This window comes from Schistocerca serialis, chromosome 6 (assembly GCF_023864345.2).
Source record: "Schistocerca serialis cubense isolate TAMUIC-IGC-003099 chromosome 6, iqSchSeri2.2, whole genome shotgun sequence".
Lineage (NCBI taxonomy): Eukaryota > Metazoa > Arthropoda > Insecta > Orthoptera > Acrididae > Schistocerca > Schistocerca serialis.
In genome coordinates this window covers 150,637,772-150,709,860 of record NC_064643.1, presented here as the reverse complement: position 1 = coordinate 150,709,860, position 72,089 = coordinate 150,637,772, and the positions used below count along the sequence as shown (strand labels likewise).

Genomic DNA, 72,089 nt, shown 5'->3' with positions numbered 1-72,089 from the left:
ATCAGTCTAATCCAAAAGCCATAAATTCAACTAAATGCCTAGGTATTACAATTAGGAATAATTTAAATTGGAAGGAACACATAGAAAAATGTTGTGGGGAAGGCTAACCAAAGACTGTGTTTTATTGGCAGGACACTTAGAAAATGAACAGCCTATACTACGCTTGTCCGTCCTCTTTTAGTACTGCTGTGTGGTGTGGGATCCTTACCAGATAGGACTGACAGAGTACATTGAAAAAGTTCAAAGAAAGGCAGCATGCTTTGTATTAACGCGAAATATGGGAGAGAGTGTCAAAAAAACGATATAGGATTTTGGCTGGAAATCATTAAAAGGAAGGCATTTTTTGTTACGACGGAATCTTCTCACGAAATTCCAATCACCTCTGAACGCACAAATATTTTGTTGACACCATCCTACATGGGGAGGAACAATTACCACATACGGAAAGATATAGGTGTTCATTCTTTCTGTGCACTATACGAATTGTGAAGGTGGTTTGATGAACCCTCTGCCAGGCACTTGAATGTGATTTGCAGAGTATCCATGTAGATGTTGATGTAGATTTCACAAATCATGGAATGATAGACCAGAGTAGCAGACTTCAAAAAGCTTTATCACTCCGAGATATATTGGTAGACAATTATGAAAAAGTCTTTTTACCAGGCGAAGATATTGTGCTCAACGAGGTAATGTTTCCTTGGAGGGGAATGACTTAGGTTCAGATAGTACATAATAATGAAACTGCGTAAGTATGGTATAAAACTTTTCAAACTATGCTCCACCGAAGGGTATACATGGTCTGAGAAAGTGTATTCTGGATGCAATATCAGCAGAAGAAAGCAAGTTGGCATAGCCAATAATGCTTGCACTGAACTTTTAGCTAAACTGCTAAATGAAGGGTGAACTTTTTTTTCCAACAACATTACATGAGTTATGAATTATCAGTCAGATGTCTAAAATTCAAATTTCATGTTGTTGGAGTTGTACAGTACAACAAAAAATGTATGCCATGTTTTGTAATGTTGTACCCATTGAATAGAAGTGAAATTATAGCACATGAAGATAACGGCATTGTGGTGCTAAAATAGAGAGATCTTCACGATGCTAGGATGTTAACAAAACATGCACCTATTATGACATCAAGCTTGGATTCCACACATTACAGTCATCCTCCAAAACAGAAGCCACAATACAGAAGGGTATCAAGCGGTATTGGAAATTAGCACTACATTTGCTTTTAGGGGCAAGTATATATGATGTATGGACACCTGGACTTGTACTGGCCACAGAAATGTATCCGCATATCAGCCCAACCGAACTAACAGTTGTATTGAATGGGTCAATAGTTAACGTCATCCCTTCCAGAAAATTCTTCTCTATATTTTGTTGGTGCTTATTTTCAAAAAGGATGAACAAGCTCCAATATCTTTTACTCTCATAAAGATTCATGATGTAAACATCAATTTCAAGCTACTTTTTGAATTCAGATATATTGACGTTAGTTTCTGTTGCCAAGACAACCAGAGTTGCTCAGGTGTATTACAAATCAGTCAAGCATGCAATAGTGTTCAGAATATCTCTGATTTGCATAATGTAACTGTCAAAATATTTCACTTTTAACTATTAACTTTCAATAAACTTTCAAAACTGTCAAGAATTTCAGATTAACTTTAACTATTCACAGTGTTTTCACAAAAAAGACCTCATTATCCATTATGAGGAGAAATTATTCACACCTTAAAGCAAGAAAAGTGCAATATTCATTCAAGAATACCAGCGCATGTAGATACTGACATCGTGTAACAGAGAATGCCATGAATACAAAAATAGAGATCAGAAAATTTTGGGAACATCTCATTACCAAATGGTAGTCCACTGGAAATTCTGTGCTTGACAGTAACAAAAACAAAAAAATAAAAACTAGGAATGTGTCCCACCATTTAGAGAGTCATAAGAATCAGCAGGGCCAGCTGATACACAGGAAGGAGGGAAAAAAATTATGAACTATTGTTATCATTGTTCAAAATCATCTCAAATGAGTTTTGTGTGTTATAGTAAACACCATGTGACATAGTACAATGTAATGGGTAATCCTAAAAATAAATGAGTGAAATGTATAGTATTGTCTGTATATTGTTTGTAGCCTACAGTTGTATTTCAGTGCTTATTCCATTAAATTCCTTTGAAAATTTCAACTGCAAGTCCTATTGACTTTAAACAAAAAGAGCATCATCCATACTTCAGTGATAGGCACCCCATAGAAGCCTACCCGTTGCTTAGTTATGAGTGACACAGCGATGAATGTGTTAACCTGCAGTGTGTGGAGGTGTAGTTCAGCGCTGAATTGATTTGTAATGGTTTCTGGGTGTTCCTTGAACCGTGACTTGGGCCCATTCATACAGGTTGCACTGAATGTAAACCAAGATATTGTTTTCAGCATTCCTGGTGACAGTGTTGCCCTTCCCCTGTAGACATTCTGATCTTACAAGACATCAACATAAATGTTCATAGGGGTGCAAGCATACAAAACGTTCTTGACAAAACTGTAGGCACCCTACTTCACTTCTGCTAGCCTGCTAAATAAACCAATTTTAATCTTGTAGGAAAGGTGTGGGACAATTTGAAGAATATGCTCATCGAAACTGCTGCATTTTAGTTGATCTGTGGGTGTAATCAGCAATGACAATTTATGCACACAGAAATAAATACATATTGTGAACAAAGACATTGTGTAAGTGCTTCAATTTTTGTTTTTATAGAGACAGAAATACGCCTTCACTTGTAGGAGCTAAAAAGTTTGGGGGGGGGGGGGGGGGGGAGATTATGACATTAAGAAATTATTATTTATACCATTTACAGATACTGTTCTACAGGTATCATTTCTTTTATATGTCTGTATCAAAAAGATATAATTGGAAATTTTGGTCGGTTCTGGTAGGTCATTCTGTGTCAAATCAACACACTGAAGAAGTTTGACATTCTCAAATTTTGATGAAAATAGGTGTACCTAGTGTCCTTACATAATTATGAATGAACAAAATAAAAAAAATGTTTTTCTGACTTAAAAAAATTATTAAGCCTTGAATTTTCCAATTTTCATTAGAAAACTGCTACCCCCTGCAGTAGTAAATTGCCATTTTCCCTGGAACCAGATGAGATACAGACCTGAAGAAAGTATCACTTTAGAGCTCTTTAGATGGGCTTTCATTTGGTATGTTGCAAAGTTTTCAAGATCAGTGTGCTGTGTGAAAAATGACTTTCATAGAGGTTCTACATTAAAGAATCACCATATGAATTTAGAAAGTTACTACATGACATTTATGAATAGCTGTATCTATCACAACTTCTTACAGATAAAAATTAACTGTAAGGACTCTTTTGGTTTTGACGATGTCATTTTCAGGCAAGGTGTATATTGGCCTGTGGGAGATACTAGGTTCGCTTTACATAGAACATCCCCCACATGAATCCACATAACATCTGTCTTCTTTGGGCATGTAGAAGGAGAGGATAGCCAACATGCATGAAAAAAAGTCACCTTTAGTTCATCTGCTTCTTCATCTTTCCCCAAAATGTATGCAAGCTACCACTAGTTGTTGTACACTGTAGTTATACCTGTCATTGACAGCATTTCTTGGTGTTTGGTGGTCACCTGTTGTAATGAACTATCTTGACAAAGATTTTTACCATATCTGAAACTACAGAAACGAATGCATAAAATGTTTGAATCCATAGAATTGTTAATGCTTTGCTGAAGCAACTGTTTAGAAACATGGTTGTCTCTATGTATTCGTCCTGAGTTACAAATTTCAAATGTACACCAGAGATGTTTCCCACCGTCCAGTTGAAAAGCTACTGAACTGTAAGACTTTGTTTGTCATATGGATGTTCCCAAACTTTCTCATGCTTCCAACCTCTTTACTGTGCCACTAATTCCATAGCAAGACCCTTTTTTGTGAGCCGTTGCTGAGAAATGCCATTCATCCTCTGCCAAAATCAGCTGTATGAAAATATAGATCTAAAAAGTTAGTCTTGTTTTTTTACTGACAAGTGAGCAGCAGCACCATCTGAAAAGTAGCCATTGTTTTATGTTCAAAGTGCTTTCTCAAGAATCCAATGAGCTCTTTCTGGACAGCTGTAGACAGCCACAGTGATATGTTCAAGACAGTCTGAAGTAATATTATAACTGAGATGCTCTGTCTCTGTTTCTCCTTGGTAGTACACAACAAATGGGTGAACAGTGGCTTGCTGACTTGTCCAGTGATAGCTCTGGATCTCATCCTGCATCAGAAATGATCAATTCTTTGAAAAATCACAGTGCCCAGTCAACTGTGAATCTTACAGACTTTCTCTAATGTGTTTCACAAATTAACTTTGTTGTTTTGCAATAAAGTCGTGATGGACCAACATAGACTGCTACTTGCAAAATAAATAAATGAACTCTGTACTTGATGTTTGTAATGTTTCCGATTCACACTCGTCCACAGAAATCCACTGTTTGAATGTGACATTGTCTGTCAGGTTTTCTTTGAATGCCTTCTGATGTATGGTCTCGATTTCCTTATTCCCAGGGTATGAATTGCAGTCTCCCAACTGACACTCTGTTGAGGGTGCATTGCACAGAAACTTCACAAGACAATTTTTGTATGTCTGTATTTCTCCACTTGTTATTGAGTTCAACCTTGCGTTTTCAATCATCAGTTTCAAGTTTTGGTGAATGGCTCATACACACTGTAGAGTCTTGTACCATAAGGAAGCAAGGGGGAGGATATTTTCAGGGGTGGACAGTATTTGATTTCTGTAATAAAAATGCACGCATGGTTTAATATGGCCCTTTATTTACATGAACATTTATTTAACTGGAGTAGAGCCTGTGTTCTATGGCACAAGCTCATTAATGCAAAATAATGGTCAAAACGTCTTAATTTAAGTCTGACAACATCCGTATGATAGGAGTTTCAATGAACAGCCAGGCCTCATCCCCTTTGATCCATCTGCGACCAAGACAGTAACGTTGGCTGCTATCACAGCCTTAATGATGCATCACACCTGACATGAGTCACACCAAACATCAACAAAATGGCGTGGCCTCCTGTATGCTCCTAGATGTTTGCAATTAGAGTTCCTCCTCCAGACCGACACTCTCTCGCAAACATGGCAAGCAGCCGGCCGCAGCAACGCCACAGTGCCCTCTGGCTAGGGTAAGGAAACAACAGAGCATGAAACGGAAATTTAAAAAAGGAACGCACTACAGACAAGGGGAAATGCAGAGATCCAACTGTGACATTTGGTCACAGTTCAACCTCTCCCACCAAAACCACACAACAGGCAGTAACAAGAGATTACCCAACTTAAGGCTTATCCTGATTTAGATGAACCTTAAGCACTTTATCAGTATGAGAGTCTTTAAGCAAGATGTTGACAGGACTTAAAATATTCTGTATACAATACAGACTGGTGAAGGGTGATGCAAACTTCTCACCAGCCTGGGCCTGGAAGCACTTTCCAAGATAAAAATTCTTAACAAAAACTGTATTCCCAACCTTTCTCTGAAAGGAGTGTCGACCACAATTGTAACAGAGTGAATCCCAACAATGAGCGTGATGAATATTGGCTTTAGCACTCTTCCAATTGTTATTGATTGAGTGGGAGCCTATGACTTCAGACGAGATCGTTGATATGCCATAAGTTGGTGAGTGGACAATTCAAAGGACAGGTTAACATCAATGAGGCAGGAGTAGCCCTAGAAGACTCATGGCAGACAGAATTAAAGGCAAAGTTTAACCATGGCAAAGACTAATCCCACTTAGATGGAGAATGGGAGTGATAAGTAACAAGAGCCACCCTCAAATTACAGGTAACCCATTCCGCAAAAAATGGCCGCAGGTAATAATTTTTAGTGGTGAAATGACGAACCCCATTACTAAAACAAAATCATTTAAAATGGCGGGATGTAAAGGCTGGGGCATTATCACTGACTAATGCTTTAGGTGGCCCAAAGATCCCAAAAACTCTGGTGAGATGCTGGACAGTAAGGTTAGTTGTAACCCCCCGACTGGGGAGAAGCCAAAGAAAACGACTAAAAGCATCGACAACCACAAATATATACTTATTCCCACGGCGTGTTCAGGGAAGGGGACCCACCTAATCAACAAACAATTTGTCCATGGGATCTTCTTCCCTTTCAGACTGGAAAATCCCTGCCCCATAACCTATTATTAGGTTTATTAATTTCGCAGCATTGGCAGCTATTTACCAACTTCCTAATATCCCGACTGATAGAGCGTCAAGTTAGCTGTTGACTAACCTTGGCAATGGTTTTAGCAACCCCCAAGTGACCTCCCACAAGCGAATCATGGAAATAAGCAAAAACCGGACGTACCAACTGTTGAGGGAGACAGATCTTAAACTGACTAATCTTCCCAATTCACTTACACAAGATGCCTCTATTTATAACGTACCCAGGCATCTCCTTTCCGGAAAGAATAGCTTCCCTAACGGCGCTCCATCTGGGATCCTCTTCCTGCTTCTCCTTGATGTCGTTAAATAATTCCAGGAGCTCTGAGAGGACATTGGCCACAATAACTTCATCAGAACGGAGGGGTTCCTGTTTCTCCTCAGAAAACATCTGACTGAGGGCATCAGCGACCTGATTGTCAACGCCAGGTATATGGCGAACTTTGAAATGAAAGGCCGATATATGGACTGCCCAGCGAGCCACTCTACCATTTTTCCTGGGTTTGGCCAAAACCCAACTCAACGCCTGATAATCAGTCTCCAGTAAGATTTCCCGATGTTATAGATAAAATTGGAACTTTTAAAGGGCAAATAAAACAGCTAAGGATTCACATTCATAAACTGAATACCTTACTACCACCTTCTGACTGCCTTATCCAAAATTCTTGAAAAAGTAATGTATTGTAGAGTAGCTTCACACCTTTGTAAAAATAAAGTTTTAACAAAATGTCAGTTTGGTTTCCAGAAGGGTTTTTCAACGGAAAATGCTATATATATACTTTCACTAACGAAATATTAAATGCTACGAGTAACTGGAAGTCACCCATTGGGATTTTTTGTGATCTATCAAAGGCTTTTGATTGTGTAAAGCATGGAATACTTCCAGATAAGCTCAAGTACTGTGGTATGAATGGGACAGTGCTCAAATGGTTTAAATCATACCTAACTGGAAGAGTGAAGAAAGTTGAAGTAAACAGTTCACATAATATACAAAAAACTGGTGATTTCTCAAACTGAGGAACAATCAAGAATGGGGTGCCGCAGGGTTCGGTCTTGGATCCTCTGCTGTTCTTAATATATATTAATGACTTGCCATTCTATATTCACGAAGATGCAAAGCTGGTACTTTTTGCCGATGATACAAGTATAACTATCACACCCTACAGACAAGAATTGACTGGTGAAATTGTAAACGATGTTTTTCAGAAAATCATTAAGTGGTTCTCTGCAAATGAGCTCTCATTAAACTCTGACAAAACACAGTATATACAGTTCCACACAGTAAATGGAATGACACCATTAATAAATATAGACTTCAATCAGAAATCGGAAGCTAAGGTAGAATATTCAAAATTTCTAGGTGTATGCATTGATGAGGGGTTGAACTGGAAAAAAACATACTGAGGATCTGCTGAAACGTTTGAGTTCAGCTACTTATGCTATTAGGGTCATTGCAAATTTTGGCGATATACATCTGAGTAAATTAGCTTACCACACCTATTTTCATTCTCTGCTTTCGTATGGCATCATATTCTGGGGTAACTTATCATTGAGTAAAAGAGTGTTCATTGCACAAAAGCGTGTAATCAGAATAATTGCTGGAGCTCATCCAAGATCATCCAGCAGACACTTATTTAAAGAGCTAGAAATCTTCGTTGTAGCCTCACAATATATATATTCACTTATGAAATCTGTTATTAACAACATGGCTACAACACTAGGAGAAAGGATAATCTTCACTACTCAAGGTTAAATCTAACTTTAGCTCAGAAGGGGGTAAATTATGCTGCCACAAAAGTCTTTGGTCACTTACCTAATAGCATCAAAAGTCTGACAGATAGCCATATAGCATTTAAACGGAAATTAAAAGAATTTCTTAATGGCAACTCCTTCTACTCATTAGATGAATTTTTGGATATAGCATGTGGGTAATTTCCCATCCCCCACAAAAAAAAAAAAAAAAAAAAAAAAATATTGAGTGTCATGTAATATTTTGTGTAATGTAATATCTTGTATAGACACCTTTTATTAACCTGACACGTTCCACATCATTACGAAGTGTCGTATTCATGATATATGGAACAAGTACTAATCTAATCTAAAAACCTTGAGGCATAGGCTACCGGCCACCTATCACCACTGAACTTCTGCATAAGAACGGCGGCAATCCCACCTCTGGATGCATCAGTTTGGACATTAAACTTTGACTAAAGTCAGGAACAACAGGAACTGGAGGATTGGTAAGAGCAGTTTTAATTGCTTCGAAAGCTGCCTGCTGAATTTCGCCCCATTGAAACACTTGGTTCTTGCCACACAGACAGTTAAGGTGAGCGGCTAATTGAGGAAAATTAGGTACAAATTTACAAAAATAATTGGCCATTCCAACAAATATAGCACTCTCTTTCTTATTACGTGGCGGGTGAAAACGTGTTAAGCTGACAGTACACTCCTGATAGATCCTAATGCCATCAGCCGAGACCTAGTGCCCAAGGAAGAAAATCTCTCCACGACATAATTTAATTTTATCGGATTTGACAGTCAATCCCTCCTCACTCAAGCGATCTAAAACCAACGCCAGATGTTGTAAGTGTTGATCAAAGCTACGACTGCAGACTACAATGTCGTCTAAATAATTATAAACACAGTTAAAATTTAGATCACCCAACACATTATCCAAAAGACGGAAGAGCACTGCTGTCGCAGTAACAAGTTCAAAGGGAATGCGATTGAACTCAAAGAGATTCCAATCTGTTGCAAATGCGGTAACAGGCTTAGAATCCTCAGTAAGTGGTGTATGGTAATAGGCCTGATTTAAATCCAAAACGGAAAAATATAATGCTTCAGTGAACCAAGTGAAACAATTGTGAAGATCGGGCATTGGTACCGACTCCAATATGACCTGGTTAAGGCGGCGGTAATCGACGACAGGTCGATAGTCTTTACCACGCTCCTTAGAGACTAAAAATATAGACGAAGCATATGGGGAAGTAGACGGTCTGATAAACCCATTATTCAACCTCTCATCGATTTTATGACGTAATATCCGCATCTTGGGAGATGACAGGCAGTAAGGGGCCCGCCGGACCAGAACATCATCCACCAAACGATTTTTGCAACAAATACCACCCGTAGCCCTCAATCGAGTAGTCAAGACCTGAGGATGACTTGTAATAATTGGAGCAACCGGGATGCCTGCACAACAGACAGAGGAAAGCCCTTAGGTGGCCCATCCTTGCTACCGTTGCCCCTTCTCTTGTGACCTTATTTACTAGAACGAGCTGCTCGCTGATGTGGACAGTTACGAACCAAATGACCGGTAACCCCACACCTAAAACATCGACGCTGGGCAGGAAAAGGAACAACAACTCGCTTAGACTGCATTACTACAGATGTTGACCTTTCATCTGATGAGCTTGCTTGCACAGCGGTGTTCATCGTCAAAACTAAGCGCCTCAATAGAACTAACAAGTTAACTCAACTCAGTGTATGAGATCAGCTCACGAACAAACTGAGTCCGTGATCGATCCTTGGGTCTCATCCCTTGGACTATGACTAGGATGGAGTCACGTTCAGTAACCTCCATATCAAGAACCCTTACCGCCATTTGAACCCATTCTACAGGGTGGTCCATTGATAGTGACTGGGCCAAATATCTCACGAAATAAGCATCAAACGAAAAACCTACAAAGAACGAAACTCGTCTAGCTTGAAGGGGGAGACCAGATGGCGCTATGGTTGGCCCGCTAGATGGCGCTGCCATAGATCAAATGGATATCAACTGCGTTTTTTTAAATAGGAACCCAACAGTATTGGCTCTCTAAATGCTGCCGAACCCTTGCTGAAAGTTTTGACCTAGTGATCGAGTCTCTTCATTCACCTAAGGTAGCCCGTCGGTGCAAGACCTTACGTTCTTCTATCAGATTTACTACACTCGTTACACATGTGCTGTCTTTTGCCCATACCAGTGCTCCTCGTACACAGACTCCAGGTCTTAACTTCTTGCTCATGAGTGACCGACACATTCATTATGTCTACGTGCATTCTGAAAATTCGTTCTTCTCTGGGACCCATAGTCAATCTTTGTTTTTATCTCTTCTCTCATGGGTTTCCTACTACACTGTCATTTTCTTCCTCCATGGCTCCAACCATAACCAAATTATCACTGTGCCATCGAACTAGCACCGACTACTGAATGTTCGACACAACTCTTCTCATATACTTTATATGGATATGTCCGAAAGAACAGACACCATTACGACCTGCAGCTGTCCAGAACTAAATTAGAATTATATTAATACCTTCAGCTGCTAACGAGCGGTGAAAATGTGTGCCCCGACCGGGACTCCTCGAACCCGGGATCTTTTGCTTACATGGCAGATGCTCTATCCATCTGAGCCACCGAGAACATAGAGGATAGGGCGACTGCAGGGACTATCTCACTCACGCCTCCCGCGAGACCTACATTTTCACCTTGTATGTCCACACACTACATTCGTAGTGTCCCATCCCAACACACTCATTACTCTTGGAAGACATTCTTACCAAGTACCGGAAGAGTTAGGGGAATATGTGTGCATCCGCACAGAAGAAGGACGTCATGGCCAGTATTGCCAGAACTATATACTTTATATGTATATTATGTCCATATCCCTATAAAGTGTAGTTCTGTCCTCCTGACCTCTGCTCCTCCCAGAACCCTCTCTACAGCCAGTCACATAATCTCCTGCTTCCCAGCGTCCTTTTGGACGTTAGGTTACCCTTCTACATCCACAGACTGCGCGTTTTATAACTCTATTCACTCTTGATATCTCATGCAACTCGTTCATGACATATTTGCTCCAAACCGGAACTTTATCAGAACTCGCTGACACGAGATAACGTCAGTTAAATATGATGTACAAAGTCTACTCGTGTGTCAAGTACTAAGAAACGGCTCATATGCTTTCGTTAAGATAAACAGACTGGTAAGTTTATAATCAACCTATTATTAATTATTCTGATCTACCTACTTATTTCTAACCCCCAAAAAGGATTCAGCGTGCTTCTCACGATGAGAAAGCTATATTATGTCGAACAAGGGAAGATCTGGTCCAATGGCTGCAGAAGCCACAAAGAAGCAAGATGTTAATGTTAAAGGCACAGAAGGCGTAAGGAAACCATGATTGTTCAGGTTTGATTCGAGCTGTGGAACTGAGAAGAGTTAAAATAAATTAGAATTATATTAATGCCTTCAGCTGGGAGGTGCAAACTGAGTCTACCACAGACACTGGACCTGCTGTACTCCGCCCCCAGAACGGGACATCTTTCGTGGCACTTAGCTGCAGGACGTACAAGAAGGATTGCACAACATAGGCAGGGTGTTCGTGCTTCATAAGATTCGGGAGCAGTTTTCTATTTTCATTTATCAGAGTTTCTCAAACTTTTACCACCCAGTTTCCTTATCTGCAAATATTTCACCTTACACTCTCAGGCACCAGGACTACGAGTTGGCCGAGCCACTTCAGAACTGGAAATAGCATCAGCTCCCACCTTCATCCACTCACTGGACGCTACATACGCGAAATATTTTGACTAAAAAGAGGCACCTCCGTTCCATGGAGTTGGCATGAATCAGGCGTCTCTATAGTCAGCTGTTGGCTTTCAGGAAACCACGGCCTTCCTGTGTATCTACATATCATTGGGACTGGTCAGGCTATGGATAGGAGAAATAGGTATAGGGGCTTGTTAATCTTGTTAATTTTTCGTGGTACTCGGCTCTTTGACAACAAACGACTAATGGCTTTGACAGCTAAGACTGGGATGAGGTGTGGCTGGCATCTTAACCTGAAGGAAGAAGGAAGAAGAGGATCTACTATGGCGCTGGTTGGACTGTGTGAGAAGCAGGTCGACAACGAGGGGTTACAACACGCCAATCCATAGAGAGAAGCACCGTGAGAAATTCTGATGGGCTAGAAAGGTCCAACACAGTGTGGATTTGACTTCACAGGAGGTGCGTTGGCACACCATTCTGGAGGGAGCCGGCGACATCAGTGAACAGACTGTCCAGAGTTCTTCGCCAGCTGTGAGGAAGCAGATAATGTAACAGGAAGTGTGCGCCTAATGGGCTGCATGGCTGAGAGGCGATGCTGGGTTGAAGTGACGGCATCGAAGGCAGCGCAGACAGCCGACACACCTACTTAAGATTAGCGAACTTGTTGGTACAGCGTGCTGCAAAAGGAGCACGAGGAAGCAGCTGACGGCAATGTTGTCCAATCGCCACTTCTGGAAGTGCATTACTTTATATGATGTATTACAGTTACTGACATGACCTCTTCGTGGCAACAAAGCGTAGTTAAACGAGTTTTTCGATAGGGAATTGGAGCTAGTGGCCCAAATCAGCGTGATGTCTTTATGCTTAAGTTTGTCAAGTCTTTTTTTATTATGGATTTAGGACGCAAAACTGCTACGATCAAAAGCATCAATTCTGTGGCTTATCGGGGGGTAAAAACTGAAATTTAAATCAGCAGCAATGGGAGCGAAACTCAAGAAGGAGGGAAACTAAAAACGCAAGGAAATCTTAGAAAACTGCTATTGAAGGGAATTGTTTTCCGCGGAAAGAGCTTCAATGATCGATGTCATCTCACTGACACCGATAAACTCAAGGACGCAATCGGCTAAGCGCGTGTCATCTGCTAAAAGGGACGATATGTCAGGCGACAGCTGTAAACTGGCACGTAACGGATTAAAATGGGGGCACTGAAGTAAAGGTGTCTCACCGTCCACAGTTGAGAGCAATGGGGATAAAGTGGGAGAGGATCGCCACTTAAAATATGTCAATGGCTAAAAAGACAGTGGCCAATCTGGAGTCTAGTTAAAATTACCTCCTGCCAACGACGAGGTTTGGGAGGAAGAGGTCCAAGCAGAGGGAAGAGTTTTTATGTCCCGTAACTTTATCGGGAAGTGCAGACCAATGTGGGTGCCATAAAAGAGCAAGACAACATAAAACGCTCTGTAGGCCGGCAAAGGGAACCATAAGAACAGCGGGCCTAGGAAGAGAGACTGCAGCCTTTGCCGCTATATTGGCTGCCTCGTGTCCGTAGATACCAACATGCCCTGGGATCCAGAGGAATACCACAGACACGACCTCCCAAATGGAGCACGTGGAGGCAGTTCTGAATCTGGTGTACTGGAGAGTGGGCGGGATAAAGAACTTGGAGAGCTGAGCGAATCCGAGCTTATAATATACTGTACCCACTAATGGCGACGGATGGATTGAACAGCCTCGAGTATGTAAGAACAGAACACTGGTCGGGAAGCCGAAATATAATAGGGGTGTCGCTAACAATATAGGCACTCCCAACACCAAAGGCGGTCTTTGAGCTGTCAGTGTAACTAAATGTGGCATCCTCCATTTGTGCACACAGAGCAGCAAATGTCCGACGGTAAACTATATGGGGAACACTATCCTTGGGAAGCTGGCGAGGGTCACGGAGAAGGCAGGTCCAGGGGCGAAGCCAAGGTGGCGCTGTACCCCCATTTGTCAAGAAAGTTGTAGGAAATTGGAAGGAAAGGGAATGTAGGAGTTGACGGAAGTGGACTCCCGGTGGTAGTAGAGAGGAACGGCGACCTGCATACCCTAATTCCAAGGAGGCGTTGAAATAAAGGGCATGGGTCGGATGAGCAGACATGAAGACAGATGACTAGAATAACGACTCAGGACAGCTCACCGATTGGACAGCGGGGGTTCTGCAGTCTCAGAGTAAAGGCTCTCCATGCAGCTGGTGTAAAAACGCTGCATGCAATCCACGGTGGCGGACAGAGGCTAGACGCCGAAGAATAGATGGCGGTGCAGAGGAGTAAACTATGCTTCCAGAGTCCAGTTTCCAGCGCACTAAGGGGTGATACAGGCAGAGGAGGACTACTCAGTCCGCTCCCCAGGAGGAACTTCTTAGAACTTGGAGGGTGTTGAGGGATCGTAGACAGCCAGCCGAAAGATATGAAATGTGGGAAGACTAGCACAGTTTGCTGTGAAACATAAGTCCCAAGAATTTGGAGACGTCCACGAACGGAAGGTCGACAGGGCCTAGATGTAGGGATGGCGGATCAAACTCCGTAAGACGCAAAAAATTTACACAGATGGTGTTACAGGCAGAAAATCGGAATGCTTCATGAGGGGAGTCGATCTAGACATCCTTGAAGAAGTCTTTCAAGGAGGCCCGTCCGTTGAGAGCTGTAGTAGATTGCAAATTGTCACAAAGAGGGAGCCCGAGACACTGGGAAGGAGACAAAATGGCTCTGAGCACTATGGGACTTAAGTGCTGAGGTCATCAGTCCCCTAGACTTAGAACTACTTAAACCTAACTAAACTAAGGACATCACACATCCATGCCCGATGCAGGATTCGAACCTGCGACCATAGCAATCGCGCGGTTCCGGACTGAAGCGCCTAGAACCGCTCGGCCACAGCGGCCGGCGGGAAGGAGACAATCCATAATAGGATTCATAGCGATAGCAAACAGTACAACACTTAGCACGAAGCCCTGGGGCACCCCATTTTCTTGGGAGAAAGTAAGCGATAGAGTAGTGTTCACCCGCACCTTCAATGTGCGCTCTGTCATAAATTCAAGGATGAAAAGTAGTAGCCGACATAGAAAGCCCCAAGAGAACAGTGTGCGGTGGATGTCTGTGCTCCAGCAGATATCGTATGCTCTCTCTAGATCAAAAAGTACAGTTACCATTTGGCATTTACTGAAAAATTTGCTCTTGGAGAGAGCAACAAGACCATCAGCTGCCGAACGGTGCTTTTGGAAACCGCATTGGGTAGGTGTTAAAAGGTTTCGGGACTCCAGCCACCAGCCTAAACGGCAACTTACCATACGCTCCAAAACCTTACATATACTACTCGTGAGAGAGATGGGGCGATAGATAGAGGGGAGATCTTTGTCCTTTCCAGGTTTCGTAACAAGAATGACGACAGCTACCCGCCATCTTCTGGGAAAGGTACTGTCAGTCCAAATTTGATTTTAAAGCCGAAGGAGGTAACGCAGACTACGGTATGATAAATGCAGCAACATTTGGACATGAATGCCATCTGGTCCTGGGGCGGAAGAGCAAGAGGAAGAGAGTGCGTGTTGGAGTTCCCGCATAGAAAAAACGGTATTATAGCTTCCATGATTTTGAGAGGAGAAAGCAAGAGGTCGCACTTCCGCTGCTAGTTTCTTCGGGAAAAAGTTGGCGGTTAATTTGAGGAGCTCGAAATCTCAACAAGTGTTGACCCAATGGGTTATAAATTGCGACTGGGTGCACTAAGGTATCTTGCGCAACGGTTAGCCGAAAGAGAGGGGAGAAACTAGACGTGCCGGATAACTGTCCAAACTACAGATGAGGGAGTAAAGTGTTACAGAAGCTGGTGAACAAGTCCCAGCTTGCTTCTTGCTAGCGCGGATGATGCGACGGCATCGCACACGTACAGAGGATACAGTTGGCCAACGCAGGATGATGGCGGAAAACACAAAGAGCACGTCTCCGCTCACGTATTGCGTCACGGCTCGCTTCGTTCCACCAAGGAACTGGAGGGCGCCGGGGCAAAGGGGAGGTACGAGGTATTGAACATTCTGCAGCTGTAAGAATAACTTCCGTACTGTGAGTGATCTGATCGTGGATGCAAGGAAATTGACGGTCATTAAATGTTGCTAGAGAGGAGTAAAGTATCCAGTCGGCTTGGGAAAATAGCCAGCGTCTTGGGCACGTATATGGCAATTGTGGCTGTAATCGAAGGACTCGTGGGAAATGGTCACTTGAGTGTATATCAGCAAGAGCAAACCATTCAAAGCGCCGAACTAGCTGAACAGTACCGACCGAAAGGTCCAAATGAGAGTAGGTTGATGTGGAGGCAGACAAAATAATAGGTTCCGCAATGCTGAGGCAAACAATATCCGCTCGGTGGAAGGGGTCAATCAATAGGGAGCCTCTCAGACAAGGACGCGGAGATCCCCAAAGCACTTGGTGGGTGTTGGAGTCCCCAACAGGCAAATAGGGGGGTGGGAGCTGACTAAGGAGATGAACGAGATCGGCTCTTGCGATTGGTGTGGACGATGTAATGTATATGGTACAGAGAGAGAAGCTGTATCCACAAAGGGAAAGACGAACAGCAACAGCTTGGAAGGAACTGTGTAAGGGGATTGGGTGATAATGGATAGTATCATGGTGAAGGATCAGAAGTCCCTCATGTGCTGGAGCGAATTCAACAGAGGGGTGGTCAAACTGGACTGCTTGGAAATGAAGGAAGACAAAGCGATCATGGGGATGTAGCTTTGCTTCCTGATGACATAAGATGACTGGGGAGTACAATCGTAAGAGGATCGACAGTTCATCCCGATTGGAGCGAATTCCGCAGGTATTCCAATGGATAATTGACTTAGGGCGGATAGAAAAGAAAAACGTCACCACGGTTGCCGTCATCTCAACGACAGCTGAGAGCCGACAGCAGACGGCGCGGAACGGCATTCAGCCAAACGCAGAATCCTCATCCGTAGGTTGTTCAGGGGCAGCTCCTGCCGTCAGTGATCGGCTGGTTGATTGGTCGCCAGCCGGTGCGTCTCGGCGACACGCAAGAGGCCCAACGGCGGCTACCGCTGGGTGGCGCTGTAGAAGGGACACGCCGTGGCGAGGGAGAGGAACTTTGTGTCTTGTGAGCCTTCTTGCAAGAAGGACGTTGAGATGAGGGAGGAGTCAATGGTTGTGACGTCTGGGTATGTAAAAAATCTTCACTAGGCTCTTTTGTACAGCCTGTGATTTAGCAGGAGCTGATGAAGATTTAGCCTTAGAATGAGCAGTTGATAGTGGGGAGGTTGAAGGGGCGATCTTTGGGCTGGCCGATCTGACGACCTTGGCGCTAAAGGTGAGATCGCAAGTCTGTTGGCTGCCTCCTTAGTAGGTCGAGGAGAGGCGAGGACAGTGCTATATTTACCCGCTGAGAGCACAGTGGGCTTTCTACTGGCGAATAACTTACGAGCAGCAAAGGTAGACACCTTTTCCTTCACTCAGATTTCCTGAATTATTCGTTAATCTTTAAAAATAGGGCAGGAGAAGTAGCATGCTCGCCCATACAGTTGATGCAACGAGGGGATGGAGGTGGAGAATCACACTCATGGGCATCCCTGCCACAGGTAACGCATTTGGTCGTATTGGAACACGACTGGCTAGTATGATTAAACCTCTGACACCGATAGCAACGCTTAGTGTTGGGGATGTAAGGGTGAACTGAATTATCTCATATTCCGCTTTAATGTTCGATGGAAGTTTAACTCTGTCAAACGCAAAGAAGAGAGTGTGGGTTGGTACCAATTCCTTTTCAACCCTTTTCAGGACTCAATGTACAGCTTTTACGCCCTGATCAGACAGGTAATTTTGAATGTTCTCATTGGATAATCCGTCAAGTGATCTTGTACAAATCACCCCGCGTGATGAATTTAAGCTGTGGTGTGCTGCCACCCAGACAGGGAATGTGTGTAGCAGTGTAATTCGAAGCAATTTATGTGCCTGGAGGGCACTGTCTGTTTCTAACAACAAGGTGCCATTTCGTAACCGGGAACAAGACTTTACAGGATCTGCAGTTCCGTCGACACCTTTGTGAACAATGAAAGGGTTGACTGTGGAGAAGTCTTGACCTTCGTCCGACCGAGAAACAACTGTGGCAGTGACAGAAGAATTGTCTGTGGCTGAGACTCATCTAGTTTTCTCTTCTGGGCAGAAGTTGTAGAAGTAGAAGAAACCATTGCGAAAGTATCCACCATGATTACCGGCGTCTCCAATGGTGCACTCCTTCCTAGTGACGGCCCTCTCTGAGGGCAATCCCGCCTTAGGTGATTGTCCACACCTCAGGTCACACATCCAGAGAAACGGAAAGAGGGACCAATCGGCACGTTCGAGAGGTACCAGCTCAGGTAATCACCTCTCCCTTTTCCTGGCCTTTGCCAGGGGGTACATACACGTCCTACCTGTCTACCCAGGGCGGGGAGTTACGCGTTACCCCGTCATTGGCTACGCGTGGGTCGGCCTTCAGACACGCACAGAGAGGAAAGAAAGAGAAAGGGAGAAACAAAGGAAAAGAAAGAAGTGAAGAATTCTCAAACGACGCAGTGGTGAAGAAGGTTCAAAATGGCTCTGAGCACTATGGGACTTAACTGCTGTGGTCATCAGTCCCCTAGAACTTAGAACGACTTTAACCTGACTAACCTAAGGACATCACACACATCCATGCCTGAGGCAGGATTCGAACCTGCGATCGTAGCGGTCGCGCGGTTCCAGACTGTAGCGCCTAGAACCGCTTGGCCACACCGGTCGGCTGAAGAAGAAGGTAAAGAAAAGATTGGATTTGGATTCCGTAGAGGTAGAAGGCAGGGATCTGGCTTGGGTTGGGTTGATTTTGGGGAAGAGACCACGCAGCAAGGTCATCAGTCTCATCGAATTAGGGAAGGATGTACTGTTGTATCGGTAGAAGGAATAACTGCCGGATTAACTTTTTTGTATTCTTTACTTTAAAAATAAATCCATTTTATTCCACAAATGTCCGTTGGACTGCTGGCTTCATTTTAGCATGTCTACCAGCTGCTGTTTGTCCTGCTCCCTGGCGAGGTCCAGCGGTGTGTTCCCCAGGTTGCTTCTGACCCCCTTGTCGGCCCCAGCCTCGAGCAGCGCGGCTGCCGTCTCAGCGAGGCCACTATATGCCGCTAAGTGGAGCGGCGTCCACCCGTCGTGATCCGTGGCGCTGTGGTTGGCGGAAAACGCCAGCAGCAGCCGCACCACGGCTGTGTGTCCCTGCTCTGCCGCGGAGTGGAGTGGTGTCCTCCCATACAGAGTCCTGGCGTTGGGGTCGGCAGAAGAAGCCAGTAGCAGTCGCACCACAGCCGTGCGCCCTCTCTCTGCGGCCAGCTGCAGAGGCGTGCTCTGCCCGTCGCTTCTGGCGTCAACCTCTGCGCCGGCCTCCAGCAGACACTTCGCCGAGTCTGTGTGTCCCCATTGTGCTGCCCAGTGTAGGGCGGTCTCCCCGATCTCGTCCCTCGCCCCTACGTTTGCTCCAGCCTCGAGCAGCGCTTGCAGATCCTCCACCGCCCCCTCCTCAGCCGCATAGATCAGTCTCGTGCCCTTCTCTTCTGTAGAAAGGTTCCTGGACAAAACACAGAAATATTCGTACTTGACTGCAAATGCACACACGCCTGATAAATGGAACTAACATAAAAACAACACATGGCTAATTCTCTGTATGTAAATGTACATACATCAAATTCCAATGAAATGAACACCCTTAGCTGCTTACAGGCGTTGACATACGTCAACGGGGACAGATGAAGATGTGTGCCCCGACCGGGACTCGAAGCCGGGAGCTCCTGCTTACATGGCAGACGCTCTATCCATCTGAGCCACCGAGGGCACAGAGGATAGCGCGACTGCAGGGATTTATCTCTCGCACGCATCCCGCGAAATCCACATTCTCAACGTATTGTATATATATAGTTAAGGCTCACTGGCCAATTGACCATCTTCTTCTTCTGTGCGAATGCACAAACAGTGCCCGAATTCTTACGGGAATCGGCAACGCGCCGCGAGTAATGAGTATAATGGGCGGGGGCACTACGAATGTAGCGCGGGACAGTACGTTGAGAATGTGGGATTCGCGGGAGGCGTGCCAGAGATACATCCCTGCAGTCGCTTTATCTTCCGTGTCCTCGGTGGCTCAGATGGATAGAGCGTCTGCCATGTAAGCAGGAAGTCCCGCGTTCGACTCCCGGTCGGTGCACATATTTTCATCTGTCCTCGTTGACGTATGTCAACGCCTGTAAGCAGCTAAGGGTGTTCATTTCATTGTAATTTCATTCTAACGAGCTGCATGGTCAACGATGGTATCTGTCCGAAAGAACAGATACCATCTTAGTATATGTACATACATTAGTTGTTTTGACCTTTCGATCACATCACTAGACAGTCGTTTCCTCCCGCTGAAGGAGATGCTTCATGCAGATAATTCTAGCCTTCTGACTGTTGCAAACAGAACACACGAAGCTATATACACCTGGATGTGTTAAACAAAATCTCCTGTAACAGAAACAGAAAATTTCAGTCCAGTTTTTCGCTAGTTTCTAGTCACAGCTTCATAAAACAGAGAAACTTATGTGTTTGTCAGGAAACCGTTTATTCGAAATATTTCAAGTATAAGCAATGACACTAACCAGACGCCTCATTCCCTACACGCAAACACATTTGCTGGTGAGTAGATACGTGCTCACTGGTACAGATAATTGTGGTTACACAATACCAAGCATTGTCCATGTACTACACACGCACACACACACACACACACACACACACACACACATACACACACACACACACACACACACAGACGCTCTTGACCGAAATTTTTGTGGTTCCAATGCGTCTGACGGCAACGGCAAAACTTGGAGTTTGTGAAAATAAATTAGCTTCAAGTGAATCTTTTGCTTCTTGAACACACTGCTGACCTTACACTGCTGATGTAGGTACTGAGAAGCGCATCTTTTCATTTCCACGTGAAATAATCACTACAACGTGCCTAACGGACAATATATATTTTCTAAGAACACAAACTATTTCACGTGTTCATGAGAAACATGTTGCAAATTGTTTAGAAAATAAAGTCAGTTGAGGACAAACACATTAAGCTGTTGTGGGAAGTTACGAGTAGATATTACAGATAATGGCTCAGATGGATCTAAGCACTACGGAACTTAAAATCTGAGGTCATCAGTCCCATAGACTTAGAACTACTTAAACCTAACTAACCTAAGGACATCACACACATCCATGTCCGAGGCAGGATTCGAACCTGCGACCGTAGCAGCATCGCGGTTCCGGAATGAAGCGCCTAGAACCGCTCGGCCACAGTGGCCGGCAGCTAATAGATCCACCATTCATCAGTCATTCAATCTTTTCCTATAAATATTTCGTGCACATGGAGGTGGTGACGTTCGCTGTTTCGACTGACAGTGATATAGTTCATATTCTCAAAATGGAGTTGAGTGTTCTGACAACTGTGTCAAACACTTCTGGATCTTTCCTATCGAACGAGGAGGTACAAAAGTGAATTATAAACGACTGTACAGTGATCACCAGCCGCGCAAATGGTTTTGATCCCAACGGTGCTTTACTAAGCAGATCCCTGATTGTGGTAGTTTGCCGTCCTCTGGAATGCTCACCATGTCACACAGACCCATAGACTGACATGGGATACAGCAACAGAGTTACCTGGTTTTAAAACACACAGAGCACTGACAGATGGTATTGTCACATCCACATGTTCACGAAGTTTTTTAAATATTACTCAAATCGTCATCTGTTGAATGGGATACTTTAGAATGGAAGAATATGTTGGCTTATCTACAGACATTTGGACATAACGACTGCTTTTGTAGTGGTAACCAAAATCACTGATGTCATGTAACCCACCACATGTTCTCATTAATACTGTGCAATTTCTGGAGGCTGCGCTTTAGAATCTTTGAGTGCGAGAAATCCCCTGCTGCTGTCCAACAGATCTTCTGCATCATCGAGTTACCAGGAAGAATCTAATCTTTTAGGAAAGTCATGCGCACACTTCTGCACCTTAGTGTCTTTAGCTTGCAGAAGCTCAAAATCTGTTGAAGAAGGAGCCACACACTTCATCTAGAGAGAGAGGAGATTCTGCTTTGCACGTGTGTGTTCATTGGCACAGGCAGTGTTGTCAAACTGTAGGGGTGTGCACAGGCTGTGAACCGAGGACAACCTCCTCCTATACCCAGGTGAGCTGTGGTAGGAGAAGGCACGCCAGGCTGTTTGACCGCTGATGCTCCTGGCACTGATATCTATTGATATGATGGACCACTTGAGGGCCTGACGAAAGATCTTGCTTATGAAAGTGAAAACAGCCAGCTCATAATCTTCCTTAGCGTTCTCTCTATAATTTTCCTCAGACACCACATGCATATGTACTTCATTAGTAGCAATGAGTCAGTCTAAAATACTGCAACGTTATGAATAAACTATTTCTATATATTACTTGTCGCTATGACAAATTTGGCTCACTGTATGTACGAATACAAACAGAAGATGGCTGAAAAGACATATGAGTTAGTCAGGAAAATATAGGAAGGGCACTATCTAAACACAAAAATTCTCTATTCTATTCCTTGAAATAGTGACTGAGTGTCAGCGTAGTCTAAAGGCCACTAAACTTGACCATCCTAATTAATCAGCACCTGCACTCATTAAGTCACTCAAAAGGAGAGAACACGTTTTCTTAAGCTGACTGTAGTATTACTTACCGCATTATCGATGTTAAAGTGCTTGTTTTACTCAGATATTTCTACTTTCTGTACTCTGCTATCCTTAATTACAAAAGGCAGGTTGAATACACTCGCTATTGCTGGTTCTGGGCCTGTGTTGTTCAGGTAGCAACTACATTGGTTAGAACACTAACTGCATTGACAACGAAATTCAGTTGCAGTTGCAACCCTATAAATACACTAACAGATGCCATTAATTTTTTTGAAATGTTAAAATGTACGTCCAATGAGTCACTGATATTCAAGTAGAAAAGTGAACTTTACCCTAGATTTACGCAGCAGGTGCTCCGTAATAAATAAAAGAAAGCTGCAAAGGGGATGCCTGCAAAACGCCTTGACTCGACTACGTCCACGACCCGATTTTCCGGCCTTACTAATCACTGCGAGCGGGCGTCATAATCGTCAGACCTCCTGAGCACACCTGCAGACCAGACTCAACCTTGCACTGAGACTGATGTTTCCGTGGATGATTTCTGAGCGCTATCACTGGATGTTCTCACAAACAGCTATCCAAGTAAAGTAAGCCACCATCCTCTACACACACCACTCCCACAGTTTTGCTCTTGCGTATACGCCGTTTGGAAAATAAAAACGTGTAAATGTAAGCAACGTTGGATCGTCGTGTGGTGATATATCTTATGGTTAAGGCGACTGCTTGTCGTAAGCAAACTGGGACCCAGTATGGCGCAATTTATAATGGTTACTATGTGTTGAAGTGTCCAAAAGAGGAGTTTAAAGAAATGTAATTCACAAGACATTCCAACAGCCGCACCACAGCATGTCGAACTCATATTTTTGTTACAAATTTCATAATTATTCTTCCTATTGATTCCTTGTTTTCTACTTATTATTCCATCATCATTAATTTTTTATGATCACCACAGACTTACACTGCAATTGTTTATTCACATAAAATCTACATTTTGTGGAGCTTTAGTGCATGAATAACTGCTTTCCCAATCTTTTCCTGGAGGATTAATTTGGAAGATAGAACAGCATTACTGAAAGCCGAAATTGTATCCAACACAACAATACATTCACTATCTTTCGAAAAGGATTTTCTTTTATAGTATGTTCTCATATAAAAGCATTGAGTGAATCATTAATGTTTGGAACTGAATATACACTGAGGCGACGAAAGTCATGGGATAGCGAAATGCACATATACAGATGGCGTTAGTATCGCGTGTACAAGGTATAAAACGGCAGTGCAGTGGCGGAGTTGTCATTTGTTCTGAGGTGATTCATGTGAAAAGGTTTCCCACGTGATTACGTCCACACGACGGAAATTAAGAGACACTGAACGCGGAATGGTAGTAGGAGCTAGGCGAATGGAAATCGTTAGGGAATTCAGTATTCCGAGACCCACAGAGTCACGAGCGTGTCGAAAATACGAAATTTCATGAATTATCCTTCACCACGGGAAACGCATTGGCCGACGGCCTTCACTTATCGACCGAGAGTTCGCCTCGACAGCTGAATGGTCAGTGCGGGTGAATGCTGTGCAAAGGGGCGCGAGTTCGATTCCGGCTGGGTCTCGTGTTGTCTTCATCATCATCATCATCATCATCATCATCATAATATCATCCCCATCGACGGGCAAGTCACCGAAGTGGCGTCAACTCAAAATACTTGCACCAGGCGACCGATCTACCCGACGGGAGGCCGTAGCCACACGACATTTCATTTTCAACGACCGAGAGAAGTGGCATTTGTGTATTGTCAGTGCTAACAGACAAGCAACACTGCGTAGAATAACCGTATAAATGTGGAAGGTACGACGAACGAATTCATTAGAACTGAGGAGCTAAATATGGCGTTAATGGTTTGCAACAGCAGACGACCAATGCGAGTCCCTTTACTAACTGCAGGACATCGCCTCCAGCGCCTCTCCTGGGCCGGTGAAGGTATCGTTTGGACCTTAGACGACTGGAAAACCGTGGGCTGGTCAGATGAGTCCTTATTTCTGTTGGTAAGAGCAGATGGTAAGGTTCGAGTGTGGCGTAGACCCCACGAAACCATGGACCCAAGTTATCGTCAAGGCACTGTGCAAGGTGGGCTTTGTTTCATCCAAGGGACTGGGTCCTCTGGTACAACTGAGCAGATCATTGACTGTGTATGGTAATGTTCGGGTAACTGGAGATCACGCGCAGCCATTCATACCCTTCATGTTCTCAAACAACAATGAAATCGCTGAGGATGACAATTCGCCATACCAGAACATTTTGCACGAGCGAACGGTTTGGTCACCCAGATAGCTAACAAACAATTCCATCGACCATTTATAGGTCATAATGGAGAGGTCAGTTCGGGCAAAAAATTCTGAACCCACACTGTCGTAATTATGGACAGCTATGGAGATACCATGGCTCAGTATTTCTTTGGCGAACTACCAGCGACTTGTTGCGTTCATGCCACATTGAACCGCTGCACTACCGTGGGCGAAAGTAGGTCTGCCGTCACGTTAGGAGGTAACCCATGATATTTGTAACCTCAGTGTAAGTCACACTGTGAATTCAGAAAAGGATGTAGAAATCACTTTGATGCACTGCTACTCGAGCAACATAATTTATAAAAGGAAAAACTTTTCCTAACAACTATGGTTCACACCATCCGTAAGTCTACTATGAATGTTAAAAATGTGCTCATATAGTGACAGAACTCACCGCAGGAGAGACACGGCAGTGGCATTAAGCGGACGGCTGCTGCAGGGAGCTGCGGGTGTGACAGCCGAGGCAGGAGTCTGGCCTTGGTCACCATGGTCACTGTGCGACCCAGCGCTGGGGGTGGGCCTGCTGTCTCCAGTGGCTGGCGTGCTACACAGAGAGAGGGAGAGACACGACGTGGGAACGCATATCCACACTGATACAGAGGACAGCTTACTACGGACAGTACGGCTGAGGCATTCGTCCACATACACTACTGGCCATTAAAATTGCTCCACCAAGAAGAAATGCAGATGATAAACGGGTTTTCACGCAATTTGGGTGCATAGATACTGGGAAATCAGTACCCAGAACAACCACCTCTGGCCGTAACAACGGCCTTGATACGCCTTGGCATTGAGTCAAACAGAGCTTGGATGGCGTGTACAGGTACAGCAGTCCATCCAGCTTCAACACGATACCACATTACGTCAAGAGTAGTGACTGGCGTATTGTGACGAGTCAATTGCTCGGCCACCATTGACCAGACTTTTCCAATTGGTGAGAAATCTGGAGAACGTGCTGGCCAGGGCAGCAGTCGAAAATTTTCTGTATCCAGAAAGGCCCGAACAGGACCTGCAACATGCGGTCGTGCATTATCCTGCTGAAATGTAGGGTTCCGCAGGGATCGAATGAAGGTTACAGCCAGAGGTCGTAACACATCTGAAATGTAACGTCCACTGTTCAAAGTGGCGTCAATACGATCAAGAGGTGACCGAGCGTGTAACCAGTGGCACCCCATACCATCACGACGGGTGATCCCCCAGTATGGCGATGACTAATACACGCTTCCAATTTGCGTTCACCGCGATATCGCCAAACACGGATGCGACCATCATGATGCTGTAAACAGAACCTTGATTCTTCAGGAAAAAATGACGTTTTGCCATTCGTGCACCCGGGTTCGTCGTTGAGTACACCATCGCAGGCGCTCCTGTCTGTGATGCAGCGTCAAGGTTAACAGCAGCCATAGTCTCCGAGCTGATAGTCCATGCTGCTCCAAACGTCGTCGAACTGTTCGTGCAGATGGTTGTCGTCTTGCAATCGTCCCCATCTGTTGACTCAGGGATCGAGACGTGGCTGCACGATCCGTTACAGCCATGCGGATAAGATGCCTGTTATCTCGACTGCTAGTGATACGAGGCTGTTGGGATCCAGCACGGCGTTCCGTATTACCCTCCTGAACCCACCGATTCCATATTCTGCTAACAATCATTGGATCTCGACCAACGCGAGCAGCAATGTCGCGATACGATAAACCGCAATCGCGATAGGCTACAATCCGACCTTTATCAGTCAGAAACGTGATGGTACGCATTTCTCCTCCTTACAGGAGGCATCACAATAACATTTCACCAGGTAACGCCGGTCAACCGCTGTTTGTGTATGAGAAATTGGTTGGAAACTTTCCTCATGTTAGCACGTTGTAGGTGTCGCCACCGGCGCCAACCTTGTGTGAACGCTCTGAAAAGCTAATCATTTGCATATTACAGCATCTTCGTCCTGTCGGTTAAATTTCGCGTCTGTAGTACGTCGTCTTCGGAGTGTAGAAATTTTAATGGCCGGTGGTGTACAAATAACAGAACACACACTGCCAACAACAATAGAGATTCTGCTAAGATTACCGACATGCCAGTGAGCTAATAACTTTACACACCACTTCTCCTGAGATCTCTAATCAGAAACTTAGTGTACTAAACAATAGAATGTAAAAAGTAAAACTCAAATGAATGTTAACTACAAGATGAGAAAGTATTGTGGCATGAGAGGACAGGCACTGGTCGAGGTGTTAAAACAGCTATTGGACAGCTAATTTGGAATACATAACTGAAACAATTACATATATATTTAAATTGCAATTAGCTTGTAGTGTACAGTGATCAGCCAGAACATTATGAGCACCGACCTAACATCGATATAAACCCGACAAGGCAATAGCAGCGTCACCTGGAGAGGAATGACTCTTAGTCAGACGCAGGCATAGTGCATGTAGTATCACTCACTTTCTAATTCGTGTGTAGAAGGGGAAAGGCAAGTGATCTGTCTGAATTTGACCGAAGGCAGATTGTGATGCCTCAGAGGCTCGGCACGAGGAAGCAGGGTAGCAATAAAATACAACCCTTCGCCCTCAAAACATATTTATTGCGAATACCTACGTACAGCCAGAGCAGAACTAAACTTCTGAACAGAGAGTGGTGTCGTTCATACAAACGTCGGTTATTCGAGAATGCTGTTATTTACACAAACATCGAATATTCCAAAATACACCTACATTACAAACGTAAGATGTTTCTAGAGTCTTCCAGAAATGATAAATACTAGATAACAAGTGCTGATGGTCAGGTTTGAATTGGCGAACCGTAACACCGCAGCCAGAGACGCTAACCACTATGTCACGCTACTTTCTACACAGTTTGTGGGCCGGCCGCGGTGGAGGAGCGGTTCTAGGTGCTTCAGTCCGGAACCGCGCGACTGCTACGGTCGCAGGTTCGAATCCTGCCTCGGGCATGGATGTGTGTGATGTCCTTAGGTTAGTTAGGTTTAAGTATTTCTAAGTTTAGGGGACTGATGACCTCCGATGTTAAGTCCCATAGTGCTCGGAGCGATTTGAACAGTTTGTGGCCATATAATCACACAAATTGAAACACTGCTCGATAAACAGGTTTGATTCAAATTGGCCAACGACCATTATTTGTGGACTGGCGGACACTGAATATCACCTACTGCGAAGTAAAATGAATTTGTGAGTAAGGTCAGTAAATAAGCCAAGAGTTTGTGCGTATGCATATACACCAGGAACGGATATGAGATTGTCATTTCAGTAAAATTAAAAATTCTCTTTCATTCATGTACTTAGTGTTACCAAATATATCACGCTACGATTAGATTTCTTGGAGTATGATGGAGTCAATGCGACTGAAATTAAAGAGAAAGAAGCTGAATAAGACAATGGACAAAATGTTTATCTATAAAGAGTCTTGAAATCGTGATTGCACGACTGTCAGCTTTGACAACTTCGCCTGAGGAGAAGGTGCAGGCTGATACCTCGAAAGTAAAAGATAATCACTGAAGGGCGCATCTGTTTGAAAAAGCCTTGAGCATCTAGAGATATTCGCATGACACGCACCTTCGAATGTTCTGCAGAAATGGTTAGCATTTGATTCATGTCGGCCCACGGGTTGAAGGTCGACACCGATATCACGGCGCAACACAACCTACTGCTGAAATGTACCTGCGGCACTTGTTGTCGCTATAAACCGAAGGTAATGGATCAGTGTGACTTGAGCAGATGTGCAGGTTGCCTGGTAGCCGTATGTACGAACAGTACTGTAAAATCAGTGAATTTGAAAGAGGGCACGTAATTGGCACCAGAGAATGTGATTCATCCATCCGGGAAATTGCAGCTCGTGTGGGACGAAGTGTTTCGGCAGTGCAACGGGTGTATGTGCCGGATGGTTCATGAAAGGCCATGGAAGACGACGATATGGGTCAGGCCGCACCACCCAGACCACCACCCGAGAAGATCGACACCCCATCCGAGTGACATTGCAGGACTGATCTACTTTCTCATCGTCTTTGCCGCAGCAGTGAAACAGTGTAACACAACGTACACAATCACGGGTGACAGTCTGCCGCGGTTTATTACGGCATGAGATACGTGTGCGACACCCACTTCTCCGCCTATCTTTGGCGAATGAGCACAAACATGCTAGACGGCAATGGTGTATGGAACAACGCCGCTGGGGACAGGAGTGGCATCAGATAGTGTTTTCGGCCGAATCCAGGTTCTTTTCATTTGGAAATGATGGCCGCATTTTGGTTGGCTGCAGACAGTTGGAGCGGCAACACAGTGACTGCATTCGCATGAGATAAACACAGTTAAATTTGAAGATTAGATGAAATGACAATTCAACGAAATCATCGTGAGCTATCAGTAAATGGGGCCACAGCAGAAGCGTCCACGTCGCGGCCCTTGGAGGACTATTTGTATTCCTGCTGATTCCACCAAGCCATCACAAGGAAGAACAAAAAGGATGACGACTATCATCATCGGTCCTTCTTAAGACCACGTTTGACTATCATCTCCATAAATGTGGAGGGATTATCACCTGCCAAACAGGATATACTGACTGATTTGTGCAGATCGAACGAATGTCACGTCCTATGCCTACAGGAAACGCACCGAGGCCCAAACAGCAATAGACCTAAAAGTGCGGGCATGAAACTGGCAATCGAACGACCTGACGATCAATACGGAAGTGCAATTTTCATACGAGAGGGAGTAGCCTACGACGGGTTTCAACTTTCAGACAAAAACAACATTGAACTTCTCAGAGCTGAGACTAATCATATGACAATAACATCAATATATAAGCCTCCAAATACGCCATTCGAATATGACCTGCCGCGCAATATTCCCCTTCCCACGGGCAGTATTGTAATGGGTGACTTCAATAGTCACCATACACGCTGGGGATACAATGAATCTAATGAAGACGGACTCAAGGTGGAGACATGGGCAGATGCTGAATCACTCTGTCTCATACACGACGCCAAACTCCCCCCATCTTTTAACAGCGGCAGGTGATAAAGGGGATACAACCCTGACCTCGTCTTCGTCAGCCAGAACTTGGTAACTGAGTGCGTGAAAGATGTCCTGGGTCCTATTCCACACTCCCAACATAGACCCATCAAACTCACAGTTACTTCAGCAGTGGTGCCAGTGCGGATTCCATTTCGAAGAAGATTTAATTTCAAGAGGGCAAACTGGGAAGGTTTCGCAATTGGAATCGACGAAAAGCTGCAAACTCTAGAACCAACACCCAGCAACTACGATAAGTTCATAGAAATCGTCCAGAATGTATCAAGAAAGTCTGTCCCTAGGGGCTGCAGAACGGAGTTTGTACCGGGCCTAACGAAAGACAGCCGGCAACTATACGATGCATATAAGGAAAAGTATGAGGAGAACCCATTCTCTGAAGAAACTCTTGAACTTGCAAATGCACTTACCGACCAGCTAATCGAGAAGCGCCGAGAAGAATGGCAACATCTAATTGGAAGTGTAGACATGAAACATTCTAGCCGGATTGCCTGGAAGACAATTAAGAAGCTAAATAATGACCCTAAGCAGCAAACGGAAGCACCAAGAGTAACAGCCAACCAAATAGCGCACCAACTCGTTCTTAATGGGAAAACGAAGACTCCTGCAAAAACCATCCCAATAAGAAGTGGTGAAAGTGACACGAACTACTACAGCCGTATATTTACCATCGAAGAGCTAGAGTCCGCACTTAAATCTCTGATACCTGGCAAAGCAGCAGGACTAGACGACCTTAGGAATGAACAGATCCTTAAATTTGGCGAGTACACGAAAAACTGGCTGCTCCTACTTTTCAATACCTGTATCCGGCTAAACAACATCCCGAAAATCTGGAGAAAGGGCAAGGTCATAGCCATTCCAAAACCCAGCAAACCATTGGACGAGCCAAAAAATTTCAGAGCAGTAACATTACGTTGCTGCTTGTACAAGGTGTTCGAGCGCATGCTGCTGAATCGACTTGTGCCTAATATTGATCATCAGATAATTCCGGAACAGGCGGGGTTTCGCCCTGGGAAAACTTGCACTGGACAGGTCTTGAATCTTACCCAGTTTATAGAGCATGGGTACGAGAACCGTCTAATTACTGGAGCCGTACTTGTCGACCTCTCATCCGCATTCGACACTGTAAAGCACAAACTGCTGCTCACTAAAATATACGCTATGACTAATGATTTCGGGCTGATACCAATTATATCAACTCTTCTCAGCAACAGACGGTTCATCGTAAACCTAGGAGGGAAGCGAAGCCGATGGCGTATCCAGAAAAATGGACTACCCCAAGGCAGTGTCCTCGCACCCACTCTTTTCAACATATATGTGAATGATCAACCAGTTGCACCAGGGACTAGGAGCTTTGCTTACGCGGATGATCTTGCAATAGCCATGCAGGGTCGGAACTTTAACGACATAGAAATTAGCCTTACGAATGCCCTCAACGGTCTAACGCCATACTACGAAGCCAACTGCCTACGCCCGAACGCAGCAAAAACATTATCCTGCCTATTCCATCTTCGAAACCGAGACGCCAAACATACCCTAAACATCACGTGGAACAACCAACGGATTGCGTTCAGCAGCATTCCTTGTTATTTAGGCGTCACCCTTGATCGCACACTTACTTACAGACATAATGTAGACAAGGTCAGGGGCAAACTATCAACAAGAAACAACTTTCTGAGTAAGCTCATCTCCACAAAATGGGGTGCCGACCCACATACTTTACGTACGTCGGCACTTGCACTCTGCTACTCGGTTGCTGAATACGCTGCCCCAGTTTGGGAAAGATCAGCGCATGCGAAACGAGTGGATCCTCTGCTGAACGATGCCTGTCGCGTAACCACGGGATGCCTAAGACCCACCCCGGTTAGCGAACTTTATTTGCTTAGTGGCATAGCTCCATCCAACATCAGACGAGCTATAGCAAGCGAAGCAGAGCGCCTCAAGCAGCTGCGCGACCAGCGGCATCCTCTCTTCGGACAAAACCCTCCACACACACGTCTAAAATCGAGACGGAGTTTCCTCACCTCAGTTCAACCGATCGAAACCTCAAAACAAAAGGCCAGATTGTCAAGATGGAAAGCAACACTGCCTACGGGAGACCAGGCGCCTCTAATCTCATCCAACGAACAATTGGCCTCTGGAAATGAACTAAAATGGCCATTATGGAGAACCCTCAACCGCCTACGAACTCGGGTGGGCAGATGCAACGTAAACATGTGTAAATGGGGATACCGGGACGGGACGGACACGTGCCAGTGCGGACAGACCCAAACAATGGACCACCTCCTGGAATGCAGCAACATGGGGGAAGTGCGCAGGAGAGAAGATCTGGCAAACGCTACGGCAGTGGCAGTTAAATGCGCTGAATTTTGGCGGGACGTGATTTGAAATATATACTATGTTTGTCTTTATATTGTAATGTGACTCCCCATTTTGGGTTTGTTTTACTTATACGTATGTGTATTGTATTTGTATTTGTGTGTATATGTAATATGTGGGTTGTCTACGGCTTGGACACGATTAAATAAATAAATCAGAACATGGCTATCATTGATTATGTACGGTACAACACCGACACGTACAGTGACGAACACTGTAGTCTTAGAAATAAGCACTCGTAGAATTTGGCAACAGAGATGTGCGGCTTGCCTCGTGCTTACCCGGTTGCTGCTGGTGCCTGAAACAATAGTGGGGTGTCCACGTCCAAAGGTGTGGTCTGCCTGGTCCCCTGAATTGGCTCCACTGTGAACGATTCTGAAACACAGTGCCACTGAGCAGACCTTTTCCATGACACAGTATCCTCTATACATGTTTTAACAGCAGGCACATCTGTGTCAAGCAAGAGCAGTTATAAGTTATATTGAAGTAATGTATTAATTATGGTTTGACAGCAGTTTGACAGTTCAGCTGTTACGACGCTGTATGTTTACAAAGATTACGCACATCAATCTAGACGTACTTGACAATGACGATAATTACCGAAACAGTATGTCGTGAATGAAGACAGATATTATGAGCAGTTATTCTGGTGCATCTTTCTGATAATTAGCCGTGTTGTTTTCCGAATAGTAATCTTCTAACTTTTTTGGTTTGCAACATGTGTAAACTAATTTTCTTTCTTTAAGGAAACCAATCTTCGCTGACCTCACGTGCACGGTGATCTGCCTGGCCCCTTTTCCGACGGGTACCTTAAGATCCCCATTTGGGCTCGAATTCTGTCTGTTGTATGTACTTTAGAGAATCGCAGAGGTTGAAAATACCGCTTCAGTTGTAAGATTCTTTTTATTTAGAACACGACCAGTTTTGGGCTCTTATATGCCCGTCATCAGGTGTTATACCGAAAATAAACAAGAGACTGGAGCCAGTAGCCCGGCTGTTCACAATCTGAATTAGTGATTTACATTAAAAATAAAGAAAAAAAACATTACATAGAGAGGTACACGAAAGACGTTTAAAGTAAATTTAAAGAAACACATTGAACAGGGGCAGTACAATTTCTGACTGGAAGCCAGCGACATAAAATTTATGTGTAAACCGTAAGAGACAACGAAGATTTTTCCCTATCTATGAGTGGCATGTAAGTTTTTAATTTAGTGGGGATATACATGGCGATGTGGAACAACACGCCACAGTCATGGATTAACAGAACATACACATGTGTCAGTCTTATTGAAAAGCATCTCGCTACTGAACAAAATGGAATGTAGCCAAACCTTATAGTCCACACTGTCAGAAACTACTTGCCAATTAATAGCTAGCTGCAGTAGCACTAAAGGGACACATTAAAAGTGGGATCCATTTAAAACCTGCTAAGTGAAAGCCGACACTAAACGAGGCTTACACAAGACCTGAGACAAATGTTTCATCATGAAAGACAGGTAAATTTTAAACAAGTGTGAACACAGGTAATGACACACAATAATGAGCGTTAGTCACAGGATAAAAAATGAAAAATATGCAAACTTGTATAAAAAGAGGACATTTTACAGCTATGTATAATAAACTGGGTGGACCTTACAGATCTCACTATAAGAGACAGGCATACGCCGACATGCGCTAATCCTAATTAACGGCCACAAAAGTAATGTCGAAAAACGCTGAAGTAGTTAAGAAATATACATGTGTAGCGTACAACAATCAGATACCAGAAGGAGAAATAAATGAGGCTGGACGATGGTTAAAAAAAGCAAAGTTATTCAGCAGGGTTGCTTGATTAAGTGCAATTTGCTAATTGAAATGCCAGACGGTTCGCCGTTAATGTTCCGGATCATTCGTACTTCTTCTAAAATGGAATTACACTACTGGCCATTAAAACTGCTACACCAAGAAGAAATGCAGATGATAAACAGGCATTTATTGGACAAATATATTATACTAAAACTGATATGTGTTTACATTTTCACGCAATTGGGTGCATAGATCCTGAGAAATCACTACCCAGAACAACTACCTCTGGCCGTAATAACAGCCTTGATACGCCTGGGCATTGAGTCAAACAGAGCTTGGATGGCGATGCAGCTTCAACACGATACCACAGTTCATCAAGAGTAGTGACTGGCGTATTGTGACGAGCCAGTCGCTTCGCCACCATTGACCAAACGTTTTCAATTGGTAAGAGATCTCTGGCCAGGGCAGCAGTCGAACTTTTCTGTATCCAGAAAAGCCCTTTCAGGACCTGCAACATGCGGTCGTGCATTATCCTGCTGAAATGTAGAGTTTCGCAGGCATAGAATGAAAGGTAGAGCCACGGGTTGTAGCACATCTGAAATGTAACGTCCACTGTTCAAAGTGCCGTCAATGCGAACAAGAGGTGACCGAGACCAATGGCACCCCATATCATCACGCCGGGTGATACGCCAGTATAGCGATAACGAATACACGCTTCCAATGTGCGTTCACCGCGATGTCACCAAACACGGATGCGACTATCATGATGCTATAAGCAGAACCTTGATTCTTCAGAAAAAATGACGTTTTGCCATTCGTGCACCCAGATCCGTCGTTGAGTACACCATCGCAGGCGCTCCTGTCTGTGATGCAGCGTCAAGGGCAACCGCAGCCATAGTCTCCGAGCTGATAGTCCATTCTGCTGCAAACGTCGTCGAACTGTTCGTGCAAATGGTTGTTGTCTTGCAAACGTCCCCATCTGTTGACTCAGGGATCGAGACATGGCTACACGATCCATTAAAGCCATGCGGATAAGATGCCTGTCATCTCGACTGCTAGTGATACGAGGCCGTTGAGATCCAGCACGGCGTTCCGTATTACCTTCCTGAACCCACCGATTCAATATTCTGCTAACAATCATTGGATCTCGACCAACACGAGCAGCAATGTCGCGATACGGTAAACCGCAATCGCGATAGGCTACAATCCGACATTCATCAAAGTCGGAAACAGGATGGTACGCATTTCTCCTCCTTACACTAGGCATCACAACAACGTTTCACCAGGTAACGCCGATCAACTGCTGTTTGTGTATGAGAAATCGCTTGGAAACGTTCCTCATGTCAGCACGTTGTAGGTGTCGCCACCGGCGCCAACCTTGTGTGAATGCTCTGAAAAGCTAATCATTTGCATAGCACAGCATCTTCTTCCTGTCGGTTAAATTTCGCGTCTGTAGCACGTCATCTTCGTGGTGTAGCAAGTGTAATGGCCAGTAGTGTATACCGGCTTTCTACACCCCTCCGTAATGTCGGGCACCTACTGAAGCACCACGAAACCGGAAAAGATAATCGCTACGCCAGACGTCTGTCGCATACAGTTGTAGTGAGTGTCCTTCCGCCTACGTCGGTCAAACTGGCCGCTACTTTAAATACGATTCAGAGAGCATCAGGACTTTAGCAGTCCTAAATCCGCTCTCAATAACCACCTGAAGGATCATAATCTTTCCATTTCAAGTAGAAACAGGAATTGCAGCATTCTACATATTCAACGTAAGGGCCTCGTTTTAAACATTTCCCTGAAAAAAAAAGGAGTCAAGTAATGGCATCCCTTTGACATTTGATACCCGAGAAATTGCTGTCGGAGCATGTGCACTCTCTCTCTCTCTCCCTCTCTCTCTCTCAAGGAGCCACGTCCTGTCGCTTGTCACCGCTGGGTCTGTACGCACCATCAGTCACCGTCGGATCGAACCGCAGACAAATCCGCGTTTAGCTGGGAAACCTCCAAGCATCTCACTGCAGTATACTGGCGCACGTATGAACACCTTCCAAGGCAAATGGCTGAGAATCGATTCAGAAATACTATTGAAGTCAATAAATAATTGAGTGATTAATTTCTGATCACGTGATGGTGATGTAGGGAGTATGAGGTGGGTACAGTAGCTCATCGGTCCCAGTTGCAGTCTGTCTCTGGAAGAAGAAGAAAAAGAACCATGAAGCATCGCCAGCAGCAGCTGCCTCTCCATTGCAGAAGAAATATTAAAGTACGAGGTGCATTCAAGTTCTAAGGCCTCCGATTTTTTTTCTCCGGACTGGAAAGAGATAGAAACATGCGCATTGTTTTAAAATGAGGCCGCGTTCATTGTCAATACGTCCCAGAGAAGGCAGCACCATACGGCAGATAGAATTTTACCGCCAGCGGCGAGAATGAGAACTGTTTTAAATACTTAAAATGGCGACGTTTTCCTTACTTGAACAGCGTGCAATCATTCGTTTTCTGAATTTGCGTGGTGTGAAACCAATTGAAATTCATCGACAGTTGAAGGAGACATGTGGTGATGGAGTTATGGATGTGTCTAAAGTGCATTCATGGGTGCGACAGTTTAATGAATCATGTCACAACAAACCGAAACAACCTCGGGCTCACACAAGCCGGTCTGATGACATGATCGAGAAAGTGGAGAGAATTGTTTTGGGGGATCGCCGAATGACTGTTGAACAGATCGCCTCCAGAGTTGGTATTTCTGTGGGTTCTGTGCACACAATCCTGCATGACGACCTGAAAATTCGAAAAGTGTCATCCAGGTGGGTGCCACGAATGCTGACGGACGACCACATGGCTACCCGTGTGGCATGTTGCCAAGCAATGTTGATGTGCAACAACAGCATGAATGTGACTTTCTTTTCGTCGGTTGTGACAATTGATGAGACGTGGATGCCATTTTTCAATCCAGAAACAAAGCGCCAGTCAGCTCAATGGAAGCACACAGATTCACTGCCACCAAAAAAATTCCTTCCTGCACTGCAACAAAAACGTCCAGGAAGGGCTGCGCGTGTGCTGTTTCACCAAGACAACGCACCTGCACATCGAGCTAATGTTACGCAACAGTTTCTTCGTGATAACTTTGAAGTGATTCCTCATGCTCCCTACTCACCTGACCTGGCTCCTAGTGACTTTTGGCTTTTTCCAACAATGAAAGACACTCTCCGTGGCCGCACATTCACCAGCCGTGCTGCTATTGCCTCAGCGATCAGAGAATCATGGCGTCAGCGTTGTGAAAAATGTGTACGTCTGCAGGGCGATTACGTCGAGAAGTAACGCCAGTTTCATCGATTTCAGGTGAGTAGTTAATTAGAAAATAAATCGGAGGCCTTAGAACTTGAATGCACCTCGTATGCATTCAGAAAAGGAAAGTTGTACTCACCATATGGCGAGGATGCTGGATCCTTCCCACCAACACCAGCTTTTCTGAATTGCGCAGGTGGGAACTTTCCCTGCAATACACCCTACGTTCCCATAACCCTACTGGCCTCAACCTTCGTTAGTCACTGTCCTCATCCATCCAACCCCCTCCCTGTTCCCATTCCAGCACTACACCGCCACACCCAGTCTTTTAATTTCTTTTTATTTCTCTCTTTTGCGCTACTTACTCCCTCCCCCCTCCGCACCTTCTCCCCTGCCTACGGTCTAAAATGCAACACTTCACTGTCCGCCACTCCCACCATACTATCCCTCCCCCTCCCCATCCCAGTCTTCTCCTTACTCCAACCCAGTCACCACTCCCATAATGCACTGATGCTGCTGCTTGCAATGTAGTTTCAGCTCTCTGAGACCGCAGACGTGTGTGCAAGTTGCGTTTGCGTGAGTGTGTGTGTGTGTGACTGTGTGTATGTGTGTCTACTGATGACAAAGGCCTTGATGGCCGAAAGCTTTAATTGTGTGAATCTTTTTATTGTGCCTAACGCGACTCAGCAAATGGTTCAAATGGCTCTGAGCACTATGGGACTCAACTGCTGATGTCATTAGTCCCCTAGAACTTGGAACTAGTTAAACGTAACCAACCTAAGGACATCACACACATCCATGCCCGAGGCAGGATTCGAACCTGCAACCATAGCGGTCTCGCGGTTCCAGACTGCAGCGCCTAGAACCACACGGCCAGTTCGGCCGGCGCGACTCAGCATTTCCGCTATATGGTGAGTAGCGACTGCCTTTCTCTGGTATTGTTACATTCCATCCTGGATTTTCCATTGTTTGATTAAAGTATGTATTCGTTACATATCGTTGCTACTATTGCTGTATCGTGGTTCCTCCTCCTCCTCTTCTTTGTCAAGTTTCATTTCTTTGTTCAACTGCATGTCATTGTCTGTGGTTTCGTATCGTTTCTTCTTCATTGTTCAGCGACTTCTGGAGTGTCTAGTCCAGCAGCCACCACAACCAGCTTGTCACTACTTGCAGCGACCGCTGGTCTATCAGGATCAGCAGCCGTAGCACCACCGTGGGATCCTGTTGTGCACCTGACCAGCGTGTTGGAGCAGGACAAAGAGCCGCTATTATCCATCCCACTCATTGATTTAGACACCCAGCAAGTCTCCGACTCTCAGAAGAACTTTGCTGGGGTCCTACACCACACGGTGTGGTTCAGTACTCGTTTCCGACATATGCACTGTCTCAGAACATTCCGGTGCTATTGCAAGAACAGAGTGTTGATGTGGTAGATGAGAAGCTACCAGTTATTCCCAGTGCTCTATAGCTTGTCACTACAACTTATTGTTGTAACCTGTTGTAACCGCGACCTGAACGGTCGCGGGGAGACTGAGAAAGTGCGGCGGGACCAGAGAGCGGCCCGCAAACAAACAAACGAACGGAAAGGACGGACACGAAACAACGACTGACGATCGAGAGAGACCTTACGACGACAACAAGCAAGAAACAACGGAGTGCCAGAGACAACCAAACGAATCCAAGACGTCCACTAGTAATGAAAACAAAGAACGATAAACAAGCCGTCTGTTGTCGAGGCGATATGTCAAGACTCACGCAACGATTAAACTCGATGGCTGAGCTATTTTTTTCCTTTATTGTGATTTCATTCCACTGCCTCATATGGGAAGGGGATGTCTGTCAGATGCATTATCCGTCGTTCTTCAGCTGAGTGACATGACAACTAATACAAGAATACAATGGTACATATAAGGCGATAAAAAAGGGGGAATAAAACAGAGATAATAGTGGTAAAAAATACACTGACATGGAGACTGAAAAAGTCGACATAAAGATAAAAAACACAGTTAGCGATTCGTAGATTAAAAGTTCGCCACAGTATGAAAAACACTCCATAACAACATACTTTAAACCCACTTGGAGCACACACGACGAAGCCAGATGGGACCTGCCGAGGGACCGAGGGAAAGGCCGGAGAGGATGGAATAGGAGGGGAGAGCGCTGGCTGAGCTTCTTTTTTTCCTTCATTGAATTTCGATTCCCCCGAAGGGGGTGGGCTAGCAGCAGCTTAGTACGCTGCTTTACAGCCTATAGACTTTTATAAAAACGTAAGAAGAAAAGAACAATAAAATCAGGCGATAAAACGGTGACTTAAACTGTAAAACAGCGGAAAATTGTGGAAAGTTAAAACATAAAGCAAAGGGGTTGGCAATGCTAATAAAATACACAGGAATCAAACAAGTAACATAGTAGACACACAATTTAAAAAACAAGGCGACAGTCTGGTTTCTGTTCGCAAGAGATAATAAAAGAAGGTCACACCCAGCGACAGTATGATGTCTGTTCGCAACACTTCCCAAAAGACACACAACACTGAACATTCACTGTAAAATACTGCACGAAAAGGTCGGCACAAAGATGACACTCCCTAGCCAAGGGCAGATGGGGGGGGGGGGGGACCTGAACAGATGAGGGAGAAAACAAGGAGGGAGGAGAGGAAAAAACAAAAAAAGGTGGGGGAACCAAAGGAGGGGGAGGACTCGTAAGGGGGGAGAGGGGCAGGGCAGATGCGAGAGGGGATGGGAAAAGACAGAGGAGGGAAATGCAAAAGGACTCAGGGGAGAGAAGGGGGGCAGAGAGAGGGTAGGTGGGGAAAAAGGAGGATGGAAGGGGGGAGAGGGAGCCCGGGAAAAGGACAGAGGAAAGGAGGGGGAGTGAGGATCAGTGTTGATAGGAGGGATAAATGGAGGGAGAGAGGGCGTCATCCGGGATGGGGAGTTGATGGAAGCCACCTTGGGAAAGGAGATGAAGGGTGTAGAGATGGAGGGTAGGGGGGACACAACAGTGAAGACGTGGCAGGGGGCGGAGAGGGGAGAGGAGAGGAGCAACCAGGAGGTGAGGGGGATCAAGGCGGCGGGAGGTGTAGAGGATGTGGATATGTTCAAGGAATAGGAGCAGATGGGGGAATGGAATGAGGTCATAGAGGATCCTCGTGGGGGACGGGAGGCGTATATGGAAGGCGAGGCGGAGTGCATATCGCTCAAGGATCTGGAGGGACTTATAGAATTTGGGGGGGGGGGCAGATATCCAGGCGGGACTGGCATAACAGAGGATGGGATGGATTAAGGATTTATAAGTGTGGAGGATGGTAGAGGGGTGCAAGCCCCACGTCCGCCCAGAGAGGAGTTTGAGGAGTCGGATGTGGTTGTGGGCTTTGGATTGGATGGAGCGGAGATGAGGATCCAGGTGAGGTGACGGTCAATGGTGAGGCCAAGGTAGGTGAGGGTAGGGGTGAGGCGGACAGGATGGGTGCAGATGGTAAGGGAGAAATCCAGCAGCCGGAAGGAGCAATGATTGCCTGGGTCTTGGAAGGATTGATTTTCAGGAGCCACTGCTTACACTATGTGGCAAAAAGGTCAAGGCTGACTGAGCTCGAGGCAGGCGCTTAAATACACTATCGGGGGCGCCGCTATTGGCCGCTGGGACCACGTGTTCCACTGTGGCGCCCTCACACTAAACGTGGGCCAGGCCGATGTCCATGACGTCTGTTGCGGATTCAGATTCCGCGGCGACCTGTACCAGACTTATAATTTAACAGCTAGTGCTTCAAAGCGCTTAAATATTGGTAGAGAAGCATCAATGGACAGTGCCTGGCGTGTTGTGACATAGATTGAAAATGCATCGTGAAGTGTTTAAGTCCAGTTTACAGAGCTGAAATGGGATGAACTGTGTCGTGCAGACGACTGCATCAATCAACATATGAGCTCCGTGTACCCTCCATCTCGGAACATTTACTGTGGTGGTCTGACGCTTTCTATAACATCATTGTAGGATGTCGTGACACTCATGGTGAGATCTGGAGGTTGATCCACATTTCTGCAATGCACCACTACCACAAACTTAATCAGTCTATGGGCGGAGCTATCCCTTATGCTGGAAAGACTGAATCGTGGGTTGCCGTGTGTTCAAACTGTGTATAAGGAAATCGCGAACTGTCTCGATTCGTACAGTGTGAATGGAGACGATTTAGAATAGTGTATCAATACGGTGTCGAAAGAAGCAGCTAATGAAACACCCATCAATTTCAGAGAAATACATGCTGAATTTAGTGCATACAAAAAACTATTATTTAGTAAATAACTAGAAAAATGAATCAGCTGTTTATATTCTTTACGTAGTTCAGCCTATGTATCATTGCTGAAATATAAATAAAATATGTATAATTCCAGTTTGTTTTTTCTTGTTTAATCACGCTGTCATAACGTAATGTATAGCCATTGTAGCTCACTCGGTAAAATGACTATGCTATAGTGGCTATACATATTATCATTACAAGCGTCCATTTTTCTATAAAAGCCTATTGCACCACAAAACCTGACATGGACGGTATCATGGCCGGGTGGGTGAAGTACAGGAATTTATTGTAAGTGACTGGTCCTGTGATGGTTCGGAAGAAGACCAGAAGAAGAAGAAGAAGAATGGGCCACTCCTACTCGATAACATAAGAGCGATAATTGTAGGTCTGTCCAGCTGTGGTAAGGCAAATGTTCTCATGTCACTCTTAACACATTAAGATGGAATCTGCATTGAGAATATATGTGTATTTTCAAAAACGCTGTTTCAACCCAAGTACCAACTACTGCAAAAGATACTGCAGGGTGTTGATGGTGTGACATACATGACATTCAGTCAAAGTAGTCAAGTTCTCCCACCAGAAAGAGTAAAGCCAAACACAGTGTTCGTGTTTGACGACGTCGTTGTAGAAAACCAAGATCAAATTCTACGATATTTATGTTTTGGTCGTCATATGGGCACTGACGTATTTCATTTGAATCAGACATATTTCAGTATACCAAGACAGTTGGTGAGGGATAATACAAATCTCATTATAGCTTTGAGACGAGACAATTCGAATCTAAAACACATTTACCAGGCGCATGTAGGAACCGACATGTCATTCAGCGATTTAGTAAATATATGGGTTTCTTGTTACTGATAAGTCAAGGAAACTGAATGACCGTAGATATAGATGGAACTTCTAGGAGTACCTGTCTATGTAGCTATGAAAGAAGTGATTAGCATGTCGGTATACTTCACACCATTGACAAGTTCGCATGTATGTCAGAACATAAAATTAAGAAGAGCTAGGCCTATGCCCAGACCTTTCTGAGACTGATCAACGAATTAGATGCTAGGGTTAAGAAACTAGATACGTACACTCACATCTTTCTGAGAAAGAAAGTAGACGACTTAGCTGTAAATGTTGATGAAACTGAAAAGAAAATACGTGACTTAAACTGTAAAGCTTGGGCTAACTGTATATAACATGTAATCTGTGAAGCACTACGCTTCGTATATAAAAAGCAAGATGTCAACTAAGTGTAAGGTTACTGCTGCACGGAAGGCAGTTCGACAGAAGTTACAGTTGCTGAGGTTAGGATAGTTGGATTGAGAGCAGACACTGCGAGAAACATTTCAACCAGTTACTGAATCTCTCGAAGACCTCACTGCGACATTACACAACGACGACGATGGTGCTATTGCCAGTTTCATTAACCTTTACAGGAACGCCAAGATAGACAAAACATTCAGTGTCAGTGGCGAAAACCCATACATGTTGGGCACACAGCCTATAACTTTAAATGAAGGAACAATAAGACAGGGGGTAGGGCATTTCAAAGAACACATGGTCTACCGAACCTCATTATCCTAAAACCTTTAAAAAAAGTAAAATTTTCGCTCAAAGATCAGGAGGTGTATGGTGAAATACTACAATTGACCGGTGTACACAGGAAAGCAGGAAACTAAAGCAGTGTGAAATAAAGAGAAAATATAAAACCATTATTATTAGATGGTCGGTATAGCAGTGGTGGTGATATTTACATTCAGCATAAATCAGTATTCTCAGTATATACTACGACGACCCCAGTGAGATAATAGATCGACTACGACTGCTCATAGCTGCTGAGGGCAGTGCCGCTGATCCGAATGAGGTTATCTCAATAATTTCAGAGCTTAGAGAGATGAATAATCGAATAAGAACGGAGACAGTAGTTCGAGAACTGCACAAATGAGCACGCATAACGTGTTCTTGTAAGCATGTCAAGATTAAAGGTTTGGATAACTTATGACAGGCTGATCTTTTAGATTTGAGAGAATATTCAGATGAGAATAATGGATTCAAATATATTTTAACGGTTATTGGTACGTATTCCAGACATGCCTGGGCATTACCCTTTAAAGCAAAAACAGAGAGAAATGACGCAAATGTGTTTGAGCGTTTGTTGCAGACAGGGATGAATCGATGCCCGGGCAACACCCAAACCGATCTCGGTGGAGAGTTTTACAGTTACAGTTTGGCTGTCATCCTTTATCGTGAAGTTTTACAGTAGGTATTTCAAGGCTGTCATGCAGTGGCATAGAATACATCACTACTCAACATTCACCCACTTCAAGGCGAGTGTCGTTGAAAGTAATACAAATGGACAGATATCCTCCTAGAAATAACTGGACAGTATAACCGAGCCAAACATAGCACAATAAAAACGAGACCAATCAATGTTCATGAAATTTGGAAATTTGTGGTAAGTTCCTATGGGAGGAAACTGCTGAGGTCGTCGGTCCGTAGCATTAAACACTACTTAATTTAACTTTAACTTACGATGAAGGCAACGCACACACCCATGCCCGAGCAAGGACTCGAACCTCCGACTGGGGTGAGCGCGCGAACCGTGGCAAGGCGCTATAGACAGCGCGGCTACCCCGCGCGGCCACACGTCTCTCTCTTGGAGCGTGTCATGACACTAGGGAACAGAGCACTGACTAAATGGCTTTGTTTTCTCGCGACACAAAACAGTAGTATCGGCGCTAATGATTTGTTACATAATGGGCTGCACAGAACACAATCACATGCGTGATAGCAGACGCATTACAGGAGGCGGTGGTATTCTAGACAAACTGCCAGTGGAATTCCAGATTCCGGGATGTAATTATTGTCGACTTGCTACAAAGATTCAAAAACGTTTTGTCCGTGGTGATAAGAGGATTAACCTGCCTCACGAGGCGTGCTTGTAACACGACATTGCATACACAAAACATCAGCTAAAATTTCATCTGCACCGTGACGTCCTGGAAGATCTTTATAAAACTACGGCAATATGCAAAAGAGAGAATATTGGTACAGGACGGCGCATTGCTGCTTTAGTATTTGATATAAACATTCGTGGTAAAATTAAGTTGTGGGTTAGGGGTTCAAGAAAGTTATGCATGCTGCACGTCGTGCACTGAAGAAGAAGAAGAACAAGAAGAAGAAGAAAAAGAAGACGATGCAGAAGAAGAGAGGGTGTATAAAAAGCTGTATCCTGACAGTGATGTATGCAGCTAAAAGTGCCGTGAAGCATAAAGGACCAGTTAAGGCACCCACAGCTCTGCCGATGCCCAAGACGTCAGGTGAAATCCCATTCCTCATTCCTGCCCTCGCAGGGCTTTCAGCTGTGGTGCTGCGCCTATTTGCTATAACAGTAAAGAACGCTCAAAATTCCCAGTAGCAGTTAGAGGTGGCAAGAAGACATAACCGCATGATGGAAGTAGCAGCCATTGGAAGTACATGAAAAGGCTTGGTCTATTCATAAACAAAAAGAAAAAAGCCCGTTAGCTATTCCATTGGACAGACCGCTTACAAGTACATTTCCGCTCAAATTTGTCAGGAAAAAAATTCCACACTGCAAGATTCCGTGGTGAGTTTATCTGGGATACATTACCGAAGAGCCGGCCGGTGTGGCCGTGCGGTTAAAGGCGCTTCAGTCTGGAACCGCGTGACCGCTACGGTCGCAGGTTCGAATCCTGCCTCGGGCATGGATGTGTGTGATGTCCTTAGGTTAGTTAGGTTTAATTAGTTCTAAGTTCTAGGCGACTGATGACCTCAGAAGTTAATTCGCATAGTGCTCAGAGCCATTTGAAGCCATTACCGAAGACTACGTGGAAATCCGGAGAACGTGGAATCGCGAATTTAGATGTTGCCGGGGGACCAGTATCCCACTGGGTGGCGTACGTTATCAAAAACGCCAATACCGTCTACTATTTCGACTCATTTGGTGACCTGCAATAGTCAGAAGAGCTACAACGATACTTCACCGACAGAAGACGTGTGTTCTACAATTTTCGGCGCTTTAACATACCCCTCTGCGGACATCTATGCATCATGTTCCTCGTAACGTTTACGAAGAAGAATACATACATATATAAGGAGATGCACTAAGCATCCACTCGTCAGTCGAGGTTCAGACAGATGCAATGTCGTATGCTCTGACTTTAAAAGAACGATCGTCAGTATTACGTGCGAATTACTTCGCACCGATTGGTTTAATGGGGAGTGGAGTATTGCGCCGATTGGACTGGATACTTACAACAGCATTCCGAGTATCACAGACGCTAGCAATAAATTTCATCTGGAAATTAATGGTGAAAAATAAATTGTGGAAGTAGAATCTGATATTGACGACATGAACGATGTGTTGCAACAGTCTTTGAAAGATATTGCGCTGCGTGAAATATATATCGATATATCGGAAAATATTATCAGTAGACCAATATATCGACGTACCTGCCTACAAAAAGATCGGCTTCACGTTGCAAATATACTGCCAGTTTTAGAGCTGTTTTTTTAAGTATTGATTTATTGTTAGATATTCTGTACATCAACAAGTTGTCAGCCTGTCTATCCCCATTGGAACAAGAATGAAAGGAAAATTATGCATGTTCACGATTTGCAATAACCACTTATTCAACAGTCGTCAGTGTATGTAAGTGGCACAGTGAAAGATGTTCGGCAGGTCTGTCGTTCGGTTTCGTCACATATCGGATTTGTGCGCCATACTTCATGCCGACTTTCCTATTTTTCCATTTCTGGCAACGCCACCAGCCTAGCAATTGTACAGTCAGAACTGCATGACTAAGCTAAACGTTGCAGTTTCCGCTGGTACGACCAAGGGCCGATTACGTCAGCATTTCCCCTCACATGCCTCCGCCCAACGCGAAGACCAGTCTTGTCATTTAGATTTTTGTTCATCGTTTTCAGCAATTATTTTTGAAAAATGCCGATGTAAAGAAATAGCATACTAGTTGCGTTAAAATGTTTTTTAACGCTACTAGTGTGCTATTTCTGGGCATCGAAAACCTCGTTATTCCATTCACACCGCCCCCCCCCCCATCCGCCCCTCAGTGCAGTCGGAATACTTCTTTGTTCCTTCTATACATGCTGCACAGAGTCAAAGAGAAAGGTTGGACGTGATGAAAGCTCAAAAAGTAGTAAGACTCCTTCAGACAGTGAAAGTAAAATTATGTTCTACTACACCTTCAAAAGAACGACTTCAAATATTTACCGAAAATTAGCAAAAATATAATATAAATAAATATATCGGCACTAAAAAATGCCATTTTGATATCGATATTTTATCAACAGCCCTAGTGAAAATTAAGGCACAATAAAAGGTTGGAGCAGAACGAAAAATGTTCCTATCAAGCACAAAATAGGCGAATTACGGATATATAAGAATGGAACTAGCTATTCGGCTTATCTAGCTGCTTAAAAGACGTTTCAATGAAAGCATTTTGACACACGGGCCCCGTTTTGTTAACCGTACTTCCCCAGTGCAGTGAGCTATCATAAGCGCTAGATCTTGGCACACCAGCATCTTGCAAATTATAGGCTACAGTTCCTGATACTGCGCAAGAAATTTAGAAGATGTACCAGCCGTAGTAAAGAATACGGCCGATGAGCATACGCATAAAAGCTAGGAAAACTTTTTCTGGGAATACAACATTTCTGGGTGTGGATTTGTTCCTGGAGGGATGACATCATGTATCATGTTAATTTAGTTGACACTATTCATTGTATTACATGACGTGGGTGCCAATACTAACAAGTAAAAAAGGAAAAAAAGTCAAGATTTTTTTTATTTCCATGGCTTCGAAGGTGCCAGGTAAGTTGAAAATGTAGATCCCTTCTTTTACATCCCTGACTATGTACAGGACATATTCTTTTTCTGTACTATGATAGGGACATTTTTCCATTCTGATAATAATATGAGTACTCTACAACTGCAGACAGCAATTAAATCACGAAATAACGCTGCCCCAATAAGTTAGCACTAAATTAATTTCACGAACGACGATTTGTCTTTAGAAATAATAGAAAATATATACTCACCTGGACTGTCGGTTCTTGAACGGTTGATTAAGACTCCGGGATCGGAGCCTGGAAAAGAAATTCACACAAATCTCAATGCAAAAATTGAATATGTATTTCATTACTTGGTGTGAAACTGTTATTCACTATCGTACTCAGAGTTATATCAATTAAAAAAAGTTAAACTTTTACCTTCAATGGAATCTGTGCCGCTGTAGTCGGGAGTTATGATCACTACCACAAAAATATAGATGAGCCAACCGATGCTTCTGCAGAACATAGTGGAAAAACAAAGGTGTACGGTCAAGTAAAAGACTTCACAATATCTTCAACTGTTGATCAACCTGTAATTTGATTTTAAAAAATACAGTTACAGATTTCTTTTTTTTTCCAGCAAGCTATAAAGGAAATTAATTAGTATGAATTTAGTTTAGTCCTATCTTGGTTTGCATCAGCTCTCAAGATGAATAATCGCTTCGCTCTACCGAATACATAGTGACTACTTTAGTTTAGCCACTTGCCTCAAATATTTCGGAAACTGTCTAAGATACCGTAGTTCTGTTTACATTTGATCACTTGTGAGAAAGTGCTCCCCAAACGTGTGTGATGTAGCTATGTTGGTGCGTGAGAAACAGAGTGCTATACCCGCAGAAAACTACGTCCATACATGGAGTACCCTGTCCTACGCATGACAAAGCCAGACCACACAATAGCGCTGCGACATCAGCAACTATCCAGTGTCTTGAGTTCACTGTCATCGATCATCGTCCATACAGTCCCGACTTGAACCCCATCCGATTTTCATCTGTTTCCAAAACTTACAAAACGCCATCGAGAAATTCGCTTTCATAGTGATGAAGCACTGCAGGCAGAGGTGATGTGGCTCCGTCAGGAAAGCCAAACACTGTACGGAGAGGGCATCAACAATTTGGTCTCTCGGTCAAAAATTGGTTCAAATGGCTCTGAGCACTTAACTTCTGAGGTCATCAGTCCCCTAGAACTTAGAACTACTTAAACCTAACTAACCTAAGGACATCACACACATCCATGCCCGAGGCAGGATTCGAACCTGCGACCGTAGCGTTCACGCGGTTCCAAACTGAAGCGCTTAGAACCGCACGGCCACTCCGGCCGGCTCCTCGGTCAGAAAACTGTATTCTTCACCAGTGTGACTACGTTGGGAAGTAAGGACGTAGAGATCAAGAACAAATATGTAGAATGTTAATGAAGTTTGTTTTATTTTATTTAAAAAGCTTTAAGAGCTTTCGCATAAAAAGTTCGGAGACGTTACTTTTTAGCACAACCTTATGTGCCACTACTTGGCAGTTCTTTCCAATTGCTAAAGATGTATGAAAATCTTTCTCCTTGCCCCTTCCTCTTGTGCATCACTCCCTCCCTCTGTCACTGTCCATCTCCTCCTTTTTCCTTTCACTCTCCATCTACTCCTCCCCCTCTCTCTGCCCATCCCTCCTGCCCCTCTCTATGACCATTCCCTACATCCCTCTCTGTCCCTCTCCTCTTCTCCCACCTCAATGACAATGACTATTGTTCATTTTTGCTGTGAACGAAATCCTGGTTGGGAACTGAAGTCACATAAAATGAGTGGATTGATCGTTTAGGATGAGCGATACACAGCGTACGAGAAACAAACGTCTCCAGTTGGTGGATGTATGCCTTCATGGACCGCATTTCGCATAGTTTTAATCCAGAATAGTGTTCTGCCCATAAGCCGGTAAACCTTAATTACAACATTCCTGTTTCCTATAAAAGAACGCAAAACAGCACATCGTTCCGTATACAAATTTTTGTTTAAAATTATATGTAAGGAGAAAAAAATGTATATGGGAGAAGCAATTTGTGTAATAGTTTACATGTTCTGTTATCGTCGTTAAAACTAACTGTGAGAAAGACAACAAAACTCCACATTTTCACAGCATAGCTATCTCTTTCTTCAAGAGAAAATCTGTATGTTGTCTCCAGAATGAGATTTTGACTCTACAGCGGAGTGTGCGCTGATATGAAGCTTCTTGGTAGATTAAATCTGTGTGCCCGACCGAAACTCGAACTCGGGCCTTTGCTTTTCTCAGGCAAGTGCTATCAACTAAGCTACCCAAGCATGACTCGCGCCCCCCATTCTCACCCCACAGATGCCCCCCCCCCCCCCCCCCGCCAGCACCACGCCACCCACTCTTCAATCCTCACAGAAGCTCTCCTGCGAACCTTGTAGTAGCACTCCTGGAAGAAAGGATATTGCGGAGACATGGCTTAGCCACAGCGGGGGAGGGGGGGGGAGGGGGGCAGATGATGTTTCCAGAGTGCGGCTTTCACTCTGCAGCGGAGTGTGCACTGATATGAAACTTCCTGGAAGATTAAAACTGTGTGCTGGACCGAAACTCGAAGTCGGGACCTTTGCCTTTCGTGGGCAAGTTTGGAAGGTAGGAGACGAGGCACTGGCGGAAGTAAAGCTGTGAGGAGGGGGCGTGAGTCGTGCTTGGGTAACGCAGATGGTGGAGCACTTGTCGTTTGAACCTATGCCTCTCTATTTAACCTATGTCTGTCTGAATTTCTGATACTGTATCATGTAAAAATTGAAAGTATATCAGTCAAACACTTTCCAGATTTATGAGAAATAACGTTCCTCAGTAATATTTTATATATGAGAAGGAATGTTCCCCAATCAAATTTTACATATACGTGATTTAACAGGAATCAGTGCAGATGTCTTTGTATGTGGTACCTTAACGCGTACACACATCAGTGTGTTGGTGGTTTTTTCGAAGAATCTTTCCACAATTACATCACATAATTTCCTTTCGGACGTTTTTTGCACGGTCGTAACCGCTCCACTAAGTGGACTACGCCTGTCAATATAGAATCACCGTTTCCTGCCCATGCATCACACTTCGACACCTGATCTGTTGCCCAGTGAAAATTAAGCATTAATTGCTACATGTACTTGGAGCAACTAAGCAACCTAAAACCGTACTACTCCTAACAGTTATAATTATCGGTCTGCAAATGACTTTCATACCTATGTAATGTTGTTCGGTACACCGTCCCCACTATCTGCACATACACCCATTACAGCCTGTATATTTATACATTATATTAAAAAGTATGGAGCCTATGTCTTTCCAAACGTTTATTAGCGCATCAAGTAAAAATTTGAAGTTATTCAGTCAATTTCTTTTTACAATTTTTGTTAACCATGTTAAATAACAACAGGTCCTCATATTATAGTGTAGATTATGAGCCGATGACAGGAAATGGGGTTTGTTTTGCCCACGGCAGCGGCATTGGTCTGCTAAGCGACCCTCAAGTATGTAAGGAGAGGCCAGCAGGTTCCTTCTGGCGTGTTGGTGGGGGGAACCATCGGTCTTAGGAATACAACGGTGAGTGTTGACTGCAGACCATGACAGGCTATAGAAAATTATTAACTACGAACACTTTGAGCTATCACAGCGTATGAGTTACCAAATGAAATCTGAAGATGTCAGTAAACACTACATAAGTCACATTTCATTTATTTGACTTGTTCTAAAATTTTCAGACAATTTTACAACAAGTAAAATGCATGGTATAACAGGTATAGGTATAAGCGCAGAAATTTTCATTTGTGTCACCTTAATACGTAAAATACGTAAAGTAACAGGTACAAGCGCAGACATTTTTAGATGTAGATCCGTACTGTGTACACACTTCTGTGTGTTCGTTGTTTTATCTCTCTGTCGAACAGGCTTCTTGCACTGACATAACTACACCACTATGTGGACTATGTCTGTCAATATAGACTAAACATTTTAGGTTCACGTGCCCACAGTTCAATACCTGAGCCGCTGCTCAGGGGGAATATAAATATTAATAGCTTCCTCTTGCCACGCGTACGTGTAGGCATTACCATATCTATAAGCACACGACTCGTAACAGCTATAAACTTCCAGAATGAAATTTTCACTCTTCAGCGGAGTGTGCGCTGATATGAAACTTCCTGGCAGATTAAAACTGTGTGTCCGACCGAGACTCGAACTCGGGACGTTTGCCTTTCGCGGGCAAGTGCTTTACCATCTGAGCTACCGAAGCACGAATCACGCCCGGTCCTCACAGCTTTGCTTCTGCCAGTATATAAGTGACTCAGTGTTTACAAATGGCGGTCAGTATCCTCTTTCAAGAGAAAACGGTCGTATTGAAGTAAATATTAAGGTGAAAGTAGCAGGAGCAGCTGTCTAGAGTACCTGCGCAGATTGCAACTCTTTCCAAAATAGCATCTTTCCATCTGATTTACTCGATTTATTTTCGCTATCATAGGCACTGGTACATATATAAAGTTCCTGCCACCCGCTTTCTCTGACAGAATGTGCAGAACACGGTTGACGAACAACCGGGAACAATATGTTTAATAATCACCGTTTTGAATGTGAAGGAGCAACACATCTAGACACTGGACGGCAGATAGACAGCTACCTAGTGCTAAAATGGTTCAAATGGCTCTGAGCACTATGGGACTTAACTGCTGTGGTCATTAGTCCCCTACAACTTAGAACTACTTAAACCTAACTAACCTAAGGACATCACACACATCCATGCCCGAGGCAGGATTCGAACCTGCGACCGTAGCGGTCGCGCGGTTCCAGACTGCAGCGCCTAGAACCGCTCGGCCACTCGGCCGGCACCTAGTGCTAAGACAGAGAGAATAGTAAATACTATTTTTCTGTTAGGCGTGTGACATTCTTTTAGATGCGACTGCTTCCCATATTCTGATTGTACTAGTTTTGACTTGCCTGATAGCTGGTGATTTACCGTCAATACCGTAATAAATCAAACATCCAAGTTACATCCATGTTCTTACTTAGTTTGGTGAAAATGTTGATCACACATAGTCATCACGGATTTAGAAAACATCGTTGTTGTGAAACAACTAGCTATTTACTGATACGAAGTGTTGACTGCTATCGACAAGGGGTTTCAGATTGATTAATTGATTCCGTGGTTCTAGATTTCCAGAACACTATTGACACCGTACCTCAAAATCGGCTTGCATGCTTATGGAATACCGTCTCAGTTACTCCACTAGATTCGTGATCTTCTGTTAGAGAAGTCACAGTTCGCAGTAACTGATCTAAAGTCATCGAGTAAAGGAGAAGTAATATCTGGTGTTCTTTAAGGTAGTGTTACGTTACCTCTGCTGTTCCTTATTTATATAAACGATTTAAGAGGCGGTCTGAGCAGCCGTCAAAGGATATTTGCGGATGATGATGTCGTTTATCGTCTAGTAAAGTCATCAGAAGATCAAACAAATTGTAAAACTATTTAGAAAAGATATCTATATGGTATGAAAATCGGGAATCGACCCTATACACTGAAAAGTGTAACGTCATCGACATGAGTGTTAAAATGAACCCGTTAACCTTCGGTTACACGATAAATGAATCAAATCCAAACGCCGTAAATTCAGCTAAATATCTAGGAATTACAATTATGAACAACCTCCAGAATGAGATTTTCACTCTGCAGCGGAGTGTGCGTTGATATGAAACTTCCTGGCAGATTAAAACTGTTGGTAGAGCACTTGCCCGCGAAAGGCAAAGGTCCCGAGTTCGAGTCTCGGTCGGGCACACAGTTTTAATCTGCCAGGAAGTTTCATGAACAACCTAATTGGAAAAAACACACAGGAAATGTTGTGGCTTGGTTCAAATGGCTCTGAGCACTATGGGACTTAACATCTATGGTCATCAGTCCCCTAGAACTTAGAACTACTTAAACCTAACTAACCTAAGGACATCACGCAACACCCAGTGGAAATGTTGTGGGGAAGGCGAACAAAGGACTGTGTTTTATTGGCAGAACACTTAGAAGATGCACCAGATCGACTAAAGAGAATGTCTACATTTCGCTTGTCAATTTCTTTTTGAGTACTGCTGCGCAGTATGGGGAACTTACCAGATAGGATTAACAAAATACACCGAAAAAGTTTAAAGAAGGGTAGCACGTTTTGTATTATCGAGAAATAGGAGAGGAAATGCTAAGGACATGATTTGGGAGTTGGGGAGGATACCGTTAAAACAAATTTCAATCACCAGCTTTCTCCCCCGAATGTGAAAATATTTTGTTGACGTCGACCTACACAGAGAAATACTATTGTCCTAGTAACATAAGGGAAATCAGAGCTGGCGCGGAAATATATAGGTGTTCGTTTTTTCCGCACGCTGTTCGAGAGTGTAACAACGGAGAATTATTGTGGAGGTGGATCGATGAACCCTCTTCCAGGCACTTAAGTGTAGATTTCAATGTCGCCATGTGGATGTAGATATCTAACAGTTCTTTTTTGTGAGTTCTGCGAGACGTTAAAGGCAGTTGAAATACGTATTCTTTTTACGGAAGAAGTCTCTACCGTTTCTATTTTCATTCTGATGCGGCAGGCTTACATAAAAAGAAACATCCGTCCAGGTACATGTCAAAAAACTTGCGACAAGAACAGTAGTAACTACTGCTATTACCGCCATTATTTAAATTATGCTGCTAAAGTGTGTAGCTGACGCGAATTGGTAAAGGAATGAATCAGTAGAACTCTGCTAAACGGGTCTTGCAAAAACTAGAGTAAAATAGAAAAAAAAAGCCTCGGTTCTATCTTTTTGTGTCCCTCATTTTCACGGTCACCTCTTTCTGGAATGAGTGACACTTGGAAGAGGAGACTGACAAGATGAGTGGAGTCACACACACAGCACACTACACCATATCGCACCATACCACACCATACACCACACCACACGCGTGGCGCAGAGACTCACCGGATACGGCCCGCCCCGCGCCGAAACATCCAGTGCAGTGGCGGCCGGCCGAGACTCCTCCCCCCCCCCCCCCCCCACGCCGCTCTGCCTGACGCCGCCGCGGCTGCATCCTCCCACCCAATCTGCTCTCAGTCAGTCCTCTGCTCCCGACCGCCCGTCACCATCACAGCGATAACCTCTGCACACGTCTGACGTTCGTTACATTTCTGCGCAACGCCTCACACCGTAGGCGCCAAGGGCGCGCGATAACAATTAGGTTACGGTCAGAGTGTCTCCGCCAACAGTCATCAGAGGCCGTCGCCAGAGGTCACACGGTAGTATCTGCCGACAGCTGGGTCAGAGTGCGTCCTGTCTCAGTTGTCAGTTTTTGACCTGATCGAGGTTGTTAGGCTAGGTTAGAATCTATTTTATGTATGAAGTAAGCTATATTTTAACCTCCAAGGACAGGACAGACACCACGACACTTCTGTGCTTGAAGACCAGCGCTGCAGTGTGGCTTTTGGTATTATAAGACGCATGTAAATGAGCTGTGTCTGTCTCGAAACGAACGTAGCGAGTACTGCGTACTCTGTCCTCAGTTACTGGAATTACCAGACGAGTTTCACGAATATAGAAGATGTAGGAAAAAACATAATGCCACAAAACTTAAAAATTCTTTAACTTTGTGACAGCCGTCCTTCTCTCACTAGCTATTAGCGTCAGAAGCGAGCACTATCTTAGAAACTAGCAGGCTGTAATAGATGTTTTAGTGTCCTGCGGTCATCAGGAAAGAACTAACGTTCAAGTTTGAACACACTTTATTTGAAACGCCTTCTTGGCGTGCGTTAATTTCCAAACTCAAGAACAATAAGAATCACAATAGTTCTTGTGGTGGCAAAGCCAGATAAAAATTACAAGATAATGAAAATAAATATTAACAACCAAAATACTATGCTACACAATTCCCAAGTGGCGTTACGCCTAACAAGATACAAATTTCTATGGAAACTACGGCGAGTATCTGCTGGGCTAGAGCCGGCGTAGGAACTGGCCGGAGCTGTCCTAGCTGTAGATACACACTGCCCGTCTGCCTCTGCTGGCGCACTTGTAACACCGATTCTGCGGAGTGCTACACTTGGTTACATTAGTTCCAGTAGGTGGATCTCTGTCACACGACTATTCACGAAATAGTGCCGTGTTGATGCGGAAAGTCTGTTGATGTTTATATTCACTGGCGATGTTTTGATATGAGCTCTTGAAGGGTGGTCGGCAGCCCACCTTGCTTGTCTGTTGTGCAGGCCCTCTAACTGATAAGGGCCGCTACGATAGATGTTTTTCATATTTATACACGCGCATTACGAAAATATGTAGTTTCAGTTATCCAATACACAAATGATCTCTCCAAAACACGTTTTTCAGAGAGTGGTTTATTATGCTACAGTGGCAGGATGTGCGACTTCGGTCTGTAAAGTTTTTGCCAATGAGGTTATGAGCACATAATGGTTAATTTACATGGTGGAAATACATATTTCTGTTATGTGATGCGTGAATGAAATTTGTATGTGAGGGAGCAAGTATGATCTAATTAATGAAAGACGGATTCGCAATTCCACAGCAACTCACTTTGTTCTAAAAATGGTGAAAATTAATGCAGCACTGGCAGGATATTCCGATAATCAGATTATAGTACACTCCACTGCTCTCCGAACACTTTTAAAGGCACATTTGCACGCTGAGCGGTTATTTAGGAAAAATTCGTAGCTATAGGTTGAACAATAAAGATACATTAAAAAACCACAGATGAAATCCACAGCTGTGCAAGCATTGCCTGCAGCCGCTGGAAAACAGAGGAAGAATTACGATCGTGAGATGACGAAAGTATAGGTTACTTTTTGTTTGATAGATCCTGTGTAGATCGGACGTGTGTGGCACACCGCCATTAACATCGTATTATTTCAATATTTTATTCACGAGCTGATATCATCAGCACTCGTAGTCACATAATGTAAGTGTATTTTTAAACTATGTTTCTATTTCAGAATATAATTATTACTAATCCATGTACGTTTTATTTTGTGTCACTAGTTATTTGTAAGATTGTTGAGTGTCTTGGCTTGGCAAAGAAAGGATCCGTAAATTGAAAAGATAGTCGTCCAGTACGAACCATCGACGTCTTCGTGAGCTGATCTGAAATACGAAGTCGGATATAAAAGATAAAAGGTGAATGTGCAAGAGTGTGGTCATAATGAACATAATGGACAAAGATGCCTTGTCCAAGCACATAAAAAAGCAAATATTGTAAAATATCAAACATAATTGATACTGCGTACTGTTATCTCTCTTCTGTGTGTGTAAAGTTCAGATACGAAAAAGACCATTTATATTTATACAATGACCCAGTTGATATGAGAAAGGAAGTAAAGAGTGCTGATTTTAATCAAGAAAATCAGTATTACAGTTCCTTTTAGTGCACTTGCACAGCTTCAAAATACTGATTAGAAAAATTTAAAAATTTCGTGCAACAGGTACTTGATGTGCAAGAGTGAAAATATTAGATTTTAAACTAGTATTTAGAGCATCGTAAATAACATCTAATGTATCACACAAAAAAAGTTTGAAACTGTACTTTTCACAACCTGGGATAAACCTAATTATTAGAAAGATGTATTCGTCAGATGTCAAATATCAAAGTGACACTTATGATTTCACTTGAACCAAAACTGCCTCTTTAATGTGAGAACTGGATTTTTGATAGACCTCGAATCACATTTCTATGGGTAGGGGTTTACTAAAAGTCTTTTTGCTGAATTTATTTAACGTTTTGCAGGCATACGTCAAATAAGGGGCATACGTCAAATAACCGTAAGACACTGTCATTCAGTATACATATGAATGACAAACATAAACTTTAGTGTAAGATACTCCTAACACCCGAAGAACTGAGAAGTGGGAACACATACGTACACCAGATTTGCAAATCACGTAACAGAATCACCAGCCTACTGCCTTAAATCAACACCAGTAAGCAGTAATAATAATCTGTAGACAGCTGATCTCCACCTAGCACAACCCTAAAAGATTCACTACTGTAGCTTTAAGAAAAAGATAAGCCATCCTTATCACTTCAGCAAATTATTTTTATGGTTATAATTCCACACCAAAAAACTTTCCTGCTTCGTAAAGAACATGACGAATACTATTAACTCTGTCCTCAGTTATCGGAATAACCAGACAAGTTTTACGAATATAGGAGATGAAGGGAGAAACGTTCGGTCGTATATTCGAGAATTCGTGGTGACCTTGAAATGCAAGTTATAAACAGTCCACTGTATGTATTTAAAGTGACTGTCTTTTAGCACACGAGAGAAAGACAAAGTGTAGCGGAAGGCACTCTGAAATATATACTGTGCACCACATTTGCAAACCACTTCATATTATCAATATCACTACCCCATTGGCATAAAACACTAGTAAGCAGTAATATTAATTTGTAGACAATTAATGACAACTTACCACAAAAAAGATCCAGTACCGTAGATATAAGCATATAAGATACGCCAGCCTCTTTATCTGAACAAATTGATTTTTAACGCTATAACCTATGACTAAATTTCCAGTTAAGATTTTGCCTATTGAGATTTCCAATAAAGCTGTGATTTCAGTCCATACATTCAGAACTATATCCCGATTATGGTATTTTTGTCCTCACAATGCCACAAACTCATTCTTTCTTGGACTAAACTTACCAGTTTCTCGCGCTCCATATTTCGCATACGACAACGTCGGTCGATTTGACCGAAGAAAACAAACTGATCTGAGTTTCACCGATTGTCTTCCGAGTTCTACATGTTTGGGAGATAGGATCGGCTATAGTGTGACCACGCACGTGGTGGCGTACTGATTTGAAAAGATCGCCCGTCTCCGGCCGATTTCGGTCGTCGGCGGAATCCACCGATATCGATGCCACTGTGACCGCAGCCTTACGGTTACTGCTCTGCCGATCAAGCTCTGTTCGCGCCCTCTACCCACACACTTCCGGTGCGACCTCGTTCCTGCCCACCGCGCCGCGTTAGTTTCAGTGACCTTTCTATCCGCACAAACATTTGTTTTCAACCTCAAGAGACGTCGCATATCTACCGTCACACTAACCTTGTCAGCTGTACCGATTCGGCGACGGAGAGGGTCCACAAGTTTCTTCTCGTGTGTCATTTAATGGATAATTAGATCCAAAAGACGTCCGACGGTTTTCGTAGGATTAGGATGTATCAGTTTAGTTGGCCAGTCGTGGTCACCTGGGTGCCTGATTGATGAGTCAAGGCCTAATTTCTCTTGGAACGGCGATGCGACACCTCCCACGGACATGGTTTTTAACTCACTGGACTGGAACAAGGCAGCACCGGAGACTTACAATAGTATACGTGTATTAAGTCGAAATGTACTGTACACTAAGGTGACAAAAGTCATGGAATACCTCCTAATATCGTGTCGGACATTCTTTTGCTCGGCGTAGTGCAGCGACTCGGCGTGGCATGCACTCAACAAGTAGTTGGAATGAGATTTTCACTCTGCAGCGGAATGTGCGCTGATATGAAACTTCCTGGCAGATTAAAACTGTATGCCGGACCGAGACTCGAACTGGCGGAAGTAAAGTTTATACGCGTATTAAGTCGAAATGTACTGTACACTAAGGTGACAAAAGTCATGGAATACCTCCTAATATCATGTCGGACATTCTTTTGCTCGGCGTAGTGCAGCAACTCGGCGTGGCATGCACTCAACAAGTAGTTGGAATGAGATTTTCACTCTGCAGCGGAATGTGCGCTGATATGAAACTTCCTGGCAGATTAAAACTGTATGCCGGACCGAGACTCGAACTGGCGGAAGTAAAGTTTATACGCGTATTAAGTCGAAATGTACTGTACACTAAGGTGACAAAAGTCATGGAATACCTCCTAATATCATGTCGGACATTCTTTTGCTCGGCGTAGTGCAGCAACTCGGCGTGGCATGCACTCAACAAGTAGTTGGAATGAGATTTTCACTCTGCAGCGGAATGTGCGCTGATATGAAACTTCCTGGCAGATTAAAACTGTATGCCGGACCGAGACTCGAACTGGCGGAAGTAAAGTTGTGAGGACGGGGCGTGAGTCGTGCTAGGGTAGCTCAGTTGGTAGAGCCCTTGCCCGCGAAAGGCAAAGGTCCCGAGTTTGAGTCTCGGTCCGGCACACTGTTTTAATCTGCCAGGAAGTTTCAAGTCGTTGGAAGTCCCCTGCAGATATAATGAGCCATGCCGCTTCTATAGCCGTTCGTAACTGCGGAAGAGTTGCCAGCGCAGGATATTGTGCACGAACAGACCTCTCGATTATGTTACATAAATGTTCGCTGGGCTTCATGTCGTGCGATCTGGGAGGCCAAATCATACGCTTGAACTGTCCAGAATGTTCTTCAAACCAATCGCGAACATTTGCAGCCCGGTGACATTGTGCATTGTCATCCATAAAAATTCCACTGTAGTTTAGGAACATGACAGCCATGAGTGACTGCAAATGGTCTTCAAGTAGTCTAACATCCAGACGACCTATTCCATACAAACACAGCGCGCACCATAAAGGAACCACCACCAGCTTGCACAGTGCCTCGTTGACAACTTGGTAGGGTTCGAGTGTGCCGGAGACCCCACGAAGCCATGGACCCATCAACTCCTACGAACTGAAATCGAGACTCATCTGACCAGGCCACGGTTTCCCAGTCGTCTAGGGTCCAAACGAAACGGCCACGAGCCCAGAAGAGACGTTGCAGGCGATATCGTACTATTGGAACGACACTCGCGTCGGTCGTCTCCTGCCATAACGCATTAACGCCAAATTTAGCTGCACGGGTACTTTCATCATAAGATCCACACTGATATCTGCGGTTATTTCACGCAGTGTTGCTTGTATGTTAGCACTGACTACTCTACACAAACGCCGCTGTTCTCGATCGTCACGTGAAGACCGTCGGCTACTGGGTTGTCCACAGTGAGTGGTAATGTCTGAAATTGGGTATTTTTAGCACATTCTAGACACTGTGAATCTCGGAATATTGAAATCCCTAACGAATTCCGAAATGGAATGTCCCATGCGCCTAGCTCCAACTAACGTTCAAAGTCTGTTCACTACTGTCGCGCGGTCATAATCGCGTCGGAAACCTTCACACGTGAATCACCTGCACACGTATGACGGCTCTGCCAAAGCACCGCACTTTTATACAGTGTGTACGGGATACTACCACCATCTGTATATGTGCGTATGGCTATCGTATGACTTTCGTCACCTCACTATATTGCCCATCATCAGTTGCTCGCTGCCCATACAGCAAAACATATCTGCAGATTTTACTGGTTCATTTCCCAATTTAGTCACCCCAGCATCACTACATTTAATTCGACTGCAGTCCGTTGTCCTAGTTTTCGTTTTATTGCTTTTAGTCCTGTTGTCTTATTTTAAGATACTATACATTTAGTTTAGTTGCTCTTCCAAGTCCTTTGGTGGCTGTGACCTAACTGAAATTTCACCAGGAAAACGGGAAGTTTTTATTCCTTCTCTGGAAACTTTTATTGCTTCATCAAATTCCTTTTTGGTTACTTCTCAACTTGCTGAATGTACTGATTCAATAGTATGAGGATTAGACAGCAACCCTGTCTCACTCCCTTCTCGAACACGGCTTCCTTTTCATATCTTCCGACTCTTATAACTGTAGTCTGGTTTCTGTACAAGTTGTAAATATCATTCGCTTGCTGTATTTTATCCATGCTACTTTCAAAATTGGAAGTGTATAGTCCATTCATCATCTCCAAAAGCTTTCTATAAGTCGACGAATGTTATGTAAGTATATTTGCCTTTCTGAAGTGTGCCTTGCGTGCTCGTAAAATTCTCCGGCATCACAACTCATCTTCCCCGAAGCTGACTTCTGTCAATTTGTTTCCATCCTCCTTTCAATACTCGTATCAATATTTTGTTCTAATGACTTATGAAACTGATGGTTTGGTAGTAAATGTCAGTACATGCCTTTCTTGGAACGAGAAATATTACCTTCTTCCTGAGGTCTGGTGGTATTTTGTCACACCCGTGCACCTTGCACAGCAGGTACGGTAATTTGACACGGGGTGCCTCTGTCATTAGTGTCAATAATTCTTACGGGGCGTCTTTTGCCCGTCTTAGGGCTCTACCACAGTACTTTCGTAGTAACACATTTCTCATTTCATCTTCTCCTACTTCTTCTCGTATTTCCTCAATACCGACCGCAGTTCTTTTTCCTTTACGATCCTCTAATTACCTACCGCCTATTCACCCAGAAAGGTGTCATTCTACCTCCATTATGCTCTCAGTACAGCCGTATTCCCAGCTTCCACTCACGTCTACTCTCATATCATTTATAGAGCGAGGTGGCGCTCTGGTTAGCATACTGGATTCACATTCGGGTGGACGACGGCTCAAATACGCATCCGGCCACTAACATTTCGCATTTCCGCGATTTCCCTAAATCAGTCCATGCAAATACCGGGGTTATTCCTCTGAAAGGGCAGGCCGATTTCCTTGGCCATCCTTGAAACAATCCGAAACTGTGCAGAGTTTCTAATGATGTCGATGTCGACGGGACGTTAAACCCTAGTCTACATCTAGAGTTACTTTGCAATTCACAATTAAGTGCCTGGCAGAGGGTTCATCAAACCACCTTCAAGCATGTCTCTACCGCTCTAGCCTGTAACGGCATACGGAGAAAACGAACATTTAAATTTTTATGTGCGAGCTCTGATCTGTCTTATTTGATGATGAAGATGACTTCCCCCCAAATAGGTGAGCACTGACAGTATTTTCGCAATAGGAGGAGAAAGTTAATAACTGAAAATTCACGAGAAGATCCTGCATCAACGAAAATGCTTTTGTTTTAATGACTGATACCCCAATGGTAGTGGTGGGAATTTAAGGAGATGGGACCTTGATAAACTGAAAGAACCAGAGGTTGTAGAGAGTTTCAGAGAGAACATTAGGGAATGATTGACAAGAACGGGGGAAGAAGAATGGGTAGCTTTGAGAGATGAAATAGTGAAGGTAGCAGAGGATGAAGTAGGTAAAAAGACGAGGGCTAGTAGAAATCCTTCGATAACCGAAGAGATATTGAGTTTAACAGATGAAAGGAGAAAATACAAAAATGCAATAAATGAAGCAGGCGAAAAGGAATGCAAACGTCTCAAAAATGAGATCGACAGCAAATGCAAAGTGGCTAAGCAGGATGGCTAGAGGACAAATGTAAGGATGTATCATTAAGGGTAAGGTAAATACTGCCTACAGGAAAATTAAAGAGACCTTTGGAGAAAAGAGAACCACTTGTATGAATATCAAGAGCTCACACGGAAACTAGTTCTAAGCAAAGAATAGAAAGCAGAAAGGTGGAAGGAGTATATAGAGTGTTTATACAAGGGCAATGTACTTGAGGGCATATTACGGAGATGGAAGAGGATGTAGATGAAGATGAAATGGGAGATACGATACTGCGTGAAGAGTTTGACAGAGAACTGAATGACCTGAGTCGAAACGAGGCCCCGGAAGTAGACAACATTCCATTAGAACTACTGACAGCCTTGGGAGAGCAGTCCTGACAAAACTCTACCATCTGGTGAGCAAGATGTATGAGACATGCGAAATTCCCTCAGACTTCAAGAAGAATATCGTAATTCCAATCCCAAAGAAAGCAGGTGTTGACAGGTGTGAAAATTACCGAACTATCAGTTTAATAAGTCACGGCTGCAAAATACTGACTAGCAGTTTTTACAGACGAATGGAAAAACGTAGAGGCCGACCTTCGGGAAGATCAGTTTGAATTCCGTAGAAATGTTGGAACACGTGAGGCAATACTGACCCTACGACTTATCTTAGAGGATAGATTAACGAAAGGCAAACCTAGATTTCCAGCATTTGTAGACTTAGAGAAAGCTTTTGACAATAATGACGGGCATAGTCCCTTTCAGATTCTGAAGGTGGCAATGGTCAAATATAGGGAGCGAAAGGCTATTCACAAATTGTATAGAAACCAGATGGCAGTTATAACAGTCTAGGGGCATGAAAAGGAAGCATTGGTTGTGAAGGGGGTGAGACAGCCTATCCCCGATATTATTTAATCTGTGTAGTGAGTAAGCAGTAAAGAAAACAAAAGAAAAATTTGGAGTAGGAATTAAAATCAGTGGATAAGAAATAAAAACTTTGAAGTTTGCCGATGACACTGAAATTCTGTCAGAGACGGCAAAGGACCTGGAAGAGCAGTTGAACGCAATGGACAGTGTCTTCAAAGTAGGATACAAGATGAAGATAAACAAAAAAGACGATAATGGAATGTAGTCGAATTAAATCAGGTGATGCCGAGGGAATTAGATTAGGAAATGAAGCACTTAAAGTAGTAGATGAGTTTTGCTATTTGGGGAGCAAAATAACTGGTGCTGGTAGTAGTAGAGAGGATATAAAATGTAGACTGGCATTGGCAAGGAACGCGTTTATGAAGAAGAGAAATTTAAGTGTCGGAAAGTCTTTTCTGAAAGCATTTGCATGGAGTGTGGCGATGTGTGGAAGTGAAACGTGGACGATAAACAGTTTAGACAAGAAGAGAATAGAAGCTTTCGAAATGTGGTGCTTCAGAAGAATGCTGAATGTTAGATGGGTAGATTAGGTAAGAAATGAGGAGGCACTGAATAGAATTGGGGAGAAAAGTAATCTGCGGCACAACTTGACTAGAAGAAGGGATCGGTTGGTAGGTCATGTTCTGGGCATCAAGGGATCACCAATTTAGTATTGGAGGGCAGTGTGGAGGGTAAAAATCGTAGAGGGAGACCAAGAGGTGAATACACAAAGCAAATCCGGAAGGATGTAGGTTGCAGTAGTTATTCGGAGATGAAGAAGCTTGCACAGGATAGAGTAGCATGGAGAGCTGCATCAAACCAGTCTCTAGACGGAAAACCACAACAACAAGTGTTCGAATAACACCTACTAGCCGGGAGTCCCCTTCTGTAGTACTCCGGCTGCCTGATGCCTTGCGCGTCTTTGTTTTTGTTGTTCTAATCATCTTCCTGACACTCAGTCCCTGAGCTGAAATAATGATAGATCCGGCCGGTAATAGAACGTGGAGTCTAGAGCCGGCGACGATAATCTCTACTAAGCGAGGTGCAGTTCATGGTCAGAGCTCGCGCCTACATTTGAAAACATTTCTGTATTGTTATTATGTAATCTGTCTCAAACTCTCTGGTCTCCCCGGGCCTTTTCCACGAATACGACATTCTTTCATCATTCTTAAATCAAATTTTAACTAATTTTAACTAGGTTTACGGATACGGAATCGATTTTGAGTGGAAAAAATCGATTTTCGTTATGTTGGCTGATTCGATTCCCTCAACTTTCCTCTTTAAAATAGCATACATGGCTCTACTATTTTATTTTTATAGATTTGTGAGGTTGTTGCACTTCATGATACATTTCAGTCACGGCTGACCATAATCTTTCTGCCAGTATATTCATGTGACATGAATTCAAATTCCCCGCTTTCCAGCGACTCTTTATACACTATTTGTCCGAAATAGTTAATCTCTGCTTTCATGAAGTTACTCTTTGATTATTTGAGTTTGGATTGTTTCTAAACAGCTTGTTATACGAAAGTTGTTGTATCAACTTTTTTCGTATTTAGTGCTTCATTTTCCTCAGTGAAAATGCTTAGAGCAAGGCAAAAATGTTTAAAAAGCGTGTGAGCTTGCAAATGAAACGAAACGACGATCCACCAGCAAACGTTGTTGGAAAATGTGAGTCCACTTACTTCTCATTCGCAGAGCAAACTTACTCCAAATGAAAATGGTGCTTCTCTTAAAAAGAAATTTGGAATAGAAATTTAATATATTTGATAAATGGAGCGAAGTTTTTGAACTCATTCATACGATTATATTGCGAAAAACTCTTGGAAACAGTGTGTGTTGCAAAAAAGTCAAGGAAACGTTTATCTGAAAGTTGAATTCCATGTTGGCCTGGCTTCCCAGTTTCATTTAATGTGCAGTGTTTGTAAATGCAGCTGTAAGTTTCCTAGCTCTGTTACAATAATTTGTAATAGCCGCGCCTATATTTAATCAGAATAATATTCACGACAGCATTGTGTGTGGAATGTGAATGAACATTCTCGTGCCGACCGGAGTGGCCGAGCGGTTCTAGGCGCTACAGTCTGGAACCGCGCAACCGCTACGGTCGCTGGTTCAAATCCTGCCTCGGGCATGGATGTGTGTGATGTCCTTAGGTTATGTTAGTTAGGTTTAAGTAGTTCTAAGTTCTAGGGGACTGATGACCTCAGAAGTTTAGTCCCATAGTGCTCAGAGCCATTTGAACCATTTTGAACATTCTCGTGATATTAATGAAATAGACTTCATCGTTAATAAAATAATAAATAATTATTCTCAGTGACATAATTTAATATTTTGTAAAATTTATATCTCAGACAATACGCATGGAAAAAGGTAATGGAAATCTCAATCTTTTGTTACCTATGATTCTTCTAGAATAATCCTAGTTCTTGTTCGAACTGTTGTACTGATAGGGTGTGATTGATGTCTCGTAACAGAGAGGTCTGAAAAAAACTGTTTTATGTTGCTAATTTAATATTTGAAAAATAAGGTTTATGTGTCATTGAAACGAATCTACTTTGGAGTTTTATTTCATTGTGATTCTCGTATTATATAAAAGTTAAGGTTTCTGATCACCTACAAAGGAGCGCAGCTATTAGCGCTATTGACCTACAGCGCGGTTTATTGGTAAATGCTGAATAACAAGCGATGAACATTGGGAAATATTTTCAAATTTTAATGCTTATAGTGAAGATACAAAATGATTTAATATATATTATTTGTTCGTAGTAAAACAGGAGTTGAAGCAGAATCGATAAGTGATTGTCTTATGTTAGCCGCCGTCTTAGTGAAATATTGCAGCTTCAATTTTAAATTGATTTTCTATACAGACATAAATGTTGTTGGTCATAATTGCGACAGTAATTGTGTATTGGTGGCCCAGAACCCAATATGAGGTAATAAATTCCAGTTAGACTGTGAATAATGTCTAAATGTAGTGAACCTCTATGGACATAAACAGCACCATACGTGATACAAATTCTTATATGCTAATGTATGAAGCCTGGTATTTCGTAACAACTTTAATGAAATATTTTGACAGGAAAAACTACATTAGCGTTGTATACGTGTAGTATTGTGTGCCAGATCTGTCCATTTGGCCTAAATGAATGTGTTACCACATGGAATAACAGTAGCGTTAAATTCGATAAACGATCTGCAACTAGTAAAGAGACTATAAAATCATTACTCTTGTTCAGTTCAGATTATTTATCACACATTTAGCTTTTTTGCTAGTTATGTATGATTACTTTTGTGCATGAACTTAGTGTCATTTACACTGCTTGATAGACAACATCGCTACATCTTCCCAGGTGGAGATTTATTTAACAAAATAGCGATCATTATCCGGGAAAACCAATGATTAAGTAAAACATCATGTTACATTACTAATAAGTAACTAGTTTTATTGAAATATTGCTGTCATTGTAGAACACGCAATCAAACAAAACATCACGCCACAAACTGTATGTAATGGATACGAGAAAACTGAAGTTTAACCTAACATTTACACCATAGTCTATGATTGCGCGCAATTCGTAAGGGCAAAGCAGGAAGTGATAAGCTATACGCCACGTAGGTTCCAAATTTTCCCTGTGTACCTTTGAAGTGCGATGCTTACACTAGAATCTGCAGTTGAAAATGTAGCACAAAAGTCAGTGCAGGAAACTGGGGAAGAAGCAGTGAAAGAAAATGATGACAAGCGTGACCTCACAGTAGCATCTGATGGCACGTGGCAAAAAAGGGGTCACACTTCCAACAATGGTTTTGTCACAGCAACTAGTATTGTCACTGTTGAGGTTAATGATGTTGCAATAATATCAAAATACTGTAAGTGCATAGATAGGCTGGAAAATGAACATGGTGATGACTGTGTTGCTAATTATTATGGAAATAGTGATGGCATGGAGGTTGCTGAGGTGAAAAAATTTGATAGTTACCCTATTCAGAGAAGTTTTGGAAAGCAAAACATATGGGAACAGTGTACATATGAGCAAACTTGAACGCATAGGACATGTGCAGAATAGAATGGGTGCCAGGCTGGAAAGGTTGAAATCAGTCATGAAAGGAAAAAAAAAAACTAGATGATTGGAAAACCATGGGTGGGAACGGAAGATTGACTGGTTCCATGATAGACCACACTGAGAATTGCTATAGTCTAAAAATTCGGCAAAATATAGGCAAACTTTAAGAAATGGAGAAAGCGACATGGGCTCTGCATTACTAAACCGCATCTACGGATGAGCATCCAGTACACGGTTTGTGCCACAAAAGTGAAAAGAACTGGTGTAAATTCAATAGGAGCTAGTAACTGGGGAGAGCTACAGTCATCTACACAGTCTACCATCAGCGATCATGGAAATAATAAAGCCCATTTCAGAAATCTGGCTGACAGAAGTCTTATAGTGAAATATCTTCATGGAAGAAAGCAAAACACCAACGAGTGCTTCAATTGTGTGATATGTCTCCCAGAAACAGAGAAACAGCGTTTGTTGGAATTAATACACAGATTTTCGAGTGTATGATACTGTGGCAACCTTCAGTCTTGGGAATATTACTAAATGCTAAGTCCTTGAAAAGTTTGATTTGCTTGTTCGTTCCTTCACAGCAAGTGTTATGTTGGCTTTAGTTGGGCATAGTCTGAGGCATGCCGACAGTATACACAAGACATTAGTGAGAAAAGCAAGGCAGGTGCAAATGGGTGTCAAAAGAAGACTTTAAGGTGATTATGAGGACTTAACGAATGTTTTAATCTTCTTTCTCTGCTTTCCGAAAGTTTACTTTTCACTTCTAGGAACATTATTTTAGCTGCTGTTGAACCTCGCTGTTTGAAATTTTTATGACGTAGTCTCATGATTTCTTGTACATACTGAAACAATGATTTTCGAATTACTTGACTTACAAAAGATTTAGAGGTAATAATGAAGTGAAAAATTATAGAAAGATATTTTATGTTGATCTTACAGTAAATTTTTTCTAAGCAATTACTTTTGCAAAAACCGTGTTTCAGCAGTGTTACAACATGTCAACGCACATACAGTAAAATTTTTCTCTCTCTATCTAAAGCAGTTTGTGAGAAAATGTACCCTATAGTAAGCATAATTTAACACTGCGGGGATAGCCGATCCCGTATCCCCTTAAATAGATTCCACATTACGGAATCAAGTTCAGGCCACACTATATGTAACTATTTAACAGCCTCCGTATTGTCTCTCCCATATTTTAACTTTAATATATTATGTTAATGATATGGGAGTTCAATACGTAATACAACACTTTTTATCGATCGACCAATCTTGGTCTAGGGGTAGTGTCGCTGATTACTACTCAAGACGTTCTCAGTCCACGGTTCTAAACCTGCCACCTCTTACATTTTGACTAAGCATTGGTGGCAGAAGACTTCCGGCATAAGAAGTCACCCTCATTCTGTCAATGGCCTTGTTAAAGAAGGCGGAGGAGCAGACAGAGATCCAGGGCACTGTCTTGTCCTTGGGGTGGGAAACTGCCCCTAAAGGAGGAAGAATCAACAATATCAACGGCATGAGGATGCAGAAGGATGAAAACAGCTGCATTACCGACACATAACGTGCATCCAAAAGACATGTGGCCTGTAACTGAAAAAAGTGTCATAACGATCTCTCCACTGGCAAAAGATTCCGGAATAGTCTTCATTCGGATCTCCGGAAGGAGACTGCCAAAGTGGAGGTGACGATGAGAAAAAGATTGAATAACCAACGGAATGATAACGTTCTACGAGTGGGGGCGTGGAATTTCAGAAGTTTCAACGTGGTAGCGAAACTAGAAAACCTGAAAAGGAAATGCAAAGGCTCAATCTAGATATGGCAGGGGTCAGTGGAGTTAAATGGAAAGAAGACAAAGATGTCTGGTTAGAGGAATATGGGGTAGTATCAACAGCAGTAGAAAATGGTATAGCGGGAGTAGGACTCGTTATGAATAGGAGGGTAGAACAGAGTGTGTTACTGCGAACAGTTCGGTAATTAATAGGGTTATTCTTATCAGAATCAACAGCAAACCAATACCGACAACGACAGTTCACGTGAACATGCCGACGTCGCAAGAGTAATATAGAATGTATAGGCATATGAAAATCTAATAGTCATGGGGGACTGCAATGCAGTAACAGGGCAAGGAGTAGAAGAAAAGGTACAGGAGAATATGGACGATTAATGAGAGAGGAGAAAGACTAATTGAATTCTATGATGAATATCAGCCAGTAATAGCGAATACTTTGTTCGAGAATTACAAGAGGCGGAGGTATACTTGGAAAAGGGCGGGTGATCAGGGAAGATTTCAGTTAAATTACGTCATGGTCAGACAGAGATTCCGAAATCGGATATTGGATTGTAAGGCGTATTCAGGAGCAGATGCGGACTCAGATCACAGCCTAGTAGTGATGAAGTTTACGGCATTGGTAAGGAATGATCAATACGCAGGGAAGTGGGATAGGGAGTACTAAGGAACAACGGGATGCGCATGAAGTTCTTTAAGGCTACAGATGCAGCAATAAGGAACAGTTCAATAGACAGTACAGTTGAAGAGGGATGGACATCTCTAAAAACAGCCTCTATAACGGGGAAGATTTGTTTGATGTGATCGAACGAGGCGTCGATTTAGAAGCTATATGGGATCCATTACTGGAATCAGAACTTAAAAGAGCATTGGAGGACTTAACATGAAATAAGGTAGAACGGATCGATAACATTCCATCAGAATTTCTAAAAATGATTGGGGGAAGTCACTGCAAAACGACCGTTCACACTGATGTGCAGAACGTGTGAGTCTGGTGACATGTCAGCCTTTGCAGTCTTCGGAACTGTGTGGATGATAAGTGCGATAATTTTCGCACAATCAGCGTAACAGCTCATGCATCCAAGTTGCTGTCAAGAATAATATACAGAAGAATGAAAAAGAAAACTGAAGATCCGTTAGTTGACGATCAGTCCGACTTCAGGAAAAGTAAAGGCACCAGAGAGGCAATTCTGATGTTGCGGTTGCGATTGATAATAGAATTAAAGAGTAAAGAAAAATCAAAACACGTTCATAGGACTTGTCGAACGTAAAAAAGCGTTCGACAATGTAAAAAGGTGCTAGATGTTCAAAATTCTGAGAAAAATAGAGGTAAGGTATAGGGAGAGACGGGCAATATGCAACATGTAGGAGAGCCAAGAGGGAATAATAAGAGTGGACGAATAAGAACGAAGTTCTCAGATTAAAAAGAATGTAAGACAGCGATGTAGTCTTTCGCCCACACTGTTCAACCTGTACATCGAAAAAGCAAAGATGGAAATAAAAGAAAGGTTCAATAGTGGTATTAAAATTCAAGGTGAAATTATATCAATGATACGATTCGCTGAAGACATTACTATCCTGAATGAAAGTTAAGAAGAATTACGTGATCTGCTAAATAGAGCTAAAAAACTAATGGCCAGCCGTTGTGGACCAGCGGTTCTAGGCGCTTCAGTCCGGAAGTGCGCGACCGCTACGGTCGCAAGTTCGAATAGTGCCTCGGAAACAGATGTGTGTGATGTCCTTAGGTTTAGATTTAAGTAGTTCTAAGTTCTAGGGGACTGATGACCTCAGATATTAAGTCCCATAGTGTTCACAGCCATTTGAACCAGTTTTCAACAGACTAATGAGCACAGAATATGGATTGAGAGTAAATCGAAGAAAGATGAAAGTAATGAAAAGTAACAGAAATGAGAAGAGCGGGAAACTTAACATTAGGATTGATGGTCACGAAGCAGATGAAGTTAAGGAATTGTGCTACCTAGACAGCAAAATAACCAATGATGGAAGGAGCAAGGACATCAAAGGCAGACTAGAACTGGCAAAAAAGGGCATTCTGGCCAAGAAACTTATTAGTATCAAACGTAGGTCTTAACTTGAGGAAGAAATTTCAGAGAATGTACGTTTGAGTACAGCATTGTATGATAGTGAAACATGGACTGTGGGAAAATCGAAACAGAGGAGAAGCGAAGTATATGAGATGTGGTGCTACAGACGAATGTTGAAAATTAGGTGGACTAATAAGGTAAGGAGTGAGGAGATTCTGCGAAGAATCGGAGAGGAAAGGAATATTTGGAAAACGCTGATAAGGAGAAGGGACAGGATGATATGATATCTGTCAGGACGTGAGGGAATGACTTCCATGGTGTTAGAGGGAACTGTAGAGGGCAAAAACTGTAGAGGAAGACAGAGATTGGAATATATCCAGGAAATAATTGAGGACGTAGATTGTAAGCGCTACTCTGAGATGAAGAGGTTGGTGCAGGAGAGGAATTCGTGGCGGGCCGCATCAGTCCAGTGAGGAGACTGATGACTCAAAAGAAAAAAAAAAAAGTAGAAAATGTGGAATTTGTCGTGCAATATTCTTGCTTCAACTCCTACAAAGTCATGACGTTCTGATGGGCGGCGGCGCTATATGTAGCCTTCAGAATGGTGTCTGT

The 72,089-nt window shown here is 43.4% G+C and overlaps 1 protein-coding gene across 3 annotated transcripts; it reads right to left on the bottom strand.

Moving 5' to 3' along the window:
* Positions 1 to 18,732: 18,732 nt before the first annotated feature.
* Positions 18,733 to 54,507, bottom strand: LOC126484513 (putative ankyrin repeat protein PA3287). 3 transcript variants are annotated; one of them, XM_050108051.1, is made up of 6 exons: positions 54,459 to 54,507; positions 47,866 to 48,017; positions 47,695 to 47,742; positions 32,540 to 32,633; positions 25,241 to 25,390; positions 18,733 to 19,384 (listed from the first exon to the last, which is right to left on the bottom strand). In XM_050108051.1, the coding sequence occupies exons 2-6, from the start codon at positions 47,951 to 47,953 to the stop codon at positions 18,805 to 18,807; spliced, it is 960 nt and encodes a 319-aa protein (XP_049964008.1). In that variant the 5' UTR covers positions 47,954 to 48,017; positions 54,459 to 54,507; the 3' UTR covers positions 18,733 to 18,804. The 3 variants fall into 3 exon arrangements, with proteins under 3 accessions (XP_049964008.1, XP_049964007.1, XP_049964009.1); XM_050108050.1 differs by lacking the exon at positions 54,459 to 54,507 and adding an exon at positions 54,328 to 54,350; XM_050108052.1 differs by lacking the exons at positions 25,241 to 25,390; positions 54,459 to 54,507 and adding an exon at positions 54,328 to 54,350.
* Between the last annotated feature and the right edge of the window lie 17,582 nt (positions 54,508 to 72,089).

What these genes read in the sequence shown, in the direction of transcription:
- LOC126484513 (XM_050108051.1), bottom strand. Translation starts at nt 47,953, where the DNA reads ATGTTCTGCAGAAGCATCGGTTGGCTCATCTATATTTTTGTGGTAGTG. An exon ending in CGGCACAGATTCCATTGAAG is followed by an intron (nt 47,743 to 47,865) that starts GTAAAAGTTTAA and finishes TTTCTTTTCCAG; the next exon opens with GCTCCGATCCCGGAGTCTTA. An exon ending in TTCAAGAACCGACAGTCCAG is followed by an intron (nt 32,634 to 47,694) that starts GTGAGTATATAT and finishes ACTGTGTTTCAG; the next exon opens with AATCGTTCACAGTGGAGCCA.